The sequence below is a fragment of the Mixophyes fleayi genome, chromosome 9, assembly GCF_038048845.1.
Source record: "Mixophyes fleayi isolate aMixFle1 chromosome 9, aMixFle1.hap1, whole genome shotgun sequence".
In the NCBI taxonomy this organism is placed as follows: Eukaryota; Metazoa; Chordata; class Amphibia; order Anura; family Limnodynastidae; genus Mixophyes; species Mixophyes fleayi.
In genome coordinates, this window is record NC_134410.1 from 20,916,776 (window position 1) to 20,977,781 (window position 61,006).

At 42.8% G+C, this 61,006-nt stretch overlaps 1 protein-coding gene across 2 annotated transcripts; it reads left to right on the top strand.

The window, feature by feature from the left end:
• Positions 1-6,877: 6,877 nt before the first annotated feature.
• ACTN4 (actinin alpha 4) lies at positions 6,878-38,007 on the top strand. Of its 2 annotated transcripts, none has more exons than XM_075186828.1 (21): positions 6,878-7,280; positions 25,956-26,070; positions 26,443-26,562; positions 27,337-27,423; positions 27,514-27,601; positions 28,558-28,636; positions 28,771-28,852; positions 29,624-29,709; positions 30,832-30,924; positions 31,586-31,816; positions 31,987-32,134; positions 32,520-32,670; positions 33,184-33,292; positions 33,374-33,514; positions 33,612-33,794; positions 33,879-34,013; positions 35,012-35,191; positions 35,269-35,415; positions 35,767-35,847; positions 36,283-36,441; positions 36,568-38,007. In XM_075186828.1, exons 1-21 carry the CDS (start codon positions 7,140-7,142, stop codon positions 36,724-36,726), a joined length of 2,715 nt encoding a protein of 904 aa, XP_075042929.1. In that variant the 5' UTR covers positions 6,878-7,139; the 3' UTR covers positions 36,727-38,007. The 2 variants fall into 2 exon arrangements, with proteins under 2 accessions (XP_075042929.1, XP_075042928.1); XM_075186827.1 differs by lacking the exon at positions 29,624-29,709 and adding an exon at positions 29,210-29,295 and having other exon boundaries at positions 6,880-7,280.
• Positions 38,008-61,006: the final 22,999 nt, after the last annotated feature.

Genomic DNA, 61,006 nt, shown 5'->3' on the forward strand with positions numbered 1-61,006 from the left:
ATAATGCAGATCCTGCTGATTGGTCAGTTTAATAGATGCCATATTTTAAATTTAATAGATGCCATAAATTGGGATATACTCCAGCATTGGCCTGTTAGGGTGAAAATTACATCTATAATACCGAAAAGATAAATACAATGTCCAAAATGTCATTGTCCAGTCGTACAGTATATTAATTGAAATAAATAATGCACCATACCATCAACTGAAGTACAGCTGTTGAGCATATAACTGAATTAAAGCCTTTAATAATAATTGTAAAACATAAAATTGAAGATTTCCGACATCAGAACAAATACTTACTGGATTTGTGTATTATTTTTGTGTATTCTCTTTCTTAGAAACCATTAATTGCAGTAATGTGAACACAGTACAACAGAATATGTTAGCACTTCATAAACATGCATAGTTGCCAACATTTAAAAATAATGTATAGAGATATTTTAACGCTGAACAAGATATCTGTTACAGATTCACTGGATAGTGAATCTGTAACAGATCCAGTCCTGGAATATTCCCAGGGTTTGCTGCTGTGAGCTGAGCCTCTTCTGCAGAAAGTGCGATTTCGGGCACCTGCAGCGCCTCTTTCTGATTGTGAGAAAAGCCAATCAGCTTCAATCGGACTATCATCATCATCAACTATTTATATAGCGCCACTAATTCCGCAGCGGTGTACAGAGAACTCATTCACATCAGTCCCTGCCCCATTGGAGCTTACAGTCTAAATTCCCTAACAAACATACATACAGACAGACTAGGGTCAATTTGATAGCATCCAATTAACCTACCAGTATGTTTTTGGAGTGTGGGAGGAAACCGGAGCACCCGGAGGAAACTCATGCAAACACAGGGAGAACATACAAACTCCACACAGATAAGACCATGGTTGGGAATTGAACTCATGACCCAAGTGCTGTGAGGCAGAAGTGCTAACCACTAAGCCTCCTTCACCTTGTGACTTGGTTATGTCTCCTCTCTCAGTTTGTCTATGTTCCCTTCTATTCCCTGCTTCTTGTCTATTCCCCTGTTGTACTCTGTGCACCACCTTCAGCGCTGTGTCTTGTCTATGCCCTCATCTTAAAACGCTTCTGTAAATTCCACTGTACCCCTTTGTCCTATCCATGTCCCCTTTACAGTGTTTTACATTGGCTCTCACCCCCTACCTCTTGTGTCTTCTCTCTTCCATGTGCCCTGTGTCTTGTCTATATCCCCTTTTCCACCCTGTGTCTTGCCATGCTCCTCTCTCCTACATGTCTATTGTATGTTCCCCTCTCTTTAATTTGTATTGTCTGTCCCCTTTCCGTTTGTCTATGTCCCCCTCTCCATCTTCCTGTGCCTTGTGTTTGCCCCCGTCTGATCTGTGTTTGTCACCTGGGTGCCTCAGTCTTCCTATGTCTTATCTGTGCCTTTCTCTCCTGATTGATAAACCCAGAGTCGGTTGCTGTGCTGGGTATTTCAATATCCAGAGCTATGTGGAGAATGATACATTTTATTTTTGAGTTATGCTTGGATTAAAATTTACTTTTTATCCAAGCTGGAAAGTCAGGCAAATAATAATGTATTTTATTTTAATGCTTCTTATATAAAAAAATTTATGTTGGGGTTTAATTTATGTCCTGCAATACCCTCAGCGGACACAAGATGGAGCTTATAAATGTCATAAATCATTGGTTCTAAATTAGCTTTAAGCAAAAATGTATCAAAGATAGGCTATGACAGCCCTAGTTAATTAGGGGCGTAGTCACTTAATATGAAACACCAATGCGGTATGCAAGAGGGGAATGAACTGCCAAACCCTGTTCAATATTGTATGCAATAATTAAATATAATGAGCAAACAATACTCTTGGTGGTAGTAAGGACGCAGGGTTTGCATTAATGTCATTTTACGGCTGTCAGTTTTGATGTAATAAAGATGAGTACTTCTAGTAGCTAAAGCAGATGTATTAGCTGTAAACAGCATTAAAAGAAGCAATACCCGCATATATACTATATTTACAAGCAGTACCTTCTGTAGAATTAGAGTTCAAACACTCAGGGCTCTGCAACAATATAGTAAGAATATCATAACATAAGCAGGTACTCTATATAGTATTATTAGGTAGTGTGCTCAATAGAGTAATCATAAAATGATTTTTTTTTTGTGGTACCATTAGCAGGTAACATTATTATATAGTATTTTGAGGAAGTACTTTTAATTTATTGCATTATAAGACTGAGCTATAAGTGGCAGTATAGGAAGCGTCAGTTCTGTAGTACTGTACAACAAATCTACAACACAGGGGCAGATTAAGGGAATGAAGGTCCCTGGTCTAAGAGGGCCTTCATTCCCCTCTGAGGCACCCCCTGTGAGGCACCCCCCCGTGAGCCGCCCGCCACCCCCCCCCAAAGCGCTTACCTCCTTCTCCTGTCACTGTAGTCCTTCCGCGGCGCACTGTAAGCTCCTTACTGAGGAGATCTCGTGAGAGTGATACTCATAGTCTCACTTTCACGAGATCTCCTGGCAGCCAAAGGCTCGATCATTAGGGCAAAAAATGATTGGCGAGAGGTGGCATTCTTGATGCGTGCCGTTGGAAATTCCAAACAGTGCCAAAGTAAGGCCATCAGCGGAAACCGTGGCTGTCTGGGATCTATAAAAAGCTGATATGCCTCTTCAAAATCTACCAGATAAGCCCATCAATTCGAGGACCCCACCCATGAATGATCAAGAGATGCGGTCAAACAAATTCTTGACGTCTAGTGCCATAATCAGGGAGGATATTCTGCCACTGTGAATGGAATGTATAAAATCGATGGTCCTCCTGGTATTATCCGGGGCTAGTCTACTTGGGATGAAACCCACCTAGACGGGATTTATGAGAGACGGCAGGAGCGGATTTAATCTGGTGGTCAGTATGTTAGTAGAGAGCTTTAAACTGACATCGAGCAGCAAAATTGGTCTATAACTAGAGCATAGGGTGTGGTCTTTCCCAGATTTTGAGATTAGCACAATGTGGTGGGAGGATCAAAGTAGGCCCCTTCCACAATTTGGTTGAAAAGTGAGGCTCAAGAACCCACTGCAAACTTCTTATGGTATTGAGCGGTAAAACCATCGGGCCCTAGGGCTGAGAAGATCTTAAGGGACTTAATGACAGTCAGGTTTTTCGTCTGATGTAATAGTGGCATTTAAAGAGGAGAGCTGGGACAAGTTAAGCTTGAGGAGGGCAGTGTTAGAAAGTAATGTGTCCAGCGTTCGCTCAGAGAGGTCTCCACGTGGCAGGGGAGTACCAAGGTTATATAGGGAAGAGTAGAATTCACAACAAATATAAACAATGTCGGCAGGGTCATACGTGAGAGAGTCATGGGACAACTTGCGAAGCTCATCAGTAAGGCCTGAGGCCTAATTTCCCAGCCAACACAGTGTGTCATAATAGCACTTCTAGAGCTTCTGCATATTAGAAGCCGCCTTCCGAGAGAGGAGGGTATTTAGTTGGCCTTCCAGAGAGTTTATTTGCGTTAGCAGATTGAGGTCAGGGCATTCTTGGTGCTGAGTGAGCAAGGCGGAAATTTATCGTTTGAGAGAGAAGATTTCTGCGGCAGCTTTTTTCCTTGCCGCAGATGTCATACTAATCAGCTGTCCACAATTAGTGGCTTTGTGGTCCTCCCACATAACTCCAGGTTCCATATCAGGGGATGAATTCTCCAAGAAGTAATTAGTGATAGATGTGGTGATGGCTCGTGCAGTAGATTCATTCAACAGTATTGAATCATATAAGCGGCAATCTTCGTGAGCAATGAGGCTGGCGGATAAAGTCCAACAAAATATACTCTCCTGCATTGTCTGTCCACTAAAACCAGCTTGGGTTGAATGAGATGTGAGAGAATGAGACCTGGATCATATCGATGCACAACTATCTGATGAGGAGCCGAAATGTGGGTATAGTCCTTAGCAGTGGAGTTTCAGAGGCGCCAGGAGTCATATAGGTTGTGCTGTTTCAGCAAGGTGGCCACGGTGAGTGAATCCTTGAAGGAGGAGGGACCCGATCTCAGGGAGGGAGGGGAAGACTTGTCTAGAGAAGGGTTCCGGATCACATTAAAGTCTCCACCAACAATTACCCCTGAGCTAACCTCTCAATGTGTCTAAATAATTTAATAAAGAAAGAACCTTGTCCTGGGTACGGAGCATAAATGGATATCAGAGTAATCGGGCGGAGCAGAGAGTTCCAGCTACAATTAGAAAGCGCCCCCCGGATCTGCATAAGTGGCAGAATAGGAGGAGGAAATTTTACCGTGGACAAGTATTGACACCCCCCCGATTTACAGTCCGCAAAGATGGTCTGGGAGAATTGCTTACCTTTAGGTGAGAGAGAAGAAGGGGACAGGAACAAGTACAAGCAGACAAAAGTGCATAAGAAAAGTGTAGACAACGATATTCATGTATTGAGATATAGCAAAAACATACATTAAATTCATAGCGAGAGAACAACACGTGACAGAAACAATGCAAATACCCAGTATGAGCCAGAAGCTCCTAACGATGAGCTTCATCTATGGTGGGAGCTCCATCTGTAAAGAAAGAGACAAGAGAGACCTCCAACATATTAGAGGGAACACATTCAGACATTGGCTGGTTCATGGTGGGGTCACATCCCAGCCAGATTGAGAAAGAGGCACAACAGGTATGATATCCAGCTTGGCTAGTAAGTCGACTCTGAGTCAGTGTTTTGATATAATGTGATGTGTTGGCAGCGAAAACTTGCAATTGGAAGGGAAAAACCCAGCAATATTAGGGAATTAAAACTTTAAGCTCCAATGGGGCAGGGACTGATGTGAGTGAGTTCGCTGTACAGCGCTGCGGAATTAGTGGCGCTATATAAATAGCTGCTGCTAAAGAAATTAGAGGGCAATTAGGGTCCAATTTAAAAAACTGTGAGGATCCCTAGTAACCTAGCGGTTGTTACTGGGTGATGTTATAGGTAATGACCTCATTTTTGCTTGCACTTCATAGGGGTGAGCGAAGATTTCATTATTGGAATTGCCAGTAATGTGCGCAGAAACAGGTGCAAAGATATTACGGAACCTCAAGTTTATAGGGGTGGAATTCAATTGTATGTCTCCTTGCACCCTATAGAGATCTTCAGAAATAGCCTTGATGTTGGGGTAGCAAAGTACCTGGAAATTGTACACAGCCACAATGTTCAGCTGCGCATTGCGGCTGTACTCATTTTCAGGGTACTATGGGACAGCAACATTAAGGATTTTCCTGGTCACCTGTATAGGGTGTGAGGGGATATATTACATCGCCTCAGAGTGCCCCCACAACCATTCCGGAGGCACTCCGTGGACAACTGAATTCCCCACCCCAATGAATTGTCCCATATTGTAAGTGCCCATGCTGCAGGTGTCATGTGGCAGTATGCTATGGTGCCAGTAATAGTAAGGGGCACTGCCCTCTCGTTAGTATTAGGAAAGCATGTATTTATTTAGGATGGTGAAGAGACTCTCCTAGTAGTGCTATGAGGCAATGTAAGTGTATAAGTACATATATATATATATATATATATATATATATATATATATTAAGCTGTCCTACTGATTAGAAGTAGATACGATCGGTCTGAGAGCCGCTCATGAAGTTACCTGTCAAATGCCTGTTATATCAAATTGATCGTGAAAAGCTCCAAGTGATCTTATATTGTTTAATTTTTATATTTGTTATTAGTTTTTATAAATAATTGTTTATTGGACATCTGCTCACCATGCAAAATTTGAACTATTTTAATGTTACTAAAAGAAACATCTGTTTGGTATGGAGGCGGAAGCCTAATTAAAGAAACCTGCTATAAACCTCCTTATAAATGGTAATGGATTCTAGATGAGATTATTTCTCCTGACGAAGTTGTTGAGCAACGAAAACACGTAGAAGATTTGAGGAGCAATACAGCCGAAACACCTGCCGATCACGGACTACAATTGCCCTTTGAGATATTTTATTATATGCTGTTTTACAAGAATTCTTCTGGTACGTGTAAATCACTTATGTCTTTTTATTATTAAAGTATGGTAATGCACTATGGAGGCGCGGCCCTGTCTGCTTGATTTTTTTAGATGCTTTGTATGCCTGTGGAAATCGGGTAAAAGAGGTGAAGACGCGCGGTCCATAGAACGCTAGTGCTATAAAACTCCAAACCATACATACTGACTGATATTCAATCTACACTTAAAGACTATTTGAACTATCTTTTGGGGCACTGTATAATTGTATATATATATATATGTATATATATATATGTATGTATATATATATATATATATATATACACACATATATATATATATATATATATATACACATATATATATATATATATATATATACATTGCCTCATAGCACTATAGGAGTCTCTTCACCATCCTACCTACCTATATATATATATATATATATATATCTATATCACCTCATAGCACTACTAGGAGAGTCTATTTACCATTATATATATATATATATATATATATATATATATATATATATATATATATATATATATATATATATATATATATATATATTACACTTGGTGCAAGCAGTAATAGGGCATTACTCTCATATGCCAATAAGTACTCTCGCATAGTTATTAGGTGACTTATATTTACTACAACGAGGAATGTATATGTTATATTACTAGTCAGCGCTGAGGTATCGGTGGGAGCGCCGCCCTGCCACCTGCACACAGCGACACCTGGCAGAAGTAAAGGGCGGGAGCGGTCCTACAGACTATGTGACATTAGGTGTGGCCGCTACGTCAGAGGGCGTGGCCGTAGCCCGCCCAGCCTGGGCCGTTCTATAAATTGCCGCTCAGCGGGGTGGGCGTGGTTGGGAAGGCGGTTTACGAGCGGGAAACACCCTTCCTTCCCGTCATTGGACAGCTGTCTAGGTGGGCGTGCTCCCGTCGGAGTAGTGGTTCTCCATTGGCGGGCCAAGTTGAGGTGAGCGAGTAGACGCTGTGGTGGTGGTTAGGACGTGCACTGCGCATGCGCACTTGGAGCTGATCCCAGGGAAGGAGAGGTACCCGCCGCTCACACTCACCGGAGAGAAGCCCCAGCGCCGCCGCCGTATTACCCGCTGCACCCTCCCCCGGAATCCGCATCATCCAGCACGTCATGGTGGACTATCACATGAGTGGCGGCGGGGCTCCCACCAACAGGGGATTCATCGGACCAGACGGTAGATACATGGAGCAAGAGGATGACTGGGACCGGGACCTGCTGCTCGACCCGGCCTGGGAGAAACAGCAGCGCAAGGTGATTACATGGTGATAGATCCTGTGCCTGCTACTTGTGTGGTGTGTGTGTTACACTGCACCCCCTGGCCTTGTAACCTGAGATACTATATATATATATTATACTATGTCCCTGCTACTTGTGTGTGTTACACTGCACCCCCTGGTCTTGTAACCTGAGATACCATATTTTTATATATATATAAAATAATCTACTGTTGCACTGCTCCTCACGCAGAGGAATTAGCAATGTAGAGGCATGACATCTAACCTGCTAAAATGTATAACTATACAAATAACCTGCACCACCTGGCCTTGCAAAAAAAAAAATATATATATATACACACACATATACACACACATCCTGCAGGGGGTTTGGCATGACATGTAACATGCTGTAATATAGAACTATATATGTAACTTGCCCTGCTCTACCTGTCCATGGAGACACAGCCAATTATGTCATCATCCAATGATTGTGCTGCTTATACTACTTTTACCAGATCATAAGGTAGTTATTTAGTACATGGGACCTTTCACTTATGCCCTGTAAACTTGTTAGTATAGTTTTTCAGTTTTTATATATAATACACTATGGTCATACAGAGTGTTACATATCTAGTTAGAATAGGTCTGAGATCAAGAACATGTGAGTCTATACTGGATGGTATTTTACTTCAAAGTCCTGATATTGAAAAGCAATAGACTACATCAAAGCATTGATGTGTATATATCTTCCTTGGTAAAATGTTTCCTCTCCCCTATAGATTGCAGAGCCACCTGTGGGAAAAGGGAGGCACCTGTAACTTATTGCACAACACTTGTTTGTAGTTTGAGGAAGGTTTGTAAAGTAATCTACACCAATGTAGTCTGCTTTGTACACAGTAAAGTTCCTCTGCACTGTTAGCCTGTAGGAATAAAAAGTAGTTTAATGTGTTTTTATTACATGTCCACACCTAGCTACTTGTGTTTATGTTGAATGAATGACGTTTGCATTGATTTTTATAACATGTGCTGTCTTAGGGAAGTGTTGGTTCTTTTACAGGCAATTACATGCCTACACATGTGTAGTAGTGGTAACAGGCTTGCAGGAGAGGTGGACATGTAGGGGTTGTTGGTGTTAGGTGACTTTCAAGGGTGTCAGAAAATGCTGTAGGGTGTGGCAAGGGATCAGTGAAACCTGGATTGAGTCGCACATAAAATCAGATATTGCACTTTTAAGATTTGTTGGGGGGGAGGTTCCTAATTCCAGGGTGGGAGTTAGTAACTGATAGCTTGGCAACAGTGGCTTTGGCAAATAGTACAAATTAGTGTGCACTGTAGTAAATATGCCCTTTGAAAATGTTCCTTGACCAGGCTTGTTAATGCTTTGCAATCGGGGCTGGGCTACATAAAGAATTTTTATAACGTTGGGGCACTAATAAGGCTTTGGTAAAATGTTAACCAAAGACCTAAAGAATATTGTATAGTGTGACTAAATATATCACATGGATACACTTAGACCCAGCACAGACACATAGCAACTAACTACAGAAGTCTACGTAAAATGGAAAATTGCATTAAATACAACAGCTTCGGGCTGATGAGCTGGGCTGTTAAGTTGGAGCTCAGTGGAACACAGTCTCCGTTTAAGCTGTTTATACAAAACCACTTCTCTAAAAGTAGTTTGCTTGGCTAATGTGTGGAAGCCTGCACTTGTACAGGTGACAGTTGTGTTCTTCTCAGGCAAGAAATATGTAGGTGGGGATCTGTTCAGCTGAATAAATAGAACTTGTTACTGTGTATTCTGCTTGGTTTGTCTCATGAAAGGCTGTGAATAAGTTCTTTAAGATTTCGGCTTCTGTGGTTAGTCTGTGAACTATTTGTGTAACACACAATTGTCCTTTTCTTGTGTGTCTGTGTCTGCTGTTTTTCTAAGCAGTGAACAGTTCAGTGTGTCCAAACCTGGTTTGCCAGTTGTAAGTGAAACCAGTGACCTATTAACTGAGAACTTGGAAATCTTTTAATGTTTGTGCTTTAAAACCCCCCTGACTGGGCACAGTCTTCCTCCTGTCTGAAAGACCTCTTTATGGGGACTCTCCAAGTGCAGCACAGTTGCCTTTTTGTGGCAGACAATAATCACACATAAGAAGAGCACTCGGTGTTCACATGCTGGCTGGACTTGCGGTGTCACATTTTATCCTCCTGCATGGGCTAGCAATGTGCAAGTTTGTTTGACTCTGGGCTATGTGGCACTGGAGTAAAAACTTAAGACTGCTGCATTTTGTTTAATGCTATTAACCCATTAAGGGTTGAGGCCTGGTGAACTTTTTTTTTTGTTTTAGCCTGTCAGATCCCCTTAATATTAGTTTCAGGGTCCTATTTTTAGAGGAAAGGCGGCAGATTTGTATATAATTTTTTTCAGCCATGTTAAACACACGTCATGGACATTTGTAGGACTAGACCAAGGGTTATGAATGGCACCTGATTTCATGTTGGCAGGTACCATGAGTATGTGGGCTTGTACTTTTAACCTTCCAGTGCTTTAATCATTAACGGGTGTCCGGGGTCAGGAGAGAATAGTTTAAGGAGTCTATATTTGCCAAGTTGTGCAAGCAGAAATATTTTAACTCCAGGATGACCAGCCTATTCAAAACACTGGGTAACCTTTGTGTTTAGGTTATTCGTTTAAAGTTTTAGGGCTTAGACCACTGTCACATGTACTGCTTTGTCAAAGTAGCCATGGTTTTCTGTAAAGCCTGTCATGTGCCCTAATAGAGATATATAGATATGCTACTCAATAACTGACAATATGGTCATTTATAGAAAATATATGTCGCTGAAACATGAAATACTTTATTGCAAAATACTAATAATGGGAAATTTCTGTGGATGAGTAAAGTTTTATTATTTTCAGTCTCCAGTAACCAGTTTATATGGTTGAGCATCTACATTAGTTTGTGGTTTTGTCCCATCCACATTTTCCTACACTTCAGACAAATCTGACTTTTGGTGTACATTGGTCTCCATCAGTTTGTAGCACCAGGGTAGGCACATATTGTCATTCATGCACTGTGTGCCTTCACTACCTGGGTTTCAGTTTGGAAAATAAGGGAAGGGCTGTAGGTGTTTTACCTCTGGCTTGGCCTTCTCTGTATCGACTTAATGTAAGGCTGGACAAATTCCATACATTGCCTGGGTACAGGGCCGGATTAAGGGAATGGAGGCCCCTGGGCCAAGGGGGCCCCCATTCCCCCGTGAGCCCCCCTGTTAGCCACCCCCACCAATCTCGTGACACTCTCACGAGATCTCCTCAGTATGGAGATTACTGAGCGCCGCAAAAGGACAACAGTGACAGGCTCAGCAGCATTGATCGGGCCGGAATGCTGCTGAGCTCTGTCAAGGGCCCCCTGGATGCCCGAGAACCCTGGACTGCAGCCCAGTTAGACCTCGGGTTAATCCGGCCCTGCCTGGGTATTACAACCTTGCGTACTGGGTTGATACTGTTACCCAATACAACACAGAGGTGTACAGTAGCCTGAAATTAGAGCAAGCCAGAAAGTCACTTTGCTCATAATGTCCCTTGTGTTTCGGCTCTTGGCCACTGTAAGACTGAACATCTGTGAAGCGCACTTAGGTTTGTGCACCAGATGACATGTTCTCAGAAGCTTGCAGTGTGAGAGATCCTTGTACCCAGTATCTTGTTTGTCTGTTGAATCTCCTGCACTTGTGAAGGTGTGCAGAGCAATATTTAATTTGTTGCTGCAAACGTCCAAGTTCTCCTTCGGCTTTCGTTGGTTTGTTCCCTCGGGTTGCTGGACAGGAATCTCAGCTATGCACTTTTTTTTTTTTTTTTTTTTTTTTTTTTAAACAGTCAAGCAGAAAATGTGTGCGCCCTTTGCTTGTTTTCCCAAACTTCAACAAACCAGATATCCAAAGCGTGCCAATAAAGATGCATTTCCATTTCTCATTGCAGTTCCAAATACTGCTGTCTTATCACTATAATTAGCATTTCTCAGACTGAAGCCGAAGAGAAATAGCAACGTCTCTGTAGCACACCATCCCCCCCGCACCCCTCCCTGCTCCCACAAACCTGGCTGCTACCAGCTCTTTCCTTTCGGTTATTGCTGTGGGTGTAATATTTGTGTTTGCTCAAACTTGTGGCTGGACATGTGCCAGGGGAGGAACACAAGATGTATTTGAAGGCTGTATTGTGTTAATAGTACAGGGCCAGAGGCAAAGGGACACTGTGTGAGGGGGGGGTGCTTGAACCCCTGTTACAAGGAGGTTCCTGGCTGCCGTTCTTGATGACAAACTGGCGGCTAGTCAACAAATTAAATGTTTTTTAGGGTTTTTATTTAATATATAATAGGGGCACAGTGCAGATTACTGCTGCAGTGGCATCTAGGGAATGTCTAAGGTGTGTGTATACATATCTCATCACTTTGCATCTTGTTTTATTGCCCTTGTTCATTGACAGAATGACTCTCATGTAGTGTTCATTGCTGTATTTAACAGAGGCTCCAGCTATATGGAAGCTATTACAAGATAATTTCTCTTTGCATTAGAAACTTAGTGTCAAGTAATAATTCGAGGTGTGATGAAGACTCATGTAACTATTTGTTTGTTTACGGTATGATGTTGCAAAGTGCCACAAACTGGGAGAGAATATCTATCTTTGGTTTGATACCAGTTTGCTTTGCAAACTCTTGATAGTACTGTTCTGCCAACTGTTTGTTGACTTGTAATTTTCACTCCCAAGACTTGCCAGTCGTACTCCGAAAATGCTTTAGAAACTACAATAGCAAGTGTACCCACTCCTACAGTGTTAACAGATGATTTATGGGTTGAACAGGGCATTCAGCCAATCGATTCACTAGACACTAATGACCTCACTGACACACAACACGTTTCGTCCTCTGATGCCAGTAGTTCTATTGAGTTGAGCGTTTGTTTATTTCACAAAATGGCTGCCTCCGTCATGTGCTGTTGATGGATACATTTTAAAGGACCAGTAAGAATAAAATGCACATTGCTTCAACTGTTTTTAATGAGTGCTTCAAGAGTTTATCACAACTGAAGATATTGATTTCCTGTCAGGCCATTAAATGACACTTTAACACAGAACAGCAGCTTGCAGTCTAGTGTGGTAGATACGGTTAAAAGCAGCAGGAATAAATCACCTTATACATTCTGCTTATTATATTATGGCCTTTTCTTATTGGATGAATTTGTCCATTACTCTGACCACATGTGTGTTTGGTTCTGTATGACGTTAACATTCACCAGTGGTTGAATTGGCCATCATTCTGTTTTGGCAATTGGGTTACTTGTGTCACTACAGTGCATGGGGTGTGGTGTTTGTAAGTCTGAAATTCTTAACTTAGAATTATCTATTCACCAACAAGAGGGTCCTGTTAAGCGGCTCAGTCTTCCTCTTATCAAAAGGCACAGTGGCATCTAACATATTAAATTGATTAGTGGTCAGTAGAGACAGGTAAGACCAGCTTATCCAGTCAGCCCTGTCATGATTTAGCCTGTCTGCACCTAGCAATTATGAATTTCTTGGCGGTTTAAAGTCTCCGTAGTAGATTTCCATGTTTGGTAACCTGTCCCTATAGTGTGTTTAGTTATAAAATGTCACAACAGTTCCCCCCTCTGCTGTGTGTGCCACTGCCAGGCAGCTGTGTTGTAAGAGAGGAAATGTACAAACTGCCTGCATTTCTGTGTTCATGCTACTGACCTTGTTGCTGCCTGCTTTGTATGGATAAAGTAACTAAAACTTTCTGCAGCCCTGGAAAAGTCATAAAAAGAGCTTAATCCCTACAGAAGCATGGGGGGCAGGGAGAATGCTTCACCAGCCTGAGGCTTGGTATGCATTCAGACCCTGCCAGTGTAGTTAGTGCATCTCCTCCATACTCTCCAGGGTGTGGCAAGTCAGGGAGTAAATCCAATGACTGTGGCCTGGCTTCTTCACTGGCATGTGACACTGTATCCTGTCTTGTGTGCAGTATATTTAAACTTCTTTCCTGCTACCTCTAATTTTCTTTGAATGTGTAAAAACCCTCAGACATGAGTCATTATTTTCAGTCCCTTTTTATTTATAGCAGAGGGGTGGGGAGACACTCATTGTAACTCTGCTATGATGTAATGATGCCAGCCGGCTTGCAGTATTTATAGGGTGTTCTGCACATGCATTCCATTTTGTGAGCCATAAAACATGCTTTGCTTTGATATCTGTATACAGAAACTTTTCATAAAATGTAAATGTGCACTGCACCCCTCCCTGAATCCACTATAAGTTTGCAGCGTGCCCTTATTGCCTCCTCTTAAGTTATCTTAATTATGCTGTTTTGACATATTTAAGATTGTTTGCTAAGTCAAAGGAATACACATATTGCTTTTATAGCAGAAGAGAATTCACTTTTGTTTGAAAAGCTTTCATAAAAGAGCAACCACACCCATGAAATTAATATTTAATGAATAAGCCTTTAGTATTCAGTATTTCTTAGTTTTCTATGTGAATGTAAAACATGTTCACATTTCCAAAAGATGGTATGATGATTTTTCTTGCTGGCAACACGCAGCTAATATGTTGGTGACTTAAGAAAGGCATATTTAACTCAAAGTTTAATGTTTTCAGAAACAAAGCACAAAGGTAAAAACAATATTGTGGTCCTGAATTTCCATTGCAGCTCTTTAAAAATGTTAAATTACTTCATGCTCATCTCTGACAAACACTTATAACAACTTCACAAGTCTTGAACCGGGTCTAAAATAGATCTGCTATAGAACAAAGAGCTCAAATGATAAAGCATAGCATGTCGGTTAGGTGTTGCAACTAACTAAAAATTGTTAGTTACACACATGGGTATTGCCAATCTGTGAAAAGTTCTGTTTGAAACAACCACAACATTATCTCAATGTCCAGCTTATTAGCTGCTCTAGAGTAATTAGTAGAGAAGATGATGACAATATAGTACTCCCTCATTAGCCTTGCTTGGTTTACCAATTTTGTATATTCTCTGAACAAAACTACACTGGTATGTTCTTTGCATCATACAGTATGCTATCCTCCCCATAACACCACCTTAAAACTATCGCTCTGGCCTGCTGATTAAGCTGTTTAATGAGCAAGTGCTGTATCTTTTATAAACACTCAGAGCAGTTGGCTCCGATATAGTATTCAGCTCAGTAATTAATTTTGTTATATTAATGTCGTAAAGAGAATTTACTCTTGGATTTAGTTGTCTAATAAACATTTAGGGGGGAATTCAATTGGCCGCGTTACTGTTAAAAGTAATGCAGCCTACGCACTTACTATTACGGTAATAGTACATGTAATTACTGTTATTACGGTAGTTTTAACGCTGGCTGCTCGCAATAACGGTAATATCTTTAACGTGGCAGTACTTTGGGGGGAATTGAATTCCCCCCTTAGATTTAGGAGTCATTTACCCATATGTGTAATTTGTTCTGAATTGCATTTTCCATCTCTGCCCTTACTAACCCAAATTTGACAAGATCTGGGTGTACTGCACATGGACCCTGTAGCTTTTTATCTTGAATCAGCGGTCAGAGGATAATAACTTACTACAAGTGTGAGGAATATTCCAATCACATTTATTAACATGACAGATAATGCCATTTTTCTTTTTGTTTGGATTATGGTGATTTTTGGTCTACACGCGTTTTGTGGACTATTGTGCAAGATCAGTTTATGGCCAGCTTAGCAAGCTGTTTGTTCATTGGTTCAACTGTGACTTGAAGCGAGATGGACTTTCGATAAATGAACCTAGAGAACAACTACTGACTTATTTTCATAATTACTCTATTTATGTAAAATGACAGTTTCCAGCATATATATATTTAGCTCTGCTTTAAACAGGTTACATTTTTTAATGTGGTAACCAGTGAGCTTCCAGTAAAATGCTACCAGAAAAGAATATATTGATCTCTATGCTGTGTTGGGAGTGTGGGCTACATGGGCTGTGCGTTGCTGGTGACTGCAGGAGAAGGCAGACATCAGATTCTATTAAGGTTTTGGAACTCATTGCGCATAGATTGTAGTGTTCATGAGCCCATAAAGATCAGTATCTGAACGGGATCATTCTGATATAAACTAGTAAAGTTGGTGAATCCAGACAAACTGACATCTGACCGTGTTTGTCACCCTTTTGGCTGAAGCTCCAAACATTTATTAGGTTTGGCTGTGTACATGTATGTAACCGTGTGGTCACATATGACAGATCCAGTCACTGGGCTGTTGGGGCAAATGGCAGTATCACCCGAAGTATGGGCACCTTGCTTGTCAATAGGGTCCTCTAGTCAACTTCTTCTTTGTGTATTAGATCCTTTTATTCCTTCATTTATTTATATAGCGCCAGCAAATTCTGCTGCGCTGTAAAATTGGGAACAAACAAGTAATAAAACAATACTGGATAATAGACAGAGGTAGGAGGGCGCTGCCCATTCCTTGAACAGTGTCTTAACTTGTCACTTTATTTAAACCGTCCCCTGCCAGTACAAAGATAGGGATCTGTTGTCCCTAATTAACTGGTAGTTTGAATCCTTACTATGCAGCTCCAGCACAGACTGGGTGCTTTCATGTTGGAGAAGCAAGTACAAGCTGCACATAGATGATATGAATGCACATGGGCAATGTGTGTAACATAACCATATTTTTAAGTTCCTTGGTCTAGTTAAAAATGTATTACTCTTGGCTACAAGGAGAACTTTACATGTTTTCTGCAGATAACCATTTGCATAAATGTCTACATCTGTGCAGCTTGTTTTATTAACTTTCCCTATCTTCCACAGTTATCTTATGCTTTTCTTCCTTTGTCAGTTCACTCTTTACTATATTATCAGATGACTGGTGTGAAGAGCAGCAAAAGCATCATTGATTCTGGTGCAGAAACTGGTGTTATATTATAAATATAATTTTTAGAAATTGAATGACCAGCACACGTTTTTCTTAAACACCTGTTATTACTGACCACCAGTTTCTGCGTAAGAATCATGACAAGTTAATGCTGCAGCATTTTAAAGCTGGATACATACTGTGTGTGTAAAGGGACCTTGTAGAAATCCCTATGTGAGGCTTGTCTGTGGTTCATGTCTCTTGATGAGAGCGACTGCCTGCACACACTGACTCCAGAATGGAGAAGCAGACTAGTTTTGTATAGAGCAACAATAAGAGGATGCATAAAACGTTGGTGGCCTGAGCCTCCCGGTGCTGCTATTGTGGTGCATGCTAGGTTTGGTTGTGTATGTAAATATGAAATTGTAGCTGCATTTAAATCAGGGGTGGATTCAGCTTGCTCTTTTTACCAAGTAAGGACATGTTCGTGTTCTCGGCCTCTCCCTTTTTTGTGAGACAGGTAGTATATGACTCTGAGCTGAATTGCAGCCCGGTATAGACTTTCACACCTTCTGCAGAACTTCACAAGTTTATCACATCTGTCCTTTCGCCTAGAATGTGCAGAATGTGTCTACTGTGTGGTAAAGCGGGGTGATAAAGATCTCACTGCGCTGGCAGACCTAGCTTCTTCCTGGTGGTTAGGCCCAGTCTCCCAAGATGCATAGTGTAGTCCATTAACTCCAGCAGATAAGGTCTATTGAGCATCACTAATATACTCGGACCTAGACTTGTGGAGCTGCCTACAGCCGGCACTGTACGGCTTCATGTGGTCTTCTGTCTGGAAATTGCAGGATTTTGCTGCTTTAATGTTTTATAAATGTGAACATCCTGTGTAGGCATTTGTATTTGCATGGCCTGTGGTCATATTAGAATAAGGGGGAGGGAGGGGGGGTGCAGAGTCCTTGTGTGCTTTAATTGGAGCAAGTATTCATTTTTTTTATTCTGTTAGTGTTGTCATTGGAATGTGTAATAAAAGCAGGATTGTGCCTTCATGGAGTAAAGGAGCTTTGTGTATACTCCACAGCTCTCACTAGAGTCCAATTAGTGTTTGGTTTGGGGGGAGTGGGAGGGCTCCAGGCTGCACACCTCCCTCTTCTGCATTCTGGATCTCATCTCTGGGAGTAATTGAAGTGACTGCAGTAACTGTGCCAGAAGCGGTGTGTACAAAAAGTGCTCTCAAGAGCGGGAGAGGGCCGGCCGGCACATCTTGTGTATGAAGTCTCTGGTGCTGCGGCCCGCATACACTTTGTGCTCTGATCACAGTGCAGGTCTGAACTTGCAGACATTTGAATTTGTGGCTGTGTCCTCATGTGGAACAGACCAGTTTTTTTAGGGTTGGGCTCGGGATTTGCACACAGCGGACTGGTTGTGGGGTGTAGCAGCCTTTGAACCAGTTTAGGTGGTGATGTGATGTCTGCACTGCCTCTCTGCTCTCTATAAACACTGTTCAGTATTGGGGCGGTTTGCAATCCAAATCACATAGCTGTCAGTCTTGTCGTGTTAAATGACCACTGACGTGCAGCTTTTCTCCTGTCCTCCTGCAGTCATGCAAATGGAGCCCTGCCCCCCCCATCCTGTCTCATAGGAGTTGCGTGCGATCCGGAAGTCAGAGCTTCCTTGCTTTAAGTCTCGGATAAACACACTGATTGCTTTCAAGGGCCCCTGTCAGCAGACTGGAGCTTGCCAGTTTCTGAAACAGCCACATCATCTCAAAATTCCTTGGCCTATTATATACACACTGTATTTATATATCTTACTTATCTGCAAGTTGTATGTAACTGTACTTCTCAGACCTTGTATAACATTGTACTGACCTGTTGTGCAGATTTATACACATGGACACTTGTCAGACTTTGAGCTTTAATGAAATCTGCCAATTTGTATGTTCAGAAGGGTACAAGACACTATTATAAATATATATTTTACATTTGTATACATGTTTTTGTTTTTATTGGGGCAGTATATGCTAAGACGACAGTCACAGCAGCTGTTTTCCAACTTCCAGTTGCTTTCTGAAATTCTCTATTTAGTGGGTTCACTGACTCAAATATGTGAAACGCGCTGGAAGCTCTGCGTTATGTCTAGAGGCTGCTGGTACTTAAGTGCTGATCTATTTCTGTGTTTTTTGTTTTTTTTCAGGTATACACCAATGATTGTTGTGGAACTGATGTCATGTACATTTCAATAGTTCACAAAATGTTTGCTTTAGTTGTGGGTAGATGACTGGTGCACTCTGAAAATAATGTTTTGTATCAGATTGTGAGTTGTGTTGATAAAGGGTACTTGGATCTGTATGAGATGGCACCTGCCGCGGTCAGGGAGTTGATATGTACTCAGAACATCAATGTTCTCTGCAGACAAACTTCTCCTGTGCTGGATCTGAGCTGTTCACACATCCTCATTACTTGTCTCTCCGGAAGGCGTCTGCGGCTCAGTGTAAATGTTCTGCAGCAGGGAGCATCCTCAGTCATGTTTGGGCTGCAAGGGACTCCTGTTTCCTCCAGATACAGCCCTTTTTTGCGCACATTTCCTGGAGCAGCTGCTTAATAGGATTTGTCCAGTAGGATCAAGCTATGGGAATTCTCTTCATTCTTTATCCTTTTTAGGCATTTGCAAACTTTTGATTTTTTTGGGATGAGGAAATTCTTTCTCACACTCCCCCCCCCCCCCCCCCCCATGTATTCACCCACGTGTGCTGTACCGTGTATCACTCATTCCTCTTTCTAAATGAATGCTTCTCTTGAACCTGCTATGGCACTAACACAAGTCTCAAACATTTCTAAAAATCTCCCGAGCTGCAGCCCCAAATATGGCATGTCTCTGATGCCCGTACAAGCCCTCTTATGCCTAAACTTAGCGGCTGTGGAATTTCTGCTACTTCCTTAGGATTATTAACATAAAATCCTGGAAGTAGGAGATGGTGAAATTCTGTGCTTGCCTGTGCTGCTGTATGATACACGGGAGAGTTATACCTGCGATTGCTGCAGACTGCTGGCATTTTATTCTTTCAACTACATGGCATGCTCATCCGCTGATATAGAACTAGAGTGTGCCAGCAAAAACGAATACCTATTAATGTCAACAAGTAGCAGTAATGTGCATCCCTAATGTACAACAGAGGAGGTTGTGCCCAGGAATGTGTCCAATATTGGAGGTGTTAGACGTTGCTAAGTCACCAGCAGTAGTAATGATGGATGCATACTAATAGTGCCCAGTAACGTGCCAGCAGCAATAGTATTTCCCCTTAATAAGCTGCCAGTGATACTAATGCACAATAATGTAAGTAATATTAATGATTTATTAATGGGCCTTAATATTACTGTTGATACGGTATTTGCCCTTATTAGCACATATGGTGTAGTGATGCCCAGTATACCACCAGTAAAGATAATACCCATCAATGTGAATGCAGAAGTATTTTAGTTGTATGGGTAGTGCTGAGTAATCTGACATCACTCCTGCCGTTGTCTGCTTCTGACCAGCAGTGTGCTTTCTCTTGTAGAGCTGCCCATGTGGCACATAAAGTCCCCTTGTGGAGGTAATGTGAGGGCTGAACACCAGCTTCTAACTGGCTAAGTGAGGTGTGACTCCTGCACTGTTACTCACTACAGCGATAACCATACTGGGCCCTGACCCCTCAGGTATAGCAGCTGTGGTGCCAGGCAAACGTAAAAAAAAAACCCCATAAAGTTGTATGTATTAGACGAAATCCATGTCTTCTGATGCATTGATTTTGTCCCCACCTATATTTTTAATGGCCATATGCAGCCACAGGGTTAGCCTGAGGGCCACCAATTTGGCACCATTAATGTTGATTGGTAAAAGTAGCTTGGAGCCCTTCATGGCATAATATTGGCAATAGGCAATCTTTCTTTACCATGCCAATATATTCTTCAGTGTTAAAAATGCTCTGGCAACCAGTCTCTGGTAATTGTGGGTGGAGGATCTCTGGGCATGGAGGACAAGTAAGGCAGTGTGATGTGCATTGGGGTAGCCATTGAAGAGATGCGTTAATTCCAAATTGAACCCTCGTTCTGCTCTACAAACCCAGTTGTCAGTCGGGCTCCTGGAGACCTGCATGCATTGTAAACCAGTTTACGAGGCTGCCATTTGTGAGAGGCGCTTGTAACTTCACATAAAAACTGCTATAAATGGTCTGAACCCAGTAGTCTGTGACACGCTAGGATTATTAGTTTGTTCGGATATACAGGAGTAGGTGTATCTATTTTTGCATCGGGACAGGAAACTGTTTCTATAAACCACAACTCCCTGGTTGTACTCTGATGGCCTGTAGATACTGAGCAGATGGCTGGACTCCTCCTCTGCTATCTGTAATGTCCTCTATGATCAGGGTACACATCTATAGATTTCCATATGTAAATGTCTGTCCCTGAAATCACTTTGAAGCCACAGCATCCTATATAACGTGTTTATGCCGTATGGAGCCTCTCTAATGTTTTAGTATCTATTTTTCTCACTAACCCATTGTCTGTATACTACGGTACCTCATGCCTCTGATCTCCCTACGTTCTAGAGAGCAGCTAGACTGCATAATCTGTCCGTCCCACAAATGACTGTCTCCACTCTGTTAGTGACAGTACAGTATAATGGCAGCTACTAGTATTCTGGTTGGTCGTCTGTTCTAGCTCAGTTTAGTGCAAGTGTAGACAATGCAGGGTTTAGGAGTAAATTAAATGAAGGTGGCATGGTGGATGAACATTCAGTTGTAATGACGGAAGTGAAGTGCCAGCAGCAGTTTTTAGGCCCATTGACTGCCTGTGTCCTGGGATTTATCCAGCTCTAGTTTAGTGCTACTAGTATTCATGGGTTAGGTCTGACAAGTAACATACAAGCGGGGCCTCTGCTTTGTACAGAGGATGGCTTTACAATGGTAAATAGGAGCATACTCTGCTCCTCCGCAGCATTCCACAGATGTCACCTATAGGATAAGCTTAGTATGCCAATGACGTGTCTCTTTGCCTTGCCGTTTACATTTTAGAAGTGCAAAGTATACATTTAATGCATAGTTTCCGTTTGTTAATGGCAATCCCTCATGTTTCTTTGACACTAAATCTGCCTCTTGTTCTGTGTGGAGAATGGAATTCACAAGTGTCCCGACCAGAGAACATTTGTCAGTGCTCAGAATCTGGTAACCGTGAGCGCGTTCCAGCGGAAATGCTCAGAGGCAGGAAACCCGTCTACTGGACGGGGAGAGACTTCTGTTCTGATAATAGTGGTTTGTTTCAACACCTAAACTGTCGGCCCCAGCTACTGCAACTTCCCATTGTGCAAGGATGGGGTTAATTGTGTGCGTGGGAGCCTGCTTACTAGTTCTGTGAATCCAGGGGCCACTAAATACATTTTGTGGTTTAACACTGTCCCCACACATTTCTGGCCTTCCTGTCCTGTGTTTTAAAATTCCTTATGTCGCTGATGCTTTCAGCTTGATTGTCTCTAGATGTGTGCATTTGTTGGACTGTGTCCCAGCCAGGAAGTGCTACATCATTCTCACTAAAAGATGCAAACAGAGTAGTCTGATATTCCACAAACAGCCAAAATAGACTGCTTAAATGTCTAAGGGTTGTACACTCCATGTGGCAGGGAATGTGGACTTGCCCTGTATGAACTCAGATTTCCTGCCTTGCCTGTACCTTCCGACTGATAAAGTGCTTGCAACATTTGAGACACAGGTTCTTCCTGCCCTACCTTTCTGCTCTAAATTTTATTAGTTATTTGTTAGTCGTGGGGCAGGAAACGGCCTCTGTGCTCATGACAACCATGCCTGCTATATGGTTTAACCAGTGAAGGATTAGTCCTTGCACCCTCCTCTCTGATACTCCGACGACTGTACAATTCTGTTAAAGTAGTTAGCATGCGAGCACCACATTTCCTGTGACATTGTCAGTGTGCTCTGCCCTGACGTCTAAATAACTATTTGCCCAGCAGGGATGCGCACGGAGCAATGGCGAAGCTGTGTATTTAGTCTTACAAGATGCAGCTTTGATGCCACATTCATGGGAATCTTCTTGTTTAGATGAATGACTGATTTCACGACCTGCCTGTGCCACATTCCTCCAAGCTGAGCTAATGCCATCCACGCTGGTTAGCCTGAGGCAGAAAGGGTGGGGACCAGCTGGCCTAATCCATTCATTTACATTGTTGCCTGGCTCTTTACCTGATAACCAGCTTATTAAGCAACAATAGACATGTAATAAACTACCCACCAGGGTAATGTTATCAGGAGATCGTTACTGTATTTAAATTCAAACTAGTGACCCAGTAAATCTGGTTCCCTTCACTCTTTTCTTGAAGCTCCTCCTAGTAATCTTTCATTACAAGCTGAGGTTTAGCCCACAGCCAAATAGCAGACTTGTAAGCTTTCTGGGGATGAGGTGGGAAACTTGTTCCCCTCCAGCTGCTGTGGAACTGGAAGTCCCTGTATTCCCTGTTAGACTACAAGCATGTACCATATTACATCTATTTACTGTGTCTTAGTGTAAAGGAAATTACCTTCTCTGGTTATTAGTGTTTGATCACTGGGTATCTAGAGATTCTCAGAGTGTCATACATTCAGTGTTTTCCTGGACTCATCCTAGCATTGTGTTGATATATGATGAGGCTCCCTGAAGACATGCTACAACATGACTGGTCAAAATTCAGTGTGGATCTAATGCCAGGGGTACATTTTACTATCGGAGCAGTAGCCCATTTTCCTGATCTCTACATGCAACCAGTAGGACCTCAGTTGTCTGGTGTTGCAGTTAGTGTCCTCCACTAGGGGAAACCATAACACTGTAAAATAACCACTTGGATTATGTAGAATCTTGATAAAGTGCAGTGAACAATCATTACTGCACGATTCCTTGTTTTTACTTTGTTTGATTTAGGCTGGGGGCGTGTGGGAGGGGGGGTATAGTGCTGCGTCCTCCGTTCCACATTTGGTTGTAAAATGTTACTCATTTGCCTTTAGCACCCCCAGTCTTACCCCGCCCACACCACAAGGAATGAAGTGACAGTTGTCCCAGCTCTTTATTCTGCTAATTTACACATCAGGACTTGCTGTCCTTTCGTAACTGTCTACCAAAAACCTGTATTTGTGGAAAATGGCCACGCTCTCTCTCGTCTCTATATAAGACAATGATGTGACATCCAGTCATAAAGGCAGGCCTTATCGTATACTGTAGTGCAGGGGTTAATTTGGGCTCTTTCTACAATTCTCTCAGCTGCCACCACCAACTTAAACCTCCATAACTTCACTTGTTTGACTTCTACTTAAATGAGTTCTGCTATACATTATATAAAATATATAAACATGTAACAGTACTAACTTCTACCAACCAACTAAAATAGTTTGTGCTTAGCCATTTTGAGTGAAGTTAGCAGTAAACACAGTCCATATGCTGCAGTCTTATGGTAGTAAGTGGTCTCTGTAATGGGTTTATATAGCAGAGGTGGTTTGTGCTATGCACTCGCTGTATAAGCTATTAATGCTTGGCTATATATAAAGTAATGCAACAGGCCATCTTATTACAGAGGGTCTCAGCCAGATGAGCACATTAGGTGTGGCAGCCAGTAGTGAGTGTACAGGGCAAGTCCTTGCATACAGAGCACAGGGTGTGTACATAGGGGGAAGTGCTTGTTACTGCTGCCGGTTCACATTCCACACACCTCACCTGCCCCCTTCTCAAGGACACCCCTATGCTGCATATGAAACTATGACCTGGAAGGTGGAAGAATGTGAGGAATTAGGCTATTTGCGTGCTTTGGCTGGGCTGGGCTCCCAGCGAGGGGACAGGGTGTTGTAATTCTTTTCACTGTGGAACAATGGAAATTTCTAATCTGCAGGTGGAAGAATTTGCCAGCACAGTATGAGTAAGTGCCAGTGCTGTAGCAGGTGCTGTGTCCAAGGATGTCATCAGCCTCATATTGATGCAATAGAGGGGTGTGTCTGTAGGGTCTCCTATGCAACACCCTGTGACTGTATCTGCTGTGCAGAACCCTCTTCTAATTATCACCTGGCATTGTATCAATGTGAAACCTGTCTATTGCTACATAGTACTCTTGGAGCCAGGCCCTATTGAATGCATGGGATTGAAACAAAACAATGACTGCATGTAATTGCAGAGATCCGTGTTAATAAAGTCACAAACGACATTACTTTTTCTGTGTGTGTTCAAATGTAATGAAGCCAATCATATTGTAGTTTGTGTTGTGAGCTGACATACAGGAGTAAAGCTTGTGTATTTACAAAGGATAACTGTGAGCAATAATTGTGCGCCTATTTCAGGAGCTGTGAGTCAGAGGGGGGGCATCAGGAAATGACCCAGATTTGTTTTTCGTATTCGAAATATCTGGGCTGACACCTGTTCCCTGCTCCGAGATGGAAGTTACACCCCCGGGCTCTGCCCAACTGGCATTTGTTGGGTGGTGCCGTGTCATGCATGAGTTCAGAGACCTTTCTACTCCTCTGTGAATCATTCATTCTCTGGTTCCAGTTAAATATTCCAGTGTAATAATTACCCAACAGTTGGTTATTTTATTAGGGATGACATGGAATGTCCACTTTGGGGGATTTATGAAATGCGTCTACCATGATGTGTTGATCTCTAACGCCATATGGTGGAGCTTTGTTTTGTGGTTTTTTTGCATGTGTTTTTGCATTTTATTAATGCAGGCAAAACATATTAAGAAACAATCCTCACTGTACATCTTGCCATAAAGCACACATCAGAAAGATACATGTAGATAGCCATTAAGTAATCGTACAGTGGGCATAGGCTTTGCTGATTTCTACATTTGCATTTAGGTTAATCCTTTAACTATTCAGTCACAGATTGCATAGTGTTCCCCATTATTTTGGGAGGCATGGCCTCTGCTTGCATTAAGCAGGCGATACACAATTGTTTCCTTGTACCTGGAAGGGGGGATGGGAGGATCTTTTCAAGAGTTTGAATAAAGAATCCCTGGGAATAACAACTTGTAATAAGATCTTGAATATTGTTCCTACTGGTTGTCAATGTACAATCATGATATTTAGTACAAATATTGGCAAGGCAACTCAATAAGGATTATAGAGGGTGGGGGCACAATGTTAGTTAGAGATGGTAGTGTATTACTCGTGTGGGGGGGGGGCTTAAGTTGGATGCAGTGTCAATTTAATTAAAGCAAAAATTGCGATTGACTAAAAGATCATTTATCACATCTAATCTATATCCAGCCAATTTTGAACATTGTCTGTATAATGTAATTTTATAAACTGAGTTTTTTTTCCTTTTCTGATATTTCCAAATTTCAGTATTGCACATACACCGCAAATGTGCTCTAGTGTTCTCCCCAAACATTTGACAGCTGGGTGGCATTAAGAAGTAACCAGGTTAGGGCAGTTGTAATATTGAAAAAGGTAAAACATGCCAGGACTGGTCAGACTGGTGATCAGTGGTCTAACGCACACTGCTGGCTGTAGTGCTCACATAGTGCCTGTTATAGGAGAAACAATGGTTTACTCAATTATAATAGGACTCTGTTGGGCTCCAGGAGCCAGGTGGCAAGTAAAAAGTCGGGTGAAGAACCCAGGAAATAGGTGCTGGGGGGGGGGGACACTGTGCTGTATTATTGTAACAGCTTGGATCTTAGGGTTATACACTGGTCAGTAGTGTTGTTCACATATCGCTTTCATAAGGTCTGATTTTGCCTGTGATAAAAAATTAAAATTAGTGAGGTTGAAGTCCCATGGGTCTTGGTCTTGTAGTGCTACCTGTTTTGAGCCTGGCTTTGATCTTTCTCCTCTTCCCACAGACTTTCACTGCTTGGTGTAACTCTCACCTAAGGAAGGCTGGCACGCAGATTGAGAACATAGATGAGGATTTCCGCGATGGTTTAAAGCTCATGTTACTTCTGGAAGTTATTTCAGGTGAGCTACAGACACTGGTCCTAGCCGAGTACTAGGATAGGTAAGAGCTGCAGTTATGTTGACGCACTGAAAAGATCCGTGGATGAGCGAGGACCATCCCACACTGTACACAGGGTCTTATGTCGGAGCACAGAGTAGATTACACAGGGTCTTATGTCGGAGCACAGAGTAGATTACACAGGGTCTTATGTCGGAGCACAGAGTAGATTACACAGGGTCTTATGTCGGAGCACAGAGTAGATTACACAGGGTCTTATGTCGGAGCACAGAGTAGATTAGCAGCTTGTCGGTGCTGACTGGAAACTTCTGTTAAAAATAAATAAAAACTATAGAATGACACCTGTGTGATCAATGACTTTTGTTTTTTCTCAGGGGAGCGTCTCCCCAAACCAGAACGAGGCAAGATGAGGGTTCATAAAATCAATAACGTCAATAAAGCCTTGGACTTCATAGCCAGCAAAGGAGTGAAGCTCGTCTCTATCGGAGCTGAAGGTACGCTTGATTAAGTGAATGCAAGGACACTGAATTTACATCTGATTTAACCCCACAACCTAATTTCTCTGCATTAGTTTATATAAATGTCATTTCCGCATAGTGCTCTGTCTCCCAAACACATTCTGTGATTTTGGCATGTCTTCGGCTACAAAAGGTTTAAATACTGAATTGCATCAGTCTAACACTGTGAAATTATCTTTGGTAATTAAAAGGCTGCTAATGTGCTAGTTGAGGTGTTTGAACATTATCTGAATAATTGAGCAGTACTGTGTTGTTTCCTCTATCCTTCCCCTACTCCTGTGTTTAAAGTGCTCACCTTCACACAGTGGAGGCTGGCATTTTGTTGGGCACGGCAAACATTCGCTAGAATCCAGCCAATCAGTTCAGTAGGAGCCAGTGATGTCACTGGGATGTCTGTGAATTTATAAGACTGCCTTTTGAACGGTTGTCAAAGTACCGTTATCGATGTCATTAAATGTATGCGCTAAATTTTCACAAATATTGATCTGCCCACAAAATGGCTTCCTTCACCAGTACATTACTCTGAATCACAGGTAAGCAAAACATTATACGTCTCATTAACCAAATCCAGGAGACTGCTATCTAGGGAAGTCTCCAATTTATAGAAATCCACCCACAAGTCCAGGGCCGTACGCTTCTATGTGTGATATTGTCTGGAATGCTCATGCTGTGAATCTTACAATGTCTGAGCACAGGGTATAAACTGGTGGTGTAGTTTGGAGCACTGTTAATAGGCTTAATTTCTTCCAGAAATCGTGGACGGCAATGCTAAAATGACATTGGGTATGATCTGGACTATTATCCTTCGGTTTGCCATTCAAGATATTTCTGTTGAGGGTAAGTGTACGGACGTCTTGGTTGAGCTGCTTGTTCTCTCTTGTTCCCTGTACTCTCAGATTAAACTTCCCTTTTTTTCTGTCTCCTCAGAGACGTCTGCAAAGGAAGGATTATTGCTGTGGTGTCAGAGGAAGACTGCGCCTTACAAAAACGTCAATGTACAGAACTTCCACATCAGGTAACACGTTGTCTTCAGCAGATTCTACTTGTAATCTCTCTGCCCCACAGTCCTTGGTTTAAAGAACCTCACTACTAATCTGTAGCAGTCAGTGTTCCAGATTGTTGCAGGATTGTGACTTGCTCCTCTGTCCCAAATCCAGGGCCCTGAGATTGTACGCTCTCCTCGTAACTTAATCTGGGGCCCTGAGATTGTACGCTCTCCTCGTAACTTAATCTGGGGCCCTGAGATTGTACGCTCTCCTCGTAACTTAATCTGGGGCCCTGAGATTGTACGCTCTCCTCGTAACTTAATCTGGGGCCCTGAGATTGTACGCTCTCCTCGTAACTTAATCTGGGGCCCTGAGTTTGTACGCTCTCCCCGTAACTTAATCTGGGGCCCTGAGCTTGTACGCTCTCCTCGTAACTTAATCTGGGGCCCTGAGCTTGTACGCTCTCCTCGTAACTTAATCTGGGGCCCTGAGATTGTACGCTCTCCTCGTAACTTAATCTGGGGCCCTGAGTTTGTATGCTCTCCCCGTAACTTAATCTGGGGCCCTGAGCTTGTACGCTCTCCTCGTAACTTAATCTGGGGCCCTGAGCTTGTACGCTCTCCTCGTAACTTAATCTGGGGCCCTGAGCTTGTACGCTCTCCTCGTAACTTAATCTGGGGCCCTGAGCTTGTACGCTCTCCTCGTAACTTAATCTGGGGCCCTGAGCTTGTATGCTCTCCTCGTAACTTAATCTGGGGCCCTGAGCTTGTACGCTCTCCTCGTAACTTAATCTGGGGCCCTGAGCTGTTACTTTTACATTATATTCTAACCTGTGGTTCTGGGACATCTACACATCCTTTAATTTCTATTTTGACTGACACATTTCTTAACCATCACCCTGCTTGGCATACTACTAATGTTACTCATTGGCTTTGGGACACTGACTCAATCCTTTCTCTCTGGCTAATCTGTGGCTCTCTTGCAGTTGGAAGGATGGCCTGGCTTTCAACGCCTTGATCCACAGACACCGGCCAGAGCTTATAGAATATGATAAACTGAGAAAGGTAAGATTACACTTTTGTAATGTGACTACAAAGCCTCATTCTTGCTGTACTGACCATTCATCAAGTTGACTATATCACTTTCCAGGTAAATCTTCATTAAACTCCCCTAATTTCATATTGCTCTTGTCTCTTAGGATGATCCAGTTACTAACTTGAACAATGCCTTTGAAGTGGCTGAGAAGTATTTGGATATCCCCAAGATGTTGGATGCTGAAGGTGAGGATCCCAATTTGTGGTCTTCAGAGTTTCATGAGCGATTAAACCGCTGACTTTTATATGCGCTGCTTAATCACCAAAGTACGATGCATAGTAATGAATGGAGGCTCTGCAATCACTGGTTCAGCCTTTATCCATGTATTATGGTTTTAGTGCTTTAAGACAGCATTTTAATCACTCATTGACATGACTCTAAATCTTCCTCTGAATGGAGATTGAAGGCAGGTAATACCCAGATGTATTCCCGTTACAGCCACCGGCTGTGTAACTCGTAGTGTTTTAGATAAATTTCTTAGTGAACGAAAATGGCGTCTGAACCTTGTTCCCTGTGCCTCAACCTATTTCCTTCATTTCCAGACATTGTCAACACCGCTCGCCCCGATGAGAAGGCTATCATGACATACGTGTCCTCTTTCTACCACGCCTTCTCAGGAGCCCAGAAGGTAGTGTGTGGGGCGGCCGCAGTGCCTCCACCTGTCTCCTCTCTTTTCTGCATGCCTAATTTCCTGCTCCTTTTGCAGATGCGCGGCATGCTGCCACCTCGCTTTGTGTCGGGAATCTCTTGGTCTGCTTAGAACAATCTTCTTCTCTAGCTATTAAGAGAAGTAAAGAGCCCTGCAACGGTGACCAGCTCTGCCTCCCAACTTTTCATTCCTGACACATACTGAGGGCAGAGAGGTGCAGATCTAGGACAGAAGCCCCTCGCCTGGCTCCTGACTGGCCCTGCACCCTCTCACTCTGCTCTTGTCCTTCTCTCTCTTCTCTGCACAGATATTGTGGGCACTCTCAGGCCTGATGAGAAGGCCATAATGACCTACGTTTCCTGCTTCTACCACGCTTTTTCTGGGGCTCAGAAGGTGAGCAGCTGCTGCTTTCATCTCCTGCTGGGTGTTTAACCGGTTTCTGTATTCATTGTCCCTGCTTGTACTACTCCAACTATCTCTGACTGCTGGCACATGAAGTGCAGTTTTCTGATGTATATATTTGAATTTACAGTAATCGAATCTTACATGTTTGTATGTGATATAAAGATAACCCAGCTAATGCTCAATGCAGAAGTATCGGCTTCTGCTTTAAGGCTGCTTCCACTCTATAGCAGCTAACTGTGTGTGTGACTATTTGTAATGGGCTCGTGGAGAGATCAGATGACTCTAATCTCATTGCTCTTGCAACAGTAAAGCTCCACATAACTCCAATTTCCCTGGTTTATGTACAAGCCACTTGCCTTAAGGAGTCCACTCTTAATGAACTGCTGATGTGTAATATTGCACTGGGGAGGGGGGGTGTGTTTTTGTTTTTTTGGTATTTTTTCCCCCCATTTAACATCACTTTTATCATAAAGTAGCTTATTTCACTTTGAGTTGCCAGAGAGCTGCTAAGTAGCATATAACTCACTGTGTAATCCTCAATGAGCAAGTGAATTCATGAATTTAATATATTTGAAAAGCTGAATAAGATGCATGAAATAATTGTAGTGTATAGTGTGATCACAGTAAGTCCATCATGCTGTTTATCACTCCTCTGCAGCAAGTTTCCATGTTTGATAGGAGTTGCTTCTCTAACACAACATGCACAGTGGGCTGACGGCTAAGCAGACTTTCTTCATAGAAATGTGCTGTGTGGATGTGTAGATTCATTCTCATGGGAGGGGCCAGTGATGTCAGTTGAGTTACTGACTAGTTTCAGCTTTTTGACCTGTATCTGCCTGAAGATGCCGGTGCAGCCACAGCTACTTGTGTGTAATATTTCACAGTGGAAGCACCACACAATGTATTTTTACCTTGATAGTTCATATCTAAAAATTGTGATTTGGGAATTAGGGGTCCTTTAAACATCATATGGTTTTTCCTGTGTTATGCTCCTTAGATTTCTTTCAGTAATTTGCCTTTACTCCAATAACTAAAAAGGGCGTTAGGATAAACGTTAGACCTGCCCAAAATCTCTCTTGGGATTCATCTAACCCATGTGTCCTGCTTTAGGCTGAGACGGCCGCCAACAGGATCTGCAAAGTCCTGGCTGTGAATCAAGAGAATGAGCACCTGATGGAGGACTACGAGAAGCTGGCCAGTGATGTGAGTCCTTTGTGTTACTTTGTAATCTCTCTAAAGAATACACTGATGTCATAAGGCCATTAAAACAATGGCTTTGAGTGGGACTTTCTTCATTTACCTGATCCCATTTTTTGGGCATTAAAGAAAAGCTGTGGTCCTAATTATGTTGTATGTCATTGGGCTTATGGCACCAACCCAGACAAATGGATAAGAATGATAGATGTAGTGGGGGAGGGGTGTGGCAAGGGGCTGAGAGTTGGAATGGTGCTAAAGAATTAAAACGAGGGCTCTTTAGTGAATATGAACTTCTGCAAGTATGCTTTTATAGATGCAAAGATGTTCTGTTCGTATAAATTCTCTATTTCCCCCAGTTTGCCAAAAGTAAGGATCACGTTTACAGTTCCTTTAACGTTTCCAAGCCTTTATTTCTGTATGCAATAACTTCCCAGTAAATATATGAATATGGAGATTTTTAAATGTTCATCATTTTATGTATTATGCAGTGTTGTCTGGGAAATGTAATTAGAATATTCAAGAGTAGCTCATTCCTATTGTAAGAGGCTAAAGAGAGTCTTTGGCATTGTTTGCTTGTACTAGTAGGCCATGCTAGTGTAGTGAGTGGGTCAGGTCTAGGTCTGTCTCTGGGTGTATTTCTGGTAACTGTAATGTTGTCTCCTGGTAGCTCCTGGAGTGGATTAACCGTACAATCCCATGGCTAGAAGATCGTCAGCCCGAGAAGACCATGCAGGATATGCAGCAGAAGCTAGAGGATTTCCGGGATTATCGCCGTGTGCATAAACCACCAAAAGTCCAGGAGAAGTGTCAGCTGGAGATCAACTTCAACACCCTACAAACCAAGCTCAGGCTCAGTAATAGACCTGCATTCATGCCATCTGAAGGAAAGATGGTTTCGGTGAGTGTTTGGGGTAAGGTTGGCTCAATTATGGGAAAGTGTCTGAAACTGGTGTGTGTGGTTTTGTTTTTTTGATTAACTTTGTCTATGCAGTGTGGATGACCAAAATCTACACCAGTATTGCCCTGCTTTTAGTCGCGTCACATTGCCTCCTCCCTTCCTCATTTTAGGACATTAATAATGGTTGGCAGCATCTGGAGCAGTCCGAGAAGGGTTATGAGGAATGGCTCTTGAATGAAATTCGCAGGTTAGAAAGGCTGGACCACTTGGCAGAGAAGTTTCGCCAGAAAGCGTCTATACATGAAGCCTGGACTGAGGGTGTGTACTGTAATCATCTGTGCCTTATTTACATGTGAAATTGCATTTACTAGTCACTAGTGTATAGTGGATGTATTGCAGGGCAGAAACCTGGAATCTTACACATACAATAATGACCTTTGCATATAGCTTATTTGTGAAATGTAGATGTGTTCTGTCCACCATATCGGCCATAATTGTAGTTATGGACACACATGGGAGGCAGCCATTGTGTTTCTCTTTCTTGGATGTTCCTAGTCAATGAATAGGCTGCATTGTCATAACTGTCCTGGCCCTCAGGAAGTGTGGCGGCACCAGACTATCGGTCTACAGCGTTACATCTCTGAGGGAAGGTTGTTTTTAGCCTACATTCAGTACAAGCCTTATATACTTGTTCTTCAATTAGGCAAGGAGACCATGTTGAAGCAGAAGGACTATGAAACTGCCACCCTTGCAGAAATCAAGGCTCTAATCCGTAAACACGAGGCCTTTGAGAGTGACCTGGCAGCTCACCAGGACAGAGTGGAGCAGATTGCAGCCATAGCACAGGAGCTGAAGTGAGTTGACAGAGGGTTGTCTACATAGGTCATACTGCACTGGACATGTTTGAGTTGTTTCCGATTTTAGAATCTGCATAATTTGATGTACATAGTACAAACAAAGGAATTCCTAACCTGGTAACTTATTTAACATATTTGTCTTGAGAACTGTGGAGATCTGGCTGTGTAGTTTTAGCTATGCCGTGATGGTGCAGAGAGATGGCACATATGGTGCTTCTGTGCTCCTTGACATAGGTGTGTTTATAAACACAGTGCATTCATTGTTCACATCTCTTCCACATCGTTATTATAAGAAATTCCAAAGCCAGAGTTTCACAACTTCCACGTCTCCAAGCTTGCCATGGCCGCACTGAATGAAGTCTTTCATTTCACTGACACGTGTAGAGGTTTATTGGAGAGCAGAGAGAGGGCATACACGTGGGTGTGAGCGAATCCTCTCCAGAATATTAAACCACTACTTTGGGCCTGGGGCTGCTGAACATAATGTCTAATTTTCTGTGTCTCTTCCAGTGAACTTGACTATTACGACTCTCCCAGTGTAAACGCACGTTGCCAAAAGATCTGTGACCAGTGGGATGTTCTGGGCTCATTGACACATGGCAGACGAGAGGCCTTAGAGGTGAGGACAGGGACACTTCCCATGTCTCCTGCATAGTGTCTTCCTTGCGATACCTTGCCATTGACTTGACTTGTTTTCCAGCAAACCGAGAAGCACTTGGAGGCTATTGACCAGCTGTACCTGGAGTATGCAAAGAGAGCAGCGCCTTTCAATAACTGGATGGAGGGGGCCATGGAGGACTTGCAGGACATGTTTATTGTGCACACCATTGAAGAGATTGAGGTAATGGCTTTGTTCCTTGTCCCTCAACATGCTGCTGACCTACAGATCTTGCTGTATCTTATGGAGATAATATGGCTCTTCTGCTTTTTTGTTGCAGGGTCTAATCGCAGCCCATGAGCAGTTTAAATCAACGTTGCCGGATGCTGACCGCGAGCGAGAGGCCATTCTCGACATCCAAAGCCAGGCTCAGAAGATTGCTGATTATAACCACATCAAGCTGACCAGTGGTAACCCTTACACCACTGTGTCTCCACAGACCATCAACTCTAAGTGGGACAAGGTAGGTGTTTGTGGCCAGAGGAGGGGTTTTTTTGGGCTCTAGAAGCAATCCTGCATTTTAATGCATAAAATGCTCTGTTACCAGGTTCAACAGCTCGTTCCCAAAAGAGACAATGCTCTGAAAGGAGAACAGGACAAGCAGCAGTCCAACGAGCGCTTACGTTTGCAGTTTGCTAACCAAGCAAATGTGGTGGGACCTTGGATTCAATCAAAAATGGAGGCAAGTTCCTTGTGCTTGTCTTACCAGTTCTCTTTATCCAATAAAGAAAACATTAATTCTTTAACCAGTCAGACCTTATTTGACATTGTGTTTAAAGACCATGACTGGCTGTGTTGGCATGCTGACAGAACCAGTGCCACCTGGTGCACAGGATAGGTACTGCATTTTTTTGTAATAAGTGAAACTTGGGATTTTTTTTAATCAGGCTCCAGATATACCACTATTGCCTACAAAAAAAATTACGGAATAAACATTATGTTCACAGTAGATAGTTTCCTCAGTTAAATAAACCTTTTCCTTCCTGTCCTCTGCACTACACAATGCTATATAATAGCACTTTAGGTTTTACCTAAAGTACATTTGACCCCAGTGCTCTAACCTGGCACACTTTGTAGCACTGCTCTATGAATGGAGCTGTATTTTCCTGTTTACATTTGAGGTAGGAGATAAAATTGGGTTCTCGCATTCATCACCCTTCCGTCGTCCCTAAAATAGAACATTGCAGGCAACCACAACTGCTGTAATTGTTTTCAAAGGCTGAGGCTCTAGAGTAAGTCGCATTCAGGATTGTATTTAAATTTTGGGTGGAATTCTTTACTGGTTTTTAACCATAAGGCATCATAACATGTCCAAGTTTCAATAAGAAGTGTGCATTTTGAAACCTTCGAATGGCCAATTAAAAGCACAAATCATACTCTGAACAGTTTGTAGCCTACCAAATAAGTAGGTATCGCCAAACACAGTGGCTGCCTCCACTGTGTTTGGTGATAGGAGAACTTCCGTCCCGGACAAGACATACTACCGCTTGCCCTTTGGTACAGCAAGCATTTGAGAAAATGTTTAAAATATATGTAGATGGGCATCCACATGATTTATAATATCACTATATGAAAATGCTGCAATGAAATGTATATAATGGGCCATATTTTGTGTTGCTATTTAATGCAAAGCACCTCTGTCCTTCTCTGCAAATACTTACTGCTCTCTTGTCCTTTCAGGAGATTGGTAGGATTGCCATTGAAATGCACGGCACCCTGGAGGACCAGATAAGTCACCTGAAGCAGTACGAACAGAGCGTCATAAGCTACAAGCCCAACATAGACAAACTGGAGCAACAACACCAGCTCATTCAGGAAGCTTTGATCTTCGATAACAAGCACACCAACTACACCATGGAGGTGAGTCGCTGTTTGATTACCCCCATCTGTGTAACTGAGCTCTGAGCGGTCAGTAATCTCATACCTGTCCTTTGCAGCACATCCGTGTTGGTTCAGAACATCTGCTCACCACCATTGCCAGGACCATAAATGAAGTGGAGAACCAGATTTTAACACGTGATGCCAAGGGAATCAGCCAAGAGCAAATGCATGAGTTCAGAGCATCGTTCAACCACTTTGACAAGGTGAGTGAGGGGGACACTATGGATTTTCAGGACAGTCTGTAGTCAAATGGAAGGATATTGTGATAGTAAATTTAGAGACAGTTGGTATTTGCAGTCCATCAATAACCATTATGTGGGAGGGGTAAACCCGTTTGATGTTTCATAACTTTTTCCAGTATTGTCAGAGTACATCTCCCATTTGTCCCAGGTCTCAAAATCATTTTATGCATTCCGTAACGTATTGTTTTTGTTTCTCTTCCATTGTCCTTGTTTTCCACCCATCGCCTCCACCACATTTCACCGCCTGCCTCCTGCCCACCGCTTACTCTTCGGAACCACATGTTCTTTCCCACCATGTTCTGCATGTAACAGGATCATACGGGTGCTCTGGGACCTGAAGAATTCAAAGCTTGTCTCATCAGTCTGGGCTATGATGTGGAAAATGACAGACAGGTACCAAATTACCATGCTAAGCACAACTAATGCTCTCATTTTCTCTCTCTCGCTTTCACTTTTCTTTTATTCTCTCTCCCTCGTTCTTTTGATCTTTACTCATTTCTGCCATGTTTGTCAATATTCTCTTTCTGTCCCTTTCATTATTTTGCTACATCTTACCACCTTCAACTTTTTTCTTTCCTTGGAACTGTCCCTATTTTCTTCTTGCTTCGATTTTGTCTATTACTGTTTCTTGGAAAAGAAAAGAATATCTTCTCTGGATGCTGATGACTTTCGAGCTCTCCTTATCTCTACTGGATACAGTTTGGTATGCTTCTCACATAGATGTAATTCCGTGGTGTCCACTTGTGTGCTCCTGTGATTTCTCCTAGTGTCTGTCAGATCTTTGAGCTTTTCCTTTCCATAACTTTGCTTTCTTTTATTTCATGTTAGGGTGACTCTGAATTTAACCGCATCATGGCCAGCGTTGACCCCAACAATTCGGGCATGGTGACCTTCCAAGCATTTATTGACTTCATGTCCAGAGAGACCACGGACACAGACACTGCTGACCAAGTTATTGCATCTTTCAAGGTCCTTGCTGGAGATAAGGTGAGTGTTGTTTTAATCTTGTTTTCTCTGAAGTCTTTCACCGACATGGTCTAGAATAGACTTGTATTTCCAATTTGCTTGCTAGATTAAGACTTTCCCTTCTCACATTATTTGTTTTTCTTTCAGAATTACATCACAGCAGCAGAGCTGCGCCGAGAGCTGCCGCCAGACCAGGCGGAGTACTGCATCTCTCGTATGGCACCCTACCATGGTCCTGATGCAGTGCCTGGAGCACTGGATTATCTGTCCTTTTCTACTGCGTTGTACGGGGAAAGCGACCTGTGAGAGTATGACGTGAGAGTGATTGATACTGCCCTACCACCCTCCATCGGCTACTAATGCCTCTGCTGCAGAAGAGGCCACACTCTGGATGGACAAGGGGGGGGCACTGGGCTTTACTAGCATTCCCCTGTCAGGGAAGGGGGGGAGGGGGATCACATTAGCTTTCATTTCCCTTTGCAAGGAGGGAGGAGAAGGCATAGCAGAAGCTGCAGGACCGCTCCTCCCACCTCTGCAAAGCTATCTATGCAATGGCTAAAGGGCAGGGGTGCTTCCACACACAGCTGGCACGTAGACTGCGCTTCGGGATAACCTTTCATATCTTGCACCCTGTACAGTTCCTTCACAAGCCCCTCTCTCCCTTCCTTGGGTTATTTATTCCTGGTCTTACAAGCTCCTGCGAGAGGCATGTGGTCCTCGCCTCCGCAGTACAGATCTAACTCCCCTTGTTTATCATGATTCCATAATACGAAGTCATAGCTTAGAGCGCTCCGCACTGCAGGCAGGGGAGAAATCCACAATGAGGGAGGGTGCTTTACCTCCCCCTGGCTATTTTACCATGTATTATTTTAAGAGGGACACACACCGGTGTTTCTGCTGAACAGAAGTAGCTGGTATCAAATCTTCAGATCTGTTACAAAAACCCCGAAGCCAGGGAGATTCATGTCATTACCCTTGTTAACAATCACGTTGTAATAGCTGAGGTGTTTGGTTATGGATAACTAACCTTCAAGCATTAGATCTACATTCCTGTTTCTTTCCTGTTTCTCATTGGTGGACAAAACACTTTACAATGTATCATTCCATGTCGTATATTGCATAACCTTTTTGGTGATGGTCTCCCACTTTTTGGGATGCACCCCCGCCTCTTGCATTCTATAGTTTTACATCGTGTAAAACCCCTCTGTTTGTCTTGATATATTTCCTGCCCTATTATGGTTTTTACTTTTTCCATGTGGACCAAAAAAATTATAATAAAACAAAAACTTTAAGAGGGTTACTATTTACTTAATTTAGGGGGATTTATGATATAAATATATATTCAACTAGCAAAACCTATATTTGCCGTTTTTTGTTTGTTTTTTTTTTTTTTTTTTGTTTTTTTTTTTTCTTGTCTTCTAAATAAAAAACCGGTTGCTGATTGTTATCACGAGGTCTGTAAGATTCCTTGTCTCCTTTTTATACCAGCGGCCCACCGGGAGAAATGTTAGGGGGCAGCGTCTTTCTATCATTCCTGCACCTCCTGCAACTCCTTACAGAACAATAAAAAGTAATATTTTTAAGATACGTGTGGTGAATGTGTACTTTATTCAGATTTAATGTGTTGCAGGTTCTGAAAACTGAAATGATTAAGTTGGCGGTTCATTGTTTTAGGTGTATCAGGATTATATTTTTAGTATTTAACGGGTGTACTAAACAATCAAGTCTGCTTGTACGAAAGGGCCATTATTAACCTTCAAGAAAAATAAATATACTACACGGGCAAATATAATAAAAATAATCAAATGACTTTCCTGTAAACGCAAGCTGAAATTATGTGTTTGGTCTCCGATCCTTTATGTAAATATACAGGACCTTTGTTTTATATGCTGAATTTAATACTGTATATACCTAGGAATCTTAGAATAAAATGAAATGGCATTGACAAGACACCCTAGACGATAGTACAGTCTGGTCAAAGTAGCTGCAATCAACCACTTTCGATAGTCAAGGATGACACCTGCACCCCTCTCTACACCCCCCACTACTGGAGGTTGGCTACAGTGATATGGGACTTACATTTTCTAATATTCCGTATGGTGGATATGGGAACATCAAGCCCACCTAGAGATTGATTTGTGGCCTTGAGATTGTAACCAAACATGGACAATCTTCTCTCCGACCACCTCAGTCAATTCTCTGGTTTTCCTTCTTTTCTCCAGGCTCATTGCAGTACATACAAATACCCAAAACAGGAAAAATAATTCCTTTGCTCGATCCAAGCTTGTTTAATGTGGGATTTTAATATTGCAGGCTCTTGCTACTTGCCGTAGGTGAGATCAGTTCCAAAGTGAAGGAGAACCACTGGCTTGAAATCTAAATATTTTTAAATGGCACCAATAAGTTTGTCAAGCCCGATTTGTATGTGGAATAAGTTATGACTTTTTTTAAGTTTTGTTTTATTACATTGCAAAGAAATACATATGTGGATGCCATATATTTTTATTTTATTTTTTTCATTTTAACTAAATGTGTGTATCATTAGTCACTAGTGAATTGATGGGTTACATTTGGGTTCAATGCACAAAATGGTTTCCACCATAGTGTGTAGATGGATGATACTTCTAGCTGTGGATTAATTCTAAGTAATCCACATGTACTAGTACTGTGATTCTGTTACTGATCCCTTTGGACTGGAGTTGGGAAATGGTCATCGAAATGATGCTATTACACCTCACATTTCCCAATAAAGGCATACCCTTTCCTAGTGAGCCTACGTCTGCATAACATATAGATATATCTTCCTCTTGGAATCACTGCTACCATTATATGAATGCTGTGCTGAATGGAATACCTCTACGATAACAGGACCCAATTTTAAGATTGCAGCAGAACTTCCGAAACCCTTGACATATTTCTAGCGCTCCTCACTCTGGTGGTGGAGGATGTACTCCAGAGGTATCTTTTGCTTCCTCACAAGTAACGAGCAGGTCAAAAAAAGACCCCTTTTTTTAAAAGGCTGTTCCTGCTATGTATGGAGAGCACATTTGGTGAGATGGCTGGCTCAATCCATCAATGAGCAAATATGGCTCACTGCTATGTCCAAGAGATAAGTGAAAATATTTCCTCTATTCCCACATAGTGGCTGAGGTACTCTTTAGGGCGATAATCACCCAGCTTTCAGCAGAGGCTATGTTGAGTTACCTTTGGCTAAGAGTTTGTAGAAATCAGTAATGTGTTTGGTGCAAGTGTTAGCCCTGCTGGAGAGAATACTAAAATCTTCAGCCCCAAGACCTAGTAAGTGTCTAGGGCAGGGGTGGGCAAACCTGTCCTCAAGGGCCATATCCAGTTCATGTTTTTAGGATTTCTTTAATCATGTACAGCTGAGTTAATCTATTTGGCTGGGTCAGTAATTATCCCACCTGTTTCTACAGACAGAAATCCTAAAAACATGAACTGGATATGGCCCTTGAGGACAGGTTTGCCCACCCCTGGTCTAGGGGAGCATGGTGGCTTAGTGGTTAGCACTTCTGCCTCAGCACTGGTGGCATGAGTTCAATTCCCGACCAGGGCCTTATCCATGTGGAGTTTGTATGTTCTCCCCGTGTTTGCGTGGGTTTCCTCCCACACCAAAAACATACTAGTAAGTTAATTGGCTGCTATCTCTGTGTGGGTTAGGGAATTTAGACACTAAGCTCCAATGGGCAGGGACTGATATCAGTGAGTTCTATATACAGCACTGGGGAATTAGTGGTCCTATATAAATTAATAATGATGATGATCAACCCTACCCAAGTTCACCTGGGTGAAGAGTCTAATTCAGAATTCTCACAAGATGAGGGAGAGCAGCTGGGAGACTGATTACAATGACCTGTCGGTTTTCAAGGAATCTTCCTTTGAGGGGCAGAAGGTTGGCCTGGTTCTTGCGATATGTCAGGCACTTAATATTCATGGCCCAAGGATTCTCCAATTCCTGATGTTTAAAGAAGTCTTGCATTTTCATTCCCCTCATCTTCATTTTCAGAAGTGTGGTCTAAGCCATATTAAAACTAGAAATATCCATGGATATTTCCAGCAGTTTATCCTTTGCTGCCTGATGAGACCCCAAGGTGTGGGGGTTTACACGTAAGGTTGACACACCTAGCCAAATCTACAACATAACCCTTCCCGAATGCTGCCTCTCAAAGATGGCACAAAGTGTTGAAAGTATTTTAAAGTACATTTATGTGGCAGCCGGTGCTGCTCAAAGGCCCATTTTATCTGCATGGGTCAATAAAGCTGTAGAAAAAGTTATCTTTGAACATATACAGGAAGCATTTGAGTACTTCGGGGAGGTGGCTCTGGATGCTGGACTTGGGTCTAGAATCTCAGCCTTGGATGCTAAGTGTGCCCTTTGGCTTAGGTCCTGGGGTGCTGCTGTAGAATCCAAAAAGACTTGAGCTTTTGTCCTCTGAGGGAAATGTACTTTTTGAACCAGAACAAGATAAATTATCAAGTCACAGGAGGAAAAAAGGGCTCTCCTGTGTAAACACACCCACACTAATGGCCTGAAATTTGGCTCCTTCTGCTTCCTGTTCAAACCTTGAATTTCCACCTCTAGAGGTCAGTCCTTTGTCATATGCAGTGGACAACAGCGGGGCAAACATGCATTGGCATTCAAGTGCCCAGCCTCCCAAGCTCTGATAAACTGCAAGACGGTTCTATTCCTACCCAGTTTTGTCTGTGATGGGAGGCCTGCCTTCTGTTTCTCCAGGACCAATGTATATTATTAATTTTTATTTATAGGGCGCCACAAAGTATCCGTAGCGCCGTACAAGGACAAACAATGGCACAGTACAAGTAACAGTAAGCACTATAACTCTGGGGGCTCAGTCACAGCATGAAAGAGAGGGAGGGGAAAAGTGAGTACAGGCAGGTAACTATGGCCCAAGAGGGTGGGCAAGGATGACAGGTTAAGAGTCACTGAGGGGAGCGGAGAGAAGCGAGAGGAGACAGAGGGCAGAGGGACTGAGAGGAGGTGAGCTGAGTAGCTGGAGAGCGCAGTTAAAAGTGATGGAAACAAGGTAGGAGAGCCCTGCTCAAAGGAGCGAACAATCTAAAGGGAGGGGAAGACAGACACATGTATGAGACGGAGAGACGGGAGGAAGGGGGAGAAGGGATGAGAAAGAGAGGTAGCCGACCGCTGGGAGTTTAGGCATGAGACTGGAAGGCTTTAAGGAAAAGGTGGGTTTTTAATGTTCGTTTGAAAGAGGACAGATTAGGGGAAGTTCTGATGGAGCGGGGGAGCTTGTTCCAATGGAGGGGAGCGGCGCGGGAGAAGTCTTGGATACGTGCGTGAGAGGAGGTAATCAGAGGGGAAGAGAGGCGACGATCGCAGTGAGCGGGAAGGAGTGTGAATAGAGATAAGGTTAGAGATGTAGGGAGCAGTGGAGTTGGCGAGGGCCTTGTAAGTCAGAGTGAGGAGCTTGAAAAGGATTCTGTAGGGGAAGGGGAGCCAGTGAAGGGCTTGGTAGAGTGGGGATACAGAGGTGGAACGGCGAGAGAGAGGAAAATAAGCCTAGCAGCGGCGTTAAGTACAGATCTAAGGGGAGCGAGATGAGAGAGGGGGAGGCCGATAAGGAGAAGGTTGCAGTAGTCCAAGCGGGAGATAATCAGAGAGTGGACGAGAGATTTGGTGGCATCCTGGGAGAGGAAGGGCCGAATGCGGGCAATGTTGCAAACGGCAGGATTTGGCGAGAGTGAATGTGAGGGGCAAAGGAGAGAGAGGAGTCGAGGATGACACCTAGGCAGCGGAGTTGGGGAACAGGGGAGATAGATGAGTTGTCAACAGTGATGGAGAGGTCAGAGGGGAAGGAGGTACGAGAGGGAGGAAAGACAATGAGTTCAGTTTTAGCAAGATTGAGTTTAAGAAATCTAGAGGACATCCAGGAGGAGATGGCAGAGAGGCATGCGGATACCCTGGAAAGAAGGGAGGGAGAGAGATCAGGAGAGGAAAGGTAGAGTTGAGTGTCATCAGCATAAAGGTGGTACTTGAGGCCGAAGCAGCTGATGAGTGCACCCAGAGAAGAGGTGTATAGTGAGAATAGTAAGGGTCCAAGGACAGAGCCCTGAGGGACCCCGACTGGAAGGGAGGAAGAAGGGGAGAGAGAATCAGAGGTGGAAACAGAGAAGGAACGGTCGGCAAAGTAAGAGGTGAACCAGGAGAGGACGGTACCGGAGAGGCCAATGGACTGAAGGGTGTGAAGCAAGAGGGGGTGGTCAACGGTGTCAAAGGCTGCTGAGAGGTCAAGGAGAATCAGGAGGGAGTAGTGGCCCATGGCTTTAGCCGAGAGGAGATCGTTCGTAACTTGAGCCAGGGCAGTTTCAGTGGAATGGAGGGGGCGGAAGCCTGATTGGAGAGGGTCAAGGAGGTGTTCAGAGAGGTAGGTGGAGAGACGGTTGCAGACAAGTCTCTCGAGTATTTTGGAGGCAAATGGGAGAAGGGAAATGGGGCGGTAATAAGAGAGTGAGGTGGGGTCAAGATTGGGTTTCTTGAGAATGGGTGAGACGAGAGCATGTTTAAAGGCGGAGGGGAAGATGCCGGTGGAGAGGGACAGATTAAAGAGGTGAGCGAGGTGGGAGCAGGTGGAGGTGGAAAGGGAGCGAAGAAGGTGAGAAGGGATGGGGTCCTGGGGGCAGGTAGAAGGGGGGGAAGAAGAAATGAGAGAGTGGACTTCCTCACCCGAGGTGGGGCGGAAGGAGAGAAGGAGTTGGTGGCTGGGGGGAGAGTGGAGGGGGGAGGAAGGGCGAGAGGGGGGGGTGGTGGAAGAGTGGGTGGAGGAGGAGATTTCAAGTCTGATGGCCGCGATTGTAGAGGAGAAAAAGGAGGTGAAGTCAGTGGCAGATAAGGAGGGGGGGAGGTGGGGGAGACAGGAGAGTGTTAAAGGTAGCGAAAAGGCGGCGGGGGTTGGAGGACTGGGAGGAGATGAGGGATTTAAAGAAGGATTGCTTAGCGAGCGAGAGGGCAGAGCTGTAGGAGGAGAGGATAAACTTGAAGTGGAGGAAATCAGACAGGGAGCGAGATTTTCTCCAGTGGCGTTCGGCAGTACGAGAGCATTTTTGGAGGAAACGGGTAAGTTTGGAGTGCCAGGGTTGGGGATTGGAGCAGCGAAGGTGGATGGGCTGGGCAGGGGCAACCGCATCAACGGCGGAGGAGAGGGTTTGGTTATAGAATGAGGCCGCCTGATTAGGGCAGGACAGGGTGGAAAGGGGAGAGAGGAGAGTTTCGAGAGAAGAGGATAGAATAGCAGTATAGACTCCTCTTCAGATATGTGGTTGAGGTATTCTAGAGAGGGATTATATTCTAGACCTCCAGAGGCCACCACACAGATGGTCCTTTTCCACATGACTCCCCAGGGAAAGACCAAACGATTGACTCTCAGGGGGGCCATATGGTTTGTGCTGTCATAATTTTCAGATCTCACTGGTTATAAAATGGGTTAAGAACTGTCCACCCATTTTGAACATAAAATCCCTAAACACGCCAGTCTTCACATGGGCATGTTCAAAATGCAGAATTTAAGCTCCATTACCAGTGGCCAGAAGCAGAACAAATTTCTTGCCTCCATGGATATAAAAAAAATGCTTCTGACATTTTGATCTGGGAAGGACATCGTCGCCTCCTCGGAGCTCTTCCCTTTGGACTCAACACAGCTAAGGTCAAGGGGAGTCGCAATATGTTATGACTGCCTTTGTTTTGTATCTGGCAGCAGTACCTGTAATCCATCAGAGGTGCTGCTGTCCTGCTCCTAAACTCTGCAACATGTCTAAAGGAGTTAATCTCCTTGTCTGATGCTAATTAGAACTGCACCTGTCGCACTGCTTCAAATACCTGCCTCAAGCTGTGCTCTATGCAGTTTATCCCGTTTGTTCCTGGCTGCTGCTAACCTGCTCCTGTTCTGTTTTGGTATTTACCTTCTGGATTGAACTTCTGTGTATGACCCCTGTCTGTACCTTGGACCTTGCCTGCTTGCCTGAAACCCTGATTTGTTTTCCTGTACCTTGGACCACGCTGTTTTGCCTGTTGCCCTAATCTTTCATGTTATGAATCCCAGTGCATTCACGAAGAGCAACGGAAGTGTAAAGCAAAGTGTCTTTATTCAGGTAAACACAAGCAAAGTTAACTCAGATCCACTGATAAGAACAGGTTCCTAAGGAGACTGTATAGTATAAATGGCAGGAACAGGTATTATTATAAGTTTTACCCCAGTCCAGAAGGCACAAGGCTGTCCAGGAAAGCAGACAGAGTCCAGGGATCAAACAGATCAGACAAACAAATCCAAATAGCCAGGCAGAGATCAAGCGAATAAGCGAGGTCCAGAAGTCAGGCCAAAAGATTAGGGCAACAGGCAAAACAGCATGGTCCAAGGTACAGGCAAACGAATCTGGGTCTCAGGCAAGGTCCAAGGCACAGGCAGGGGTCATACACAGAAGTTCAATCCAGAAGGTAAATACCAAACAGAACAGGAGCAAATGGGGATGAACTGCACAGAGCACAGCTTGAGGCAGGTATTTGAAGCAGTGCGACAGGTGCAGTTCTAATTAGCATCAGACAAGGAGATTAACTCCTTCAGGCATGTTGCAGAGTTCAGGAGCAGGACAGCAGCACCTCTGATGGATTATAGGTACTGCTGCTAGATACAAAACAAAGGCAGTCATAACACAATGGTCCCCTATTTAGATGATCTGCTTCTCAAGGCAGATTCTGCCTCCATTTTTCACAACCTCTGGATAACAGCTTGGTTATTGGAGTCCTGTGGATGGATCCTAAATACATTTTCAGAAATCAAACCTGATTCTGGCTCGGCACTCACTGTATTTGGGTCTCCTATTGGACACCAGGCTGCAATGAGTGTTCTTGCCAGAAGAGTAGAGTGTAACCATCAAAAGTTGGTGAGCGCTATCTTGACCTTAGAAAAGAATCTGTCCACCTATGCACAAAATAATTGGGGAAAAATTTTCTCCACTTTGGAAGAGGTGCAATATGCTTGCTTCCACTCATGGACTTTTCAAAACGATATTCTGACAAAATGGTCCAGGTTCAATGTTCAGCTAGCCTCATAAATTCGTGAAGTTGTCACACAGGACACGGGCTATACTGTGGTGTTTGATGCTGTGGCATACATAAATCAGATGGGTGCAAAGGTATGTCCCAGCAATTTCTGTGGTTTACATACCCGGAGAGGAGAATTGGAAGGTGGATTTCCTGAGAAGACATGCCATTCAACCCAATAAATAGCCTTCCCATACAGGTATTTCATCAGATTGTGGAAAGATGAGGTCTGGCGTAGGTCCACTTGGTGGCCTCTTGGCTCAGGTTTTATTCTTTTACCTTATCCTTTGGGGCTTTGTCCGGTATTAACTGGAGAACAGTGAGAGAATATAGAAGGGAGGAGCTTCTGAATCAACTAACTTCTAAATGCTCAGTTCCTGCCCCAGCCTTTATATCCATGCAAGTGTCCCCCAAAAATAATGGAGTACCAAAATGTTCTTACAACTTATTACTGTATACCCATTTAATGATGTTCCCCTTGGCTGATTTGTCTTAAATATGTCAGTCATTTGGGATTGATTGATTGACGGCAAGAGATGAGTAAGAGAAAACACGTTTATGAATGAATGGTTGTGCATAATTTATAGGTTTAGGCATTGCTTGACCTTTTGGCAAAATGGTCATTATAGTTGCCTCCCTGTATGTACCCCACTGGAATGCTTCTCCAATCTGTCATGAATCATTGAGCCATGATGAAATGCATAATAAAACCATTGCGCACCTTTGTATAAACTCTTTATGCTGAATGCAATGTACTGCAGGAAGGTGAGTTTGCAGACCTGATGGGAAACAGTCTTCCCTAGCAGCCATAACGCTGGATAGATTATCGGTCCAGTTTAGGCAGAGGCAGGTTTGTTTTCTGTAGTGTGTTTTTTTTACAGTCTTTTGCAAGATCGTCCATGATATTATGAACCAAATGTTACGCGTCCAGGCCACGATTGTGTTACTATGGAGATAACCAGTCTGGGAGTTATTTAAGGACACACACGATTATGAGTCTCTCCCCTGGGGTACTCAAACTTGTGAGGCAACGTGTTGGGACTGGGCCCCTCCATGAAACCAGATACAGAAACAAAGACTTTTCTGTTCCAAGCTGGAACTCGGTCACACTGATCTTTACCAATCACAAACTCTAGAATAAATTAAGCACTCTAGATCCACGTTATGAACATATATAGTTTTATTGTGTGGGGTACAATACTGTTTTTTGTATTTTGAATATGTTTTCAATTTATCACACACACAACAATTGGATCTGTTCACCCAGTGGGATCACCTTTTGTCTGCTCGGGATTACATCACTCTTGCAAAGGCCACCCTAGAGACCCTTGAAGGGTGGCAGGATCCACGTATAAAGCTCCCCAGGTTTAGGCACTCATCTGCTTGTAGAAGTGGTGCAGGCCACTTGGCTACCAAGATAAAGACAGCTACATGCAAATGTTCTGGAGAAGAGGGTAATGTGGAATGAGATTCAGCATTTTCAACCTCTTTTATAACACAAACATCTCAGGATCTTTTCCAACAACCAGACCGTAGTTGCTTTCATAAACCGACAAGGTGGTACCAAGAGCAGGACCATGCTCTTGGAGGTGTCCACAGTCACATCATGTAGAAGACAATATGATATACTTGTTTGTGCTTTACGTGACAAGCAAGGGCAACATCGAAGTTCAGTCTTCCCCAAAAGATCTGATGGACACAACTTGGACCACCAACGTAACACTATTTTACAGGGACACCAGGGCAGAAAGAATAAATACTCTGTCGGTACATCCAGCTTGTGTATGTGTTCCCTCTCATTTCCCACACGTTATGTAAGATCAGGAAAGAAGCAGTGGAGGTCATAGTGGTCCTTCCATTTTGGCCTCATCATCCATGGTTTGCAGTAGCTTGGAGAAGAGCCTTGACCTCCGCTACTTCGTTCAGATCTTCTGCACCAGGAACCAATTCTTCATCCAAATCCAGATGCCCTTTCTATGTCGTGAAGATTGAGCAGCTGCAGCTGAGTGTATGTGTTCCCTCTCATTTCCCACACATTATGTAAGATCAGGAAAGAAGCAGTGGAGGTCATAGTGGTCCTTCCATTTTGGCCTCATCATCCATGGTTTGCAGTAGCTTGGAGAAGAGCCTTGACCTCCGCTACTTCGTTCAGATCTTCTGCACCAGGAACCAATTCTTCATCCAAATCCAGATGCCCTTTCTATGTCGTGAAGATTGAGCAGCTGCAGCTGAGATGAGGGAGTCTTTGACCGTGTGATTGAGGTGTTTTTTAAGCTAGGAAACAAAATTCTTCCTCTATTTACTATACAATTTGGAAAAGATTTATTCTGTAGTTCAAACCTAAATTGGCTGATCATGCCTCTGCTAGCATTCCATATTTTGCCAGTGTTTTTCCAGACAACAGACTGGTGTCTGACAATCTTATTTTTCCATCTGTTTTTTTCAAGCAGTAACAAGGATTCGTCCTCGTATCAAGCCTTTCCTTGCACCTTGGTATCTTAACATCGTCCTGGATGCCCTAATGCCTGATCCATTTGAGCCTTTACAAAATGTCTCCCTCAAGTGGCTCACACTGAAGTTGTTGTTTCTTGTAGCAATCACGTCTGCCCATCAAGTGGGAGAATTACATGTCCTATGGTGTAAGGTGAGTTTTCTTAACATCTACACAGATAAAACGGTTCTGCAAACTAATCACTACTTTCCTACTTAAGGAACTGTCTAACTTTATTTTAATCAGGTATCTATACTCCCATCTCTCTCTGACCAACAAGGAAGAGTGATTACATACCTATTATCTTGTCAGAGTGATTTCTATTTCTCTCTCCGGAACTAAGAATTTCAGGAAGATGTTGTTCTTCCTATGCTCCATCCATCATACTCTCACAAGATGTATCAGAGATGTCATTACACAGGCTTACAAGGGGAACGGATCCCAGGAGCACATTCTACAAAGGTGGTGGTCATTTCTACACACCTTTACCAGACATTATCTTCTCCTTTTTCCTGTCTAATCAGATGACTAGGAAACTAACCCATTCACATCGGCTGCCATGGAGGATTTTAAGGAAATTAATTCAATTGTAATAATTTTATTATTTCTGGTCTATGACCAATCAGGGGCTAAACTAGTCTGTGATGTTTCACAATTAAACAGTATGCTTTTATATAATTAAATCTACCCCCGTTTAGACACAAGTGTCTTCATAACACTGTTCACCCTGCAGTAAGCATATGGATCATTCAGTGCTAACACGATGGCTAATGAGCAGCAGCAAGCATTACTTTTCACTGTTAATGATTCTTCAAGTGTGTTTTTATAAATCAGTTTTGCCCTAGTACTGTGTTTCTTAAACCCAGTCCTCAGGGTCTCCTAACAGTGCATGTTTTCCATATCTCCTTGCTGGAGCACAGGTGTATTCATTACTGATTGACACACTGTAACAGATCCACAGGTGGTATAATTATTTCCCTTGTCACCTGGAAAACCTGCACTGTTGGGGGGTCCTGAGGACTGGGTTTGAGAAACATTAGTCGAGTAGGTATGGACATAATTTAAATAAACACTTAAGTGACCCCTCAGCTGAAAATCCGTTTTTTTCATTATTGCGTTTCTGGACAGCTTGCAGTTTTTCCTTCTGTTTTTGATTTTGCTGAGTAGTTGTTGTTCCAACATCTTCCCCTCTACTCTGCTCACATTTGCCAGCTTGTGGTTTATCGTGTGTTTTTTTGTTTTGCTGTTTTGTTGTTTTTGCATTCAGTCTGCAGCAGCAGATTTTCGTGGTGTTGGGGGAGAAGTCTTCCAAAGCGTTATTTATTTTATTTAATTTTTTTGCTCCTCCCATCCTTTCTTAAATCACTAAAAATGGAAATCTTTCTATCCACTGTAGATTCAAAGTTGAATTAAACAAGCCATGTTTGAAAAATCTTGGTGCTTTGCCAATCGTTTAAATATGTGCTACATTCTCAACCCATTCTCTGTGTGTTGCCGTGATTTATCGCTTTTCCACCCCACACCAACAATTTCTTGGAAGATTTCTCGGCATGGCTCCCTCATTTTTTATCCTCTGACATCCATCGTGATTTTAACATCCTCATGGAATCTACTTTTGCCTCCAAACTACTCTCTTTACCTGCCTCCCAAGGCCTCTACCTGTAGACTGGTTCCTCTACTCATCGGGATGACCACTGTCTTGGTCTTGTTTTGTCATGACTGTGCTCAATTTCTGATCCACTTCCTCTCCACTTCCTTTATCAGTTGGAGTACCACAAGGCACAGTCTTAGGTTATTTGCTCTTCTTTATCTACACCACTACTTTTGGGAAACTAATAAGTTCCTTTGGATTTCAGTATCATCTCCATGTGGATGATACCCAAATTTATATATGCTCTCCTCATCTCTCGTCATCTGTGTCGTCCCATATTACTGACTGTCTTTCTACCATTTCTTCTTGGATATCGTCTCACCAACTCAAACTTCATCTTGCAAAAACAGTGCTAATATTATTCCCAACAGCCAAGAAAAGTTACCTACCTGACATTTTGATTTATTGTTGACATGACAATAAATCCCATCCCAGAAGCTCTCTGCCTAGGTGTGATCCTTGACTCAAAACTATCCCGTGTTCCCCAAATCCAATCTATATCTGCATATAAAAAATATTTCCAAAATATGCATATCTCACACAAGACACTGCAAAAACTTAAATTCATGCACTCATCATCTCCCATATTGTCTATTGTAATTCCCTCCTTAACTTGTCCTCCCCGAATCAAACGTTTTCATTTTGCATGCTATTTTGCATGCAGCAGCTAGATTGATTTTCCTTGCAAATCATTCTTGCACTATTGAGCCGCTCTGTCAGTTTCTACATCGGTTTACTGTTTATTACCAAATCCAATATAAAATACTTTTACAAAATCATCAACATAACTGCAGCAACATACATCCCCTTACTCAAAATATCACCCACCTTGACACCTCCGTTCTGCACAAGATCTGCATCTCTCATCCACTGTCATTACATCAAAATATCTCCCTATTTGACACCTCCGTTCTGCACAAGATCTACGTCTCTCCTCCACTCTCATCACATCCTCCCATTCTCGGTTACAGGATTTTTTCCGGGCTGCATCTACTTTGTGGAATTCCCTCCCACGCACAGTAAGACTTTCCTCTAGTCTTCAAACCTTCAAGCGTTCACTGAAAACTCACCTCTTCAGACAAGGTTATGATATTCCTCAACCATCATCTTAATTTCCCTAGATTACCCTATTACCATCCTCTACACTGCTAACGCAAGACAACAACCTTCTGACCAACATTGCAACACACATAGCCCACTCAGTACTTTTACCTTTGCAGTCTGGCTGGTCCATTGTGCAATATGATGTAGCACATGCCCTTGTGTTTCTAACTCCCATTGTCCTATAGATTGTAAGCTTTTGAGCAGGGTTCTCTTACCTCTCTGTCTGTATGTATTACCCAGTATTGTCTTATTAATGTTTGTTCCCAATTGTAAAGCGCTACGGAATTTGTTGGCGCTATATAAATAAATGTTGATGATGATTACATCCTCCCATTCCAGGTTACAGGACTTTTTTCGGGCTGCACCCACTTTGTGGAATTCCCTCCCTCATACAATAAGACTCTCCTCTGGTCTCCAAACCTTCAAGTGTTCTCTGAAAACCCACCTCTTCAAGCAAGCTTATAATATTCCTCAACAACCCTCTTAACCTCCCTAGGTTACCCCATTACCAACCTCTACACAGTTCACACAAGACAACAACTCATTGACCACGATTGCTGTGTGACTGGATCATATAGCTCACTAAGCACTTTTTACCTTTCCAATTTGGCTGGACCAACATTCAATATGTAGCACTCAACCTCACATTCCCACCATTATCCCATAGATTGTAAGCTTGCAAGCACCTCTCTATCTGTATTACCCAGTTTTGTTTTATTACTGTGTTGTTTTCAATTGTAAAGCTCTGCGGAATATGTTGCTGCTATATAAATAAATGATGATGATACATGTAGAAACCCATTTTGAAATGACTAGGAAAAGCTCAGTTTATTGCAATTACCAAGCAAGCAGGCTAGTTATAGAATAGTGAGTGATTTGAGAGTGATTATTTAATTTAACACTGATTATGCTGAATTACTTTAATGAAGCATGTTGCAAGCTGTCAATATTGAGCATAATCAGAGCGCTCACAAATTAATTAGCCACTGAAAGACTTCTGGATTGTATTAATGTGATAAAAAAAATTAATGCTTCTAGGGACTTGGGAATTGGGGGGGGGGGGAGGGGGTTGAGGGGGTTGAGGGATAATTTGGGGTTCACCCGGCCATTTTAGAAGGGTGACGAAATAACAGACTATTCTATAACTAGCCAGCTTGGCTAGTAATGGAAAGCTTCATAAACTGAGCTTTTCCCAGTCATTTCAAGCCCTCTGGGATGTTGGAAAATTGGACATGTAGGCAGGAAACTATTGAGATTCCCCAACCAGTGAGGTAGTCTGGGTCCTTGGACTGTACTCCCTCCATGGTCATTACCCTACTCAGTATGGCCACATGCCTCTCTAGTGTTCTACATGCAGTGCTGGATAGTGATAGGTGTGGGTTTCTAGGATTAAACCATCGAATATCCAGCATTGCAAGAACAAGTCAAAATTAGGGGGAAAATTTTGGGCTGCCTCTTTATTTCCTTTAAGAGGCTAGCTTCATTGGAATAGGATTTACTTCTATGCAGTATATGCACACATAACATTACTCTGCATAGTCCAGTCATACTGACAGGAGTCCTTACTGTCCTATATCTTTTTATTACCGCAGGATAACTATAATACTGTTGTGTTCCCCGAGTGACATCTCGCAGAATGTAACAGTAACAATGCTCAGAATCTAGAGAATGGCGCTTCCACTGAACATGCCAGCGAGTAGCAGGGGGTCATACGCTCTGGGCTGGTGGAGGTGCCACTTGGCATGCTGCTCCCAGCTAAGGGGCAGGATCGTGCGGATCATGGCAAGAGGGAGTGGGTTGCAGTGACAGCAGCTCTCACTTTATCCAGGCTCCACACAAACGTACCCCACATACCACCTGATGGCAGACTAGGAGAGGGGGGTGGTACACCACACTCACTATCTTTCTGTTATAGTGGATGAAACCAGCCCAGGTTTTCTAGAGTTGGGGATGACTGAGGAGTTGAAGGGGGGAGTAGGTTTTAAGGGGGAAAAAATTGATGACACTTTTTTATGAGAAATCTTTTGTCTTATTGAAAGTATAGGACCAGACCTGATCTCCACCAACTATCATCATCATCATCATCAGTTATTTATATAGTGCCACTAATTCTGCAGCGCTGTACAGAGAACTCACTGACATCAGTTCCTGCCCCATTGGTCTAAATTCACTAACATACACAGAGAGAGAGAGAGAGAGACTAGCGTCAATTTTTGATAGCAGTCAATTAACCTACCAGTATGTTTTTGGAGTGTGGGAGGAAACCGGAGTACCCAAAGGAAACCCACGCAAACACGGGGAGAACATACAAACTCCACACAGATAAGGCCATGGTCGGGAATCAAACTCGTGACCCCAGTGCTATGAACTAGTACAAGTGCTATTGCAGAGTGCCAAGGGCTTTAGTCCCTCTGCATGGCAAGGAACGCCACTGAAAATGTGCATTCATCGCTTCAGTGCTGCGATGGCCAGCATTCATAGTGCTTAGGCACCCCGTCTGCAGACACGTTGCAGTGAATGGGGAATGCCCGTCTGCCATGACTCAGGAGCATCTTCGCTCAGAAAACTTTGTAAGGCGCATTTTCTGAGCATTCGCTAAAATGTGTCACACGGGAATGGGCTATCTGGGCTTCGGTCAGCTGGGGGGCCTTAACAAAGAGTTTTTTATGCAGCAGCGCTATATAATTTATTTATGTTTTGTTCATAATGCCGGCGATCGGGTCGGGGACAGCCCTGTCGATGACTGTCACTGTATACTATTGCCTTCCATTAGGTAGGCCCCGCTAACAGCAAATCTGAGGCTGTTGGCCTCCCTGCTGTCAGTGCAAGCGCAGTGTGCTTAGTGAGGTCTCGTGAAACTATGATCTCACGTGACCTGACCACACTAAGCAGTGCACATTGACCGCGCCCGCACTGACAATGCAAAAAGAACCCGGAGCTTGAAGCAAAGAGGAGAGGACCAGAAGAAGACATCAAGTAGGTATGTGCTTTTTTTTCTACATATCAGGTGGGAAGAGGAGGAGCGGAGGTGATACATTGGGGCTGAGGAGGGGGGGGGGTGAGATCATGACTGGGGGGGATGAATTAGCTGCAGAGGGGACGGGGGCCTTCACAAATTACTGGGGGCCTCACAGTACCCATAGCCCACGGGGCCTACATTGTCTTAATCCGGCTCTGCCCAGGTGCTTTGAATGTTAGCACTTTTATGGATAGAAACCTTTCATTTAAAATGCCGGCAGGAAAGGATAACACTCGTAAATTTTAGAAGGTAGGAAGCACACTGTCCGTCAAACTTTCAGTGCGGCATAAAAAGAAATAAAAGAGAATAGTGCCAGGTGTGAGTAGGGAGGGTACTATTTGGCCACGGCAGAGCAAAGATGGCACTTCAGATCTGGAGGGTATGGCCTAGGCTAGTAACTGGCCTGGATCAACTGTCATATATAGGGGTAATTGAAGCCACCAACAAGTTATATAGCCATATAAGGAGTACATACATCACTTGTTAATAATAAGCATACAACGTTTGGAAGTCACAGCTTGCTCCCAAACCTGAGCTCTGCAAGTGGGGGAAATATAGGTGTAAGAAGTAAATGCTTGTAACAAACTGCCACAACTTGTAGTCAACTATACAACGGTAAAGGAATTTAAACTTCGGTTAAACACTAACCTGAGGATGAGCCATTAAGATGGACTTGTCACCTACACTCGATGGAGGCAGCTGTTATGTGCGCTGAACTAATACTCTTGAGAATGCAAACTTCTCCGTCCCAACAGTTAGCCTGTTTTATTCCCACTCAATTGCGCAATAATTCAATGGTGTTTTCAGGGGCATAGAGGGGAGTTGGGGTCAGCCTAATGTTTGGCAAGTCCCCTTTGTCCCGATTCCAAAAAGACCAATCTTGGGAGGTATGAGAACGCAGACTATCAAGTCCCTAAGGACCAGTATCTCATGAATATAAGACATGCCTCATGAATGTTAGCCAGTGCCTCGGATGTCATTGTTTCCTGCTAAATTGATAGGATTCTGTATACAAACTGAATGCTTTTACTCTGTGGGCCATGGGCCAAATATTCTTGGCCTGCTGTCAACATTCCAGGTTCTCTGAACATTTGAAAAAAATGTTTAGTTTTTTTGTCCCCCCCCTCTGAAAATTACATTAGCAGTAAAAATTTGGACAACTGAACAACTGTACTGAAAATAGAAACAGTTCGAAGCAACTCCCTTGGGATAAAATATGCAAATAGATCAGGTTCTGAAACCCAGACATATGCATCAAAGGTTTGCCCTCTGCACAGTCAGAGCATGACCCAGGCCAACACTGAGGCAAGATCCCACCATCAGACTTGTTTCACTCTGGTGAAAGATTGCTTCTGAAGTGTAAAGGCTTATTGATATATGTTTACATAATTATAATTTAATGACATTGAAGTGTACTGTATATTAAAAAAAATGCTGCATGAAAACGAAATGTCAAAAATGTAGACTTTAAATATTTTAATTACATCCTGACCTACTGATAATTAAATTTGTTCAAAGTAGACTTCTACAGTACAGTTGAACAGTACAACAGCGCCACCTCCAGTTCCAGTGATGCATTACTCCGCTTTATTTCTATGGCTGTACTCCAAGAACCAACATTTCCCAGTACATAGCTCACCCTGTGACCTCTGCTGCTTTGCTCAAGGTCAAGCAAAGTCTAGTAATAAACACATTCAGGGTTGTGTCAAAATTCTGCTTCTTTGTTCCTAAATAATACTAAAATGAGACAAATGCATAACTTGGAAGTTACTTAATTTTATCTTTTATTACCTCTAAGTTGTCTCCGTATCTCATGGAAACTTTCATTCTCAGCCATTGCGATACTACTGAAGTTTAAAAAGATGCAAGTTCAAAGTTCAACCATTCGCCTCCAGCAAAAAAAAATGCTTTTTAAAGCGGCAGCCGATGCAAATTCAGGACTCTAAAGACATTCATATAGTCTGTTGACACAACCATGTCTATTAACGTTTGTTGAGAGGAACCCTTTACCTTCACAAAACAAGTGGGTAACCTGTAGCAGACAATCAGGCGTCCACTTCACTTTGTATTCTAGAGAAACAAAACTATGGAGGTAACATTTGAATTGAGTTAGTATAACCTTCAGTGATGATCATTAAAGCTACTTTCATCTATGTATTTGCCCACAGGATGTTTAAGTTGTGGGATAGAGAGAGAGATTGCCATAGGGATGAATTAATACATATTTGTAGTCTGTATTTTACCAACGGAATGAGAGAACTCCAGGCAAATTCATAGACTGATGTGAATGATTAAATATTCTCTGTAAAGCACTGCATAATATGTATGCGCTATATAATTAACTGTTAATAAATAAATGATTTAAAATAAATATTTATTATTGTTGGAGGAATTGTGGTGAAATTGGTACACTTATGCACATCTTTTGGTCTTGCTCGAAACTTCAACCATTGTGGACCGAAATCTTTCATTTAATCTCTCAGGTCTCCAAAAATAATATCTCTCCTTCCCCAGAGATGGCTTTACTTCATCTGTATCCTAAACATCTCCAGGGACACAATCATTATGTCACTGGACACATTCTCATTGCAGCAAGAGCTGCAATAGCCCAGAACTGTAAATCACCTCTAATTCCAGCACTCCCTAAAATTATTAACAAGATCCAACATAGCTACAAAATGGAAACCATAGGTTTTAATCTGTCTACAGGGGCTTCCTCCCCGCTTGTTAAGTGGTTTATATGGTATGAGTACTTTACGAATCACAGCTCAATCTTTGATCCATGAGTACTGTGGAATGGTTTTTGAGTTAAGTTGTGTACTTGGGCTAGACCCACTGGTACACTTTCTATAACCGGATAGTCTCTTGTCTTGTCTTGTCCCCCCCTCCCCCCCTTTATCCATCTGTTTTTCTTGTCTGTTCTCTTTGCCGTCTTCGGCTTATGTATACTGGGTCATAAGATGTGTTGTTGTCTGTACCAATGTTTTTTCTTATTTTTATTTACTTGTTTGATTGTTTACCTAAGCAGTGTGGATTGTTCAATATAACTGATCTGCTGTATGTACTCTGCAACCACTGCTATGTTTGTAATACGCTTTTCTAAAAAATTCAATAAAAACCTTTTGAGTTTAAAAAAAAAAAAAAAAAAAAAAAAAAAAAAATATATATATATATATTTATGCTGTTAAGTAATAATATTAATAATAATCCCCATTAAACGTTTTTGTCAGGCGCCGTCCACGCACTTCCTCTAGGTGCAAGGAACTGATTCTTCCTGATGTACCCATACCGTTGCCTAGCAATGGGACGCTCTTCAGTTTCTTGGGCTGCTCGCTGTGCGCGCACGCGCAATGGCGATCTCGTCCCGTTGCTAGGCAATGGGACGCTCTCTCTCTCTCCAGCCAGTTGGCGGTCAGCTGTGCTCTGACCGCCAAAACTTGCATCATCCAATCAGGGGGCACTTCCTTCTAGGTAAAGGACATTCTGGCACCAAAACTTGCATCATCCAATCAGGGGGCACTTCCTTCTATTTAAAGGACATTCTGGCACTCCAGCTCCAGGGCTTATCCTTGTATCGTCTGTTGGCTCCTGACTTCTGGCTTGTTCCTTGGCTTACTCTCCTGGATTTGGTACTGCAAGCCCGTTTGGTTTGACCTTCCGCTTGTTTCTGATTCGCCTTCTGATTATCCCTGTGTACTGTGCTACTGTTTGGTTTGACCCGGATCGTTTGACTATTCCTGTTCATCAAACCACTGCATTGGTGACTAACTTGGAGAACCGCGACCTGCGCACTTCACGCACTGAAGTCCATACCACTTTGCGGGGGACCCCGGTGAACACCGGAGGTGCGTTAGACTCCGTACCTCCCTGTTTAGTTGCACTAATACCAGTCAGTGGCTTCTTCAGTGTTACTATCGTGACAGATTTCTTCTCATTATAATAGTTGTCCACTACGGACAACCCCTTCTTACTCAATCCTGCCCCCAAGACTGAGGATAAAGTTCATTAATATAGCGCTATAATAGATGTCTATTAAAGTGTCATGGATGGCTTGCCACATGCTGGCTTCAAAATGAGTATAAATAATAGTTACTTTTCACTCAGGAAACAAGAGAATCCTGTTTGCTAAACATGGGACCGGGATTGATTAAGAAGGCATTGTCCAAACATACAATACCTTTAAAGCAACTCCATAAGATAAAACTAGAATAAAGGAAGAATTACACCATACTTACTGGAATTCTCTTTTCCTGTCCGTGCACATGGCAGTAGTCACACATGGGTTAATCTCTGCCTTGCCCCATGGGGTTTAATCAGCGCTAAATAAAAATCCCTCAGTCTTTGAACTATTTAAGGTTGGCAGGAGTAAGTTTAGGAAAACTGTGATCACTTCTATGCTTCAGTATAATAAAATAAATTTCCCTGTACCAATGCCAGTGGTGAGACCAGACCAGAAGAGGGCAGGGCACATAATGCAGTCCAAGGTTGTTAACCAGCGACCTGTAAATTAATTTTAAGTCTTCCAAAATAAGATGTTTTAACTTCAATGCTTAAAGAACCAGGGGAAGATCCACACAGGAACAGATGACTTCACTGGTGGCTTATGTCATTCATCAGATAGACAAGCCTGAGGTATCCTTTGTTCATAAATGGTCCATAAGTGCATTGAGTGCTGAGTCTTTGGTCTAGATTTACTAAAGGGTGGTTTGGTAAAACCACAAGTTTTCGTCGATTTACTAAAGCGCAAACCGCCATTAAAACAGCCAGAATTGATATTTTACAAGACCACCACTTTACAAACCGCCATCCTGATTTTAACAATGATGAACATACAAACCGCAGGATTTACTAAGCTGGGGTTTGCAAAATCGTCACAAAACAGCCAAAATAGAAGCGATGGTTGTGAGGGGCGAGGTTACTCAAAGTGCGTGATGTTTGAGCTATTTTGCCATTCAGAAGATTAGAGGAAGCACCATTCACATTTAAATTATTGGGGCAATTGTTATTTATTGATTAAGGGACAAAAAAATGTCTAATTAACTTATGGGGGCATTTTTTTTCCTTTATTTTAAGGGACACTATTATTATATTATGGGGAAATGTGAATATATAATAATATTAACTGATTGTTAATGGTGGATATAATTATTTTTGTTGCACAATTTTGGCATTACATAGTGCCCAAATAATATAATAATTCAATCATTATGTCCCCTTAATATAATGAAAATTAAAATTTGCCTCCATAAGTTAAATTGAAAATAATTTTGCCCCTTTATCAATAAATATTGATTGCACCAATAATTTCAATGTCAACAGTGCCTCTTATGTTCTGAATGGCAGAATAGCTCAAACAGTATGTTTCAGCTATCAAGCCATTCAGAAGCAGGTATTAATACTGTCCTGTCCTGTCTTTTGGATGACATATGTCTGGGTTTTTAACAAAACTGGCGGTGGTTTGGACAACACCACCGGCGATTTAGCTGTTTTCAATCCGCCACACATCGCCAGTCATTTTAAATCTCAGCCTCAAACCGCCCTATACTAAATGCGATTTAAAACCACCACCAAACTTGAATCTTAGTAAATATAGCTGTTTGACTTTATGGTACTAAACTTCACTAACTCTTTCGCTAATGGAAAGTTGTTATAAAGATTATCACCAAGCAAGAGTGCCTCTCAAGTTCTGCACATATGAATCCTGGCTAACTCCCATGATCAGAAAGGACATTGCCCAACAGACATTAATGCAAATGATAGATTATATGGATGTAGTTTATGGTACAGCCCATCAAATTCACCTTTGCAAGCTTAACATACTTTACAGTTCAATCTGCCATTTTGTTTTGCTGTGTATGTACAAATGACACCATTGTGAAGCTGTCTCAGATCTAGGCTGGCTGATCTCGGAGTCAAGGCATAGCGAGTACTATGCATGTCTACCCTACAAATACGTTCTTCACAAGTTACCCGATTTCCTCAACAGACTTCTTACTTCTGCAGCACACAGCATTTACCACCTAAGACATACCTCCCAATATTTTAGTATCCAGCACTGGGACAGGGGGCGTGGCACGTCACAATGGGGGCGTGGTTACATTGCAGTGGGGCTTAACCACTCCCACAGAGGGTTGCCTAGTGCTGTAAAGTACTCGGCTGCCCCTCAGAAGCCTCCTTTCCCTGGGCAGAGCAGCTGTGACCTGATGATAGCTCCCAACATTCCCACTGAGGGACCAACATGTCTTCAAGTGGGACAGCAGGACAGAAAATCAGTTGGGAGGTATGCCTCTTTCTTTTGTATCTGTAACTATCTCTGTAACTGTAATGCCTATTGCCTTTTGTCTATATTAGATTACAACTGTATATGATGTATCCAGGACATACTTGAAACCATGAGACAACTGTATCTCATCCTTGGTGCAAAACATCATAAATAAATGATAATAATAGCATGCTTTACAATGACATCCATGGTTTGCGGCACACCGCTGTATATAATGACCTGAACCTAAGTCAGGTTAGACTTTGCAATGGCGAATTACTGTGCATGCGCTGAAGCGCTTGGTGACAACGCCAAGACAGATGCACGCGGGCACAGTCCTAACCACGGTCACAAAGGCTCTTTGGGTAGCACTGACACACGACAGTGTGGTCAGGTTAGCTACGCTAGGGGCTTTGGCACCAAGAAAACGAAGCCTCTGGCCAGAGTGAGCAGGGGTAGACCGGCAGGATGAGTGGTGTAAGGAATGACAGTGGGATTCTAAACAACTGTCCTAACATGACCATGGAGAGACCTTACCACAATCACCTTTGTTTCAATCTTTAGAGATAACTTTATTCTGTATTACAAATTGCACCATGCATTTGTTGTTTACTGACATTAAACATGACATTTTATCAAGCCTGTATAACACTGGAAAACACCTATTTCAACTTTTTTTTTGTTTTCCACTACAGTGTTCATTTACTTTCCAGGTAAAGCATTTATTAGTTACGCCTACTGCTAAGTGCCAATCAAAGATTGAAAAGACCGTTTACAAACCGCAGGTATCTGACAGCATATAACTAAACACGTATGATACTTGTTATAGCTGTATAGTTTCTTTTATATCCACCTTATACTTGCCAGCATGAACTTAGTTATCTTCTGGCAACGATGACTATTCAGGAACATTGATGAGAGTGAATAGACTTTGTACTGGCAGGAGCATGCTCCATGTACTTATGTGA

Bases quoted from the DNA above. Each gene is read 5' to 3' on its own strand.
- ACTN4 (XM_075186828.1), top strand. From the start codon at position 7,140: ATGGTGGACTATCACATGAGTGGCGGCGGGGCTCCCACCAACAGGGGA. The intron at 27,424-27,513 runs GTAAGTGTACGG...CTGTCTCCTCAG, and splicing joins TCAAGATATTTCTGTTGAGG to AGACGTCTGCAAAGGAAGGA. The intron at 35,848-36,282 runs GTACCAAATTAC...ATTTCATGTTAG, and splicing joins ATGTGGAAAATGACAGACAG to GGTGACTCTGAATTTAACCG.